We start from the raw sequence: 72,089 nt of genomic DNA, 5'->3' as shown, positions 1-72,089 counted from the left end.
TAATTTTGAAACTATACCGATAATAATATAATTTTATATAATACAATTAGTCGATCAATGGTAAAGGAGTTCTCCCAAAGATCGATTTTAGTCCCTATTCTCTTCCAACGTCATTTCACAGTCATCAGTCATTTATATATATACTAACAACAACAACAGTGACAAGCAAAAACATTAGCAAACTAAAAAAAAATCAATAAACACAGCTTCTAGTGAGGCTAGCTATTAGTTTGATTCAAAAGATCTGATGCTGTTAAATCTAAAAGTCAGTTTTTTACAATTCTTTATCAAGATGAGACCCAAACCGAATTCTAAAAAGTAATCATATTAGAAATGTTACATATCTGAATTCACCATTAGTGTTAGACACTTATCGTATAATACATTTACAACATAAACTTGGTACTACATGTTTGGCTTAGGAGGTCCAAACAAGAACCTTGTACCGTTTTGCCTTTTGACTCCTATAGTCAAGACAGGAACAACATAAGGTTTCTACTACACTTTTTGTTCTCGCACCTAAGGTTACGTCTTTTGGAATTCTATTGATTCAGATAGACTCGTCATAAACTCTAATTTGTATTAAGGTTTTTCTTAACCATTATCTGAGCCAGATTTATATATTATTCTGTTGAGGAATATGTAAAAGATTAACTAACAATATTTGTTCACTATCTTTTCAATTACGTAATTATTTTATGACATTGATTTTGACCTGGCCAATAAAGTACAGTATTTTTCTAACACTATTTATGAATTGTGTCACTTTTAAGGTATCCATCTCGTTAACACTAATCATAAGTTAACATTAACGAAAAATGGAACTCATTGTAACTATTTAAAAATCATTTCATAGAAACATAGATATATTTGTATAAAGTATTTAATTGCCATTGTACATATTATAGTAAGTAAATCTGTTTTAACTGCGGACATTTAAGTCTACTTTTATTTTTATTAAATTTTACAAAATCTTTTATGGTTTCTAGACGGTGACCGTTTCAAAAAGGAAGCTTCGCGTAGCAAAATATTAGCTAAATTATAGAATTATCGAGTCATCTAGAACAGTTTTTACATTACTCTTGAGGATGTAGGCAATAGGAAGTAAAGAAGAATACAAGATACCAGCAATGGCATGAGAGAAATCGTAATAACTACCTTAGTTTCCAACTGAATACAAGCAAACCTAGACTTACATATTGTTTGATTCAACGTGTCATTTAGCTTCATTTAATAGAATGTTATAATATGAAGTTATTAACATTTGTACATACATTTTATCTAGGATATTGAACAATATAGACCAAAGATTTAGAGCCTTTAAAAATTATCGGAAATTTAAAACTAGTTCTACTCCTACACATTTTTGGGTATTCTTAAAGAATAAAAACAATGGCCGTTCAAAATTCGATCAACGATATCAAAACAGACCAAAATTAACTGGAGTTTTAGAATTATCAAATATTATTAACAACTGTTGTTTGTAAATGCTTTACGATATTCAGAAGTCACTGAAACCAAATTTATAAAAATTCAAACACAGTAGCAACTTAAGTAAACAACCATCACTATGATTTATAGATAATTGTAATAATTATACGACTGTAGGACGATGCAATTTATTTTGGTTGAAATATATTTTACTTTAAAGTCGTAGCACTTTCGTTCTGAAGACACAACAGAAGAATGTTTTTAACACTCAATGAGGAAATACAGGTATGTAAAGTAGAAAATTTAAGCAACTTTGTAACCAGACCAAAATAAAAACGGCTGGAATATTAAAATGTCAATGTTTGCGCAGTTTTAAATGAGGCATAGCTCCAGGAAGTAACATACATTATGATTATGACTTAAGGAAATACGCGTTTTAAATTAAATTAAATTAATTATAATAACGTGTTTTTTTTAATAAAAAGATTCCTTATGAAATTAAATGGTTATAAATAATATTTAAAAAATGTCATTCAGTCTAGTCATGTTTGAAATTTTTATAAAATGTTGATGTTATTAACTGACTAAATATTTTATAAACTTATTTTCTTTGGATCTGATCATAAGATGCCCCTTACATAATACTGTATGTCTACAACACCTCGTAAAAGGCTTTATATTTTCTTTTTGTTTTTGTTAGAAAAGCGATAATTAAGCGATATTTTCAGAATTTCGTGAACAAATCTAATTCCCCCCGAAAACAGATTGCACCACCCTTTAGATACATTTTAAACGTTATCAAGCCATTCCAATCCAAATTAAAAAGTTTAAGTAAAGCGACCATTTATATTAATTCATGACATTATATTAAAATTTATTAAATCGTATTTGTGAGGTTTTCTTGTACTAGAGAAAAGAGCAAACCGTTTCACTGTTATTTCACACAATGTTCTGCAGGGTATTCAACTAAAAGAATTAAATTGTGAACTACATAGTTACAACTACAAAATATTAGTGCTACATTTTTATTCTATTTTTTATATGAAAAAAGTGAATAAGTGTATATGCAAGCATTTAGAAAATCTGCATATTTAGGAAACATCTTATTTTATTATAAATATCTATATGTCTTGTAAAATGTTAATGTAGTGGACTTCCAAAGATGCTTTGTAAGAAATATTTTTGGTCTCCATCTTCATGCTGCTGATATTTGCTACAGTAATTTTTATATCTGGATATTTAATGATTCGTAAGAGGATACGGATATGGGTTATATTGCAATATTATATATTATTATTATTATATTATATTTTATTGAAATATATCTGAAACTGAAAGTAAAAGATAGTAGATTAATGCAGTTTTTTTTATTTAATAATCTATCTTTTACTTTCAGATTCTCTTATAATAAAACAACTTTTAACGAAATGTTTAAATTATCCATATTTAATTCTTTAGCAAGTTCTAAATGTGATTTCTTGTCTACCTCTATGGGGACAGGTCAAATATTATAGTTTGTTTGCCTCATAAACTTTAAATACACGGTAGCAAGTAAGCAAATATTCACACGTGAGTAATGATCTAAAATATTGAAATAATCTAAATGGTGAAATTGGTAAAGCAGTATAGAAACTCTTTATATTACAAGAATTTCAGCACGGTATTAAATTATGCACATAAGTACGCCATTTTGAGTTACGAGGTTGAAATAAAAGAATTGAAAATAAATATCCTACGGTGAAACATATTTTAAAAACAAGAAGAAAAGGAACACTGACGAAGATACTAGACTGAAGATAGCAAAGAGTTCCCTTCCAATAATTTTATTCAAGTATTAAACCATGACACGAATACAACACTACCCATAAAAAATGTATATATAAAAGTGACCAAAAATACTTAATTGTTAAAGTAAACACATTTTAAGAAATGGTTTTACCTTGTACTTGTTTATATAAATGGTATTTTTATAAACATGTATTTTTGTAATTGGTTTATCCGATATAATTTGTATTAATTGAAAGGTAGAAGTACCTCTTTTATGGAATTTTACATATAATAAAGCCAATAAAATAAAAACTTGGTGCTCATGAGGGAGATCAATGGCATTCCCGCCCGTAGAAAAGAGTAATACAATATCCTCGACCTGGTCAAAGCTAAACCACACTGTCTCATCACATTTCACATCAAAACAAGATCTCCGTTGTATTTAGAGCACATTGTTTTGTACTACGACTGTAAAAAAATCAGTAACTAAAAATCAGTAACTAATTTGGTTTGTTTTTTGTCTTTAATTCTTTTCAAATGCTAACTAATAAAATGGTAGCTCAAATTCTTCTTCTCGACATATTCAAATTTGGCGCTATTCAAATAATCGGTATTAGAATATTTTAAAAAACATTTATACCACACTTTTTGTTTAAGGCGGTGATCATCAGCGTATTCAGCATGGGGCCTCCAAACCTTGATTCGCCACTGAACAGTACTAACACTCATATAAAGTTCATACCCCACATGGTTTAGAACACTCAAAATGTATTCTCTTTACTATGTAATAAAAGAAATTGTTTTGACTGTAGCGAAAATTTGAACAAAAAACGTAGTCTACATTAATTTACAAAATTACAACAAATTAAAAATTTTTAACCGTGAATATTTTTGAAAAAATTCCAAATTTGTCTATTTTTTGGATTTGACAAATCCAAATGATGTGATAAATATTTATAAGAAAAGCTGAATTAGTTAGAAGACAGCTTTTCACATAAACAGGAGAAAAGTTGCGTAAAATAAAGTTATCAGCATTCCCAGCAAATTGAAAAACAGAGAGAGAGAGAAAGAAAGAGATTGCAGACCAACTTGTTAAAGATGAAGCGTCAAATAATGTTAGGTATGAAGCTCTAAATAAAAAGAAAACCTGAAAGACAGTGAAAGAGAAATTGTTCTTTAAATGAAAGTCAGAACGGTAAGCAATAAGATAAGTAGCAGCTAAATAATAATAAATAAATAAATTTTCAAAATGATTTACAAAAGTGTGTACACATCGTTTGAATTATATATATATATATATATATATAATATATATATATATATATATATGATCTTACTATAACTTTTTTACTTTAAATCACAATATGCGAAGACTATTATATTTGTATAAGAATCTTTTTAGGTATGCAAGGAAAGTACATTAAGGATGTGTATAATGACGGATGAGTAAACTCACCTGTATCGACGCCATGCCCAGGAGAGGTGAAGCGGCGACCGAGCGACACCCGGGTCTTATATCTGCCGGAACCCCGGGGGCCTGCTCCACAATGGTGTTGTGTGAAGCGAGGCCCGTTAGCCGGGGTACCGCACGCGTCGCAGCTACCTGTGTCAGGATCCGCACATTTGGGTGGCCTGCTCATTCAAAAACTGTAAAAATATAAACACACGAAAAGCTTTGTCAATGTTCCTCATTAAAAAACATATCCTCAGCAGAGAAATGACAATTTACTGCCATGAAACATGTCTTCCTTCAGTGACAACGAGACTGAATACTTTTCTGATACTACCCTTCAAAATCTTCTATGTGTGTTATAGGAAGAACACATTTGTTATGCGTCCCATACAAGTGGTTATTTATTTGCTCATCATGATTAAAACATAAGATTAAATGGTTACTACTTCTTGGCCCTTTTTGGCCACTGTTTTACTCAAAGAATTTACTATCGAATCGAAAAATTTGGCACGAACTCGGCTAATTAGAAATGCCATACCGTAAACTCTAATTTACATTATTGAAATAATTCGATCATCGTATGCAAAGTTAAGAGTGTGCAACATTAAAATGCATTCCATTCGAAACCTATCCTTATGGTCCTATACTTCATGGCTTTTGAGTAGTTTTAAATCTCATTCCAATTTCAGTGAAAAATAATTATTTTGCAAAGTTACACAATCCTGTGCTATCAAATTTGAAATTCTTTAATTTTACTACATATTTTTTGGCAAAACAAGCCAATTTTGGTTCTTGATAGAAACAGCGCTTGGCTACGGCAAACGGCTTGGTTACGACGGTTACACAGTTATTTATAGACGTTTACGTTATCCAATATGCATTGAACAGAACTGGCTGGAATTGCATCTTTAACTAAAAACATGACAGTTATGGCCACCAAACTTGTCACAAATTACCGATGTTGAGAGAATTTAAATCGATTTGCTACTCTCGAAGGGCGATGCTCCCAAAATAGATATCCTGCCTACAGACAGTATCACCTGTGGAGCTCATACGTCACGACTGTAGATCATTCACTGACGGTCATGTGACCGGTTTCAAGAGCTTTGACAGATGATCCAGAACCCTCCAGTAGGGACTGGAGAGCAAGCCTAGTTTGTTTATTTGCCAGTGGTATTATCATCCTAGCGTCCCCGAGTGGGCCTAGCAAAATAACGCCGAGTTTGCTACAATACATTATTCTCCATCAATGACTCTTCCTGTCTAGTCATTGAAAATTCGGTGGCGAGAATTCGACTAGACATTCACTGAACCCGACGAGATAGTCCAAATAAATATGAATAGGTTTTTCATCCAGCTCTCTACAAAATTAATATTTTAAAAATATTGACATCAGTTCTACATTCAAATATGGAGTGAGTCCAATTCAATGTGGAAAAATAGCGTTGGATGTAAATAGTTTCTTGGCCACACCATTCCTGTGCCCTATTAAAAAGAAACGTATTATTCATGCAATATTTAAGTTGAAATTTGATTTTATGCAAACGTCTTTGCAGGTAATTATTTCCAATGGGAAAATAACACAGCCGTGTTGTTTTTAATAAATCTTTAAAGCTACGGATACTGAATTTTGTAGGGTTAATCAGGGCATATGTAGTTGCAATCTAAACTACAATGAACATAACAAGCTAAAAAAAGTAACAAATCAAAGTTATTAAGAGATAAGGAATTTAACAGGGATAGTGATTTGTGTTAATGTTCTGTTAGTCACCAGAATCAACGAATGTCGATAGGTACAGTAATTTATACAAGTAAAATCAAAACAAATTTCAATTGTTAATAGGAAGTTGGTATATTTTTTAAGTCGATTGATTATGTGCAAGAACATATTTTTGACTGTTACAAAATACATAGGAATGTTATAACATTAAAATATGACAATCTTTAAGCATTGTACTCAGGGCAGAATTAAGACATGGGCCACATGGGGTTCCAGAGCGTCAATTTGTAGGGACGGCAAATTTTGAAGGCTAGTTAAAATTTCGCCAAAAACCAAGACCGTTTTATTCAGAATTTTGGTTTTTACTGAGATTTACACACTAATAAAACTATAAAAAGTTCGAAAAGAAGTTTTTTTTAATACATTGGTTATTTTTTTATCAGATTTCACTATTATTCTGCGTAGTTTGTCACTGCGTAGAAGGGCAGTCGTCGATGTACTACACGGGGTGAGTTGGGCGCGACTCTAGCTTATTTTGTAGGGATGGGCGCTGGGATCGGATCATGAGTAGGAGGCGGCGGGGAGGGCGGCATCGACGAGCGTATGCGCTCCCATCGCATTCATTTGGAAAGTGGAAAGTTTCAATTTCTTATAATTTCTTTAAAAAAATGGGTGATCGAAAGAGGTTAAGCGGTACTCAACACAGAAAGATAGCAGTTGAAATAAAACGAAAAATACCTGATGTGATAAACAAACCCATGAAAATTGATGCTTTATTCAAGCCCAGTGTTCAGGTCGAACAACCTGATACTTCCTTAAATATTGCTGCCGACGACAATGCCTCAGAACTCGAGACGAGAGAGTGTATGGTGTAGTGAAGACAAAAACAAGATGACAATCCTCACGTAAATAATGAACAAAAAGAAGTTTCGGAATCTGAAACTTCCAATTCTGGTGAAACTAATAATTCCAAACCTAGTAATGATACAGTGCGTTGGAAAGTAACCGATTGGTTTAGAGAATACTTTGTAAAACATACATTCATGCAACATAAAGATTGAGATTTTGAAAATTTTAAAAGGATGTACCAGAAAAAAACAGGTTTTGGCATAAACATTATTTGAGAGACAACTCGCTAAAGGAGATATAGTTAACAAGGACTATTAAGTGTATTTGACTAGTCAGGAGTCCGCGTTTTGTGGTCCGTGCAAACTATCTTGCAAATCTACTAGTCAGTTCGTAGACGGAGGGTTCAGTGACTGTAAAAAATTGTTCACAACGTATAAAAGAACATAAAAATTCAAATGTTCATCTCGACAGCTAATTAACGTTCAAACAGAGAACTCCTTAAATCGGGACGATTAATGATCAACTTATTTCTCAAGTTGAGGAAGAGATCGGCTATTGAACATAAGTTATTATTCATTTTAAGGTATGTAAATGAAAATGAACTTCCAGAGGAACAGTTTGCCAGCTTCGTGAAAAACCAAGGCCATACAGTTGACTTTTTAAATATGTGCGGTCCAGATATCCGTAACCGCCGTGGCCAGTCATTTGACAATGCCTCAAATACGTCGGGAATTTATTCAGGCCTGCAAGCCAGACTGAAATAAGTCAACCCTTTGGTGCTTTGTGTGCCTTGTTCAGCCATTCTTTGAACATGGTTGGATCTTGTGCAACACAGTGCTGTCTCATCTAGGCAGTTATTTTATTTATTACAATCGCTTTCCAAAATGTTTCTTCCTCTACCTCGCAGGTGGAATGTGCTTGAGTCATATTTTAAACCAGGAGGATAAGAACCTATCTCTTAAGCCACTGAGCATTACTAGATGGTCGGCGAGAGAAGAAGACTGCAAAAGCCTAAACCTAGATTTTGAAACGATTACAAAGACGTTGAAAAGCATCCTTGGCAGCGAAGAAGAGTGTGAGTGCGACTACCAAAATTAAAACCAAAGGACTTTAGAACCAACTCTTGATAAAATAAACTACATTTATGGGTACCTTTTGGAGAGATGCTTTACCAAATCCATAGTTTTTTCTTACATTTTAAATATACATTTTTAAAGACTAAACATTTAAAGCCATGCATATTTCCCTCATTTAAATGGTGTAAAAAGTAAGGGTTGTTTTCAAATACAGGTAGGTATAGAACCTATACCTATCTTGGGTTACTATCTGATATTAGCTTCAAAAGTTAGTGTTTTCGCCGCTAGGTTTTTGATTAGCCAATAATACTGTAAATGCCTATGATTCATATGGAATCGTGATTCCATTATAAAGAAAGAACTAGAATTAAAACCGTGCCTCCCGGACAGTGGCATTTCAAATTTAATGCTTTAATAAGTGACTCAAATTTAAAATGTACTCGAAAATCATGATATTCTGATAAAATAATATTTTATTGTGTAACCTATTTATTGTAAATACGAATACATAATTTGAATAAATGGTACAATTTGTTTGATTGCCCGTTATAATATATACTATGATTTACTTAGAAAGTACATTTTTAACCTCATTAGTTTTTAGTTTACAGTAAAATTTAACTATCTAATTACTAGTAGTATTTGTCTAACATAGGTTATGCAAAACTTCTTTTCAAACACAAAACGTTAAATTTGAATGTGAGGTACATTCGGCTTTGATGAAACTCCGATAGATAACAAGGCTCTATCACAAAAACTAGTGTCTAGGTTAGAAATTGTAACATGATATGAAAATGGTTTGTATACAGGGTGATTCATGAAGTTCTCCCCCCACTTCTACAGCACATTGTACTAGAAAAAAATAATGAAAAAATGTTATATAAACGTAGGTCCGAAAACGCTTCGTTTCGTTAGCGAGTTTACAGCTAGCGAAAGATTTCGGCCTGAATTCCTGGGTAAAGAGTAAAATAAAGCCATACTGAACTTTTGGAAAGGTTAATTAAGTAAGAAATATCGTGGATTCTTATGTATTTTTACCTGATAAAGCTAATAAAATAGGTTTCAGAACTGTAACCTGTAGTAGTTTTTAAGGGATTCAGGTGTTAAAATGCAAAAAATTGGGGCACGAAACAATGTTTTTTTAAGTTTGATGTACAATAACTTTGTTAAATTGGTAATAAATACATAAAATCAACAAACATTAATTGTAGAGAATTTAATTCTGAGAAAATTGATATAATCAAAGTCTAAAATAAAACAGAAATAAGTACCAAAAAATCGATTTTATTCAGTATAATACATTACTAGTTTTAAGCAAAATTAATCAGGTTGGGCCAACCGTACGCACCTTTTTATAATAGATGTTCGAAAATGAGGCCATCATTATCAATACATTTTGCAGCACGTTTGTGTATTGCTTTTGTTGCGTTTCTTAATTTTTCAGGACTTCCCTGTATCTGCACAGCCAAATCCATAATACGGGCAATTAATTCATCACGAGAATTCACTTTTGTCTTGTATACAATGTCTTTCATCCATCCCCAGATGCAATAATCCAATGGAGATAGATCTGGTGATCTTGGTGGCCAAGGGTGAGGCCCTCCACGACCAATCCAGTGTTCCAGGAAATTGATGATTTAAGTAAGCAGAAACGGCACGTGAAAAGTGGGGGAGGTGCTCCGTAATGCTGGAAGTACAAATTTTGTCTGAGATGTAAAGGAACATTCTCTAACAGCTGCGGCAACTCTTCTTGAAGGAAATGCAAATAGAACTCAGCATTTAGGGCGTCCAGGTAATATGAAAGGTCCAATCAGCCGATTGTGCAAAAGGCCACACCAGACATTGACGCTAAATCGGTGTTGAAAGTTCTGTTCCACTACCTCATGTGGATTTTCCCTTCTGCCCATGAGTGTTCAATTGTGCAAGTTATTGACACCATCCCGAGTGAATTTGTGCCTCATCCGTAAACAAAATACGCTTGTAGAGTTTGATTATTAATATTCAAAAAGTTGCAAAACTCCAAGCGAAGCGGACCATCCCCTAGCTGTAGATGTTGAACCTTTTGTTTATGAAACGGATAAAATTTGTTTCGATTAAGTGACCTCCACACCGTTGACTGCGAAACTCCTATCCACCTAGAAATACGTCGTGTACTTACACCTGGACTGCGATGAACAGCATTAATAACAATATCATCATCAAGTTGGACAGCTCGTTCATAATTGGTTCTAGTGCTTGGTAGTGATCCTGTTTCCCGAAGAGTACGAAAAGTTCCTGAAATTGTTTTGGTATCTGGAATCCTCCTATTAGGGTAACGTAGTTCATATTCTTCTACAGCAGCTCTAGCAATTACCATTATAGTAACCCAAAATAAAAACCATATCAGCGTATTCCTCTGATGTAAATAAGTAAGGCATTTTTTCGCTGAATAAACAATCGAATTATAACTCACAGAAAAATTGCATTTAATAACACGATTCACAGAACCCGATCTCCTGCTGTAGCTTGCAAAACACCAACTTAATACACAGTTCTAACGTAACAGTACAGAATACCATTGTTGATCAGCTGTTATTCGTGCGTTACCAACTTAGAAATTAATAAAACAAAAAACTGCATTTCGATGATTAGTAAACAATAATGGGAAAATGTTTGCTTCATTTATTTTCGAACATTTGATGTAAATTTTTATTAAAAAAAAAATTTCAACGTAATAAAACATGATATTTTTATTTACAAACAAATTTATTTAACAGTTAAATCTTGTTTTCTCAATTTATCTCATCATTAAGGAACAAACATTTTGTTTTTGTTTTATTTTAACTAAATACCGTACAGTATTTCTTTACAGCTAGTAATGTATTATACTGAATAAAATCGATTTTTTGGTACTTATTTCTGTTTTATTTTAGACTTTGATTATATAAATTTTTCTCAGAATTAAATTCTCTACAATTAATGTTTGTTGATTTTATGTATTTATTACCAATTTAACAAAGTTATTGTTACATCAAACTTAAAAAAACATTGTTTCGTGCCCCAATTTTTTGCATTTAACCCTGAATCCCTCAAAAACTACTACAGGTACAGTTCTGAAACCTATTTTATTAGCTTTATCAGTAAAAATACATAAGAATCCACGATATTTTTTACTTAATTAACCTTTCCAAAAGTTCAGTATGGCTTTATTTTACTCTTTACCCAGGAATTCAGGCGAAATCTTTCGCTAGCTGTAACTCGCTAATGAAGCGTTTTCGGACCTATGTTTATATAACATTTTTTCATTATTTTTACTAGTACAATGTGCTGTAGAAGTGGGGGAGAACTTCATGAATCACCCTGTAGATGCAATCGTGGAAATGTGTCTTCTGTTTTCAAATACAATTTAGTGTGTTCTTAGAAATAACCGCTGTACTGAAGTTGACAAAGATCGCGATTAAACTAAAAAATGAATGTTAACGTTAAAAGAACAAAACAAAGTAATGATATTAAATTTTGTAAACAAATCACAAAAGATGCCATTTTTTAAAATTAGCAGTTGATTAAATAAGGTAAAGAATTAATTTCAATGTCTAACAGCTATTCCCGCTCCACAAACAACAGTCCAGAAAACCTTGAGAAGTTCGTACGGCTTATAAAGTTAAAATAGTGTTTGAGAACGATTCTAATCGTGTTAGCGTTTCTCAGCTTAGGATGAGTTTATTGCTAATTCAGAGAGCTGCCGCTGTAACAAATAACTGCTCTACGATGAAATTGGAAATAGGTCATGATAATAAGAATGGATATCAAGATGGCGTCCCCTATTGATCCCGTCACCAAAGCAACAGCGCTCTCGGCATGGATAAGTTGGGGGTGGGGGGGGGGGGGGGTGGGGGGGGGGGGGGGTGGGGGGGGGGGGGGGTGGGGGGGGGGGGGGGTGGGGGGGGGGGGGGGTGGGGGGGGGGGGGGTCACACGAACTTGGTTCCAAATTTCAGGAATCAAGTTTGTAATAGCATCAGATGCTGAGTTAAGAAGGAAGGTTAACTGGAGCTAAACTCAACATTCATATTATTGATATGTTCCAAGATTCACCAATAAAGTACAAATTGCATTCACACGCAAGAAGTCGCAACCACAGCAGTTTGCCATACTTTCAGAATTTGGTAATATTTTTGTGATAACAATGCCTAGAAGCTTAGTAGCATTAGAGCTTGTTTTATCTCCATTCATATATTTCTTCTCATTACCTTGGCATCTGTTTTGTAAATACAAATGTTTTAATCTAAGTGAACACAGTTTAGCAAAGTACGGACCTTGCGGTTGTACAGTGCAAGAGCCTCGTGGTAGATCTCCCAAGTACCCCAAGTTTTTGCTCTCCTGAATAGAGTTCTTACTATCTTTCGTTTAAAGAGGCAGGTTCAGAGTTCCACCAGGCTACTTTGGATTTTTTCCTGTTAATAACAGGACAGCTTAGATCAAATGAAACCCACAATTGCAGATTATCAGCAGATTTGTCCAGCTGCACTGTATTGTGAATCCGTTTCCAGTTACTACTACTGTCAGATTCTAGTTTTACCCTTAGGTTCTCCTTGTATGGACGCCCAGTCTGTGTTTCTCGGATTCCCATACTGAACGTTTTTCAAGTTCCAGGACCAATTTTAAAAGCAGATGTGAGCATGATCAGAGAGAGGGAGGGCTCATCAGACACATGCCAGCCATGTATCCGATTAACCATACCCCCCATACCCTGATAGATGTGATTAAGGTTACATCTATCACCTCCCTACGCGTTCGTGTGCGAAACGTAGGAACATTAGCCACATTTGCAATCACTAAACTGCTGGACATTATATACTCCAGCGACTTGCCTCTGATGTTTGTGTTGGAGCTTCTCCAAGCCCCATTGCGTGAATTAGCGTCACAGCCAATCACCAACTCCAAACCGCTCCTCCCAACATGATCTACTAAGGTCATGATCTCTCTGGGAGGCATGGAATCCATATCATCATGCAGGAGATATGATGATGTGATCAACAGGGTTCGTCCTGCACCAGCCCCAATCAACCTGACTGTGGAGAGATCCCTGCAAAAGGAATAAAATTCCAGAACAGGAATGCTGTTCTCCTTGTTGTTTACAACAATACAAGCTCTGGCATTATTAACATGGGCGCTAAAAATTTTGAGCCCTGCCATGGAAAGCTCTCATATTTTACCCTTACTAATACAGGGTTCATTGTATTAGAGCTACGTGAAATTCTTCTGCTAAAAAGCGTCTGCAGAACACAGCTGAAGCAGCTTTACTGTGCTGCAGATTGACCTGAAGGACCTTGATTCCCATGATCAATTGCAACATCTCATGTTCTCAGCTGGTCCGTTTGACCTCTACGTCAACACCACCATCTGCTGAATCTTTGTCGATGGTAGTTGAGCATGATCAACAGGTAGAGACACCTAAAGCCAAAATGCTAGATGCAATTGACTGTTGTAACCTTTCCAGATCAAGATCTGTTGGGTTCTTGATTTCAGGATCCATAAAAGATCCCAGGAGTACTGAGGAAATAAAAGGTCCGCCCAGTCAGAGCCCTGCGTGAGCAAGTAAGGCTATTTACGCATGGGAGGATGCCTAACCCCCAAGGACTCTGTTTATGACGCACTACCCATACACCATGCATTCCTTAGGCACAGGTCACCTCACACTGTGGGATTGGAGGGCCCTCAGTCATGCAAAAGCAGTGTGTGGTATGATTCCTGGTCATGACCGACTACTGTGCGGCACCAAGGGCAACCGCCACACAGAGTGCACGATATGAACACTAGTCTAGATCCTGGGGTTCAGTCTAAAGCAGAGCCACCTCTTACCGGACGTCTAACTAACTAGCGTTTATCCTAACCAATGGTTGGGTTCGGATTCCCCATTGGTCTTGAGTGTCATCTCCGGGGAGTTACTTTTCCAGTTAATTTGGGATTACCCGAATTAAGGTCAGCCCATCCCCTAGACCCAAAGTGTATACTTTACTTCAATAATTAACATTCTACATAGGTTTGAATGAAGATGTGTACAAATAGCAATATAGTGCCTGGCATTATAGAAATTTCAACTGCCAGATCCAGGGTTAAACATTTATGTCAGTCATAACTTTACTTATATTGCAAAATCACAGAACTTTGCACTTTGCAATATGTTAGTATGATTAATAAATTCTAAACCTGTTGTAGTTCTTCATGATATATCAATAATAGTTAAATAAATTACCTTAATTTAATTTAATGGAAATACTAACCTACTCTCAGATCAAAAAGTTGGTATTGAGTCACAAGTTTCCAAGTTATGAATTGTCAAAGTTGCAATTTGTTTGAATAGCGCTAAAAATCAGTACCATTTTTGTTATTGGCATAAAAAAATTGGAGATTCTTAAATTTTCAGATTTGTAGTCAAAACTACCATTACTTCGAAGAAATTTTTAATTTGGTAATGATACAGGCCTATTTTAGTAGTAAAGGGATAATAATTTTTAATAGATTATTAATTGAGCTTGTTCTTTTCTACTTTCAGATAGCAGCAGAGAGGATGTACAGGAGAAGCAGAGTTCAGCTGAGCAGTGAGGACATGAAGAGACGTCGGAAAGTAGAAGAAAAACTTTATGAGTTCTTGGGTGACGCATTGGTTCCGAGGTTTAATCTCAAGACGAGTGTTGCCTCTGTGTATCCAGGTACTCAGTGTGTAGTGGCAGGAGAGATGGACAAGGAGCAACTGTTCAGCGATGTGGACATGAGGCTGAGAGAATCTCTGTTTAAGATTTGTCCTCTTCTCAGTCATTGTTTACGTTCAAGCCTGAAGTTCGCGGGACTATGCCAAAGTTACACATGTACTCTGTGTTCTCACTTTCACCTTACGCGTTCAAGCAGCCGAAGGAAATCGTGTTCAATTTCATCGGCTCGAACCAAGTGAACACTTCACAACTGAAGAGGAGGAAGATTGGAGAGTCACTGCAACGGGAGTTTAAAACGAACCAGTACAGGTTCTCTCAGATGTGGCGGCTACAGAAGGCACTGAAGAAAACACGCAGTATAAAATATTGTTACCCGATGCATAAAAAGTCCAGTGTAGGTGATCTGTTTGCTTTTATGTAAGAGAGCATAATTTACAAATAAGCTGTGATAATAGTAAATTTTAAGTTGTGTTTAACTGTATTTATTATGTATATTTTTCTACAAAAACTTCTTTTAGTTATTTGAACTATTCTGTATTATGAGTTTAGTTAATTTTATGAGATATAATAAGTATTAAAAATTTACTTTACTGTGATGTGTTAATTTTCTAGTTAATTCCTTAGATCCCAATTTTCCCTCTTATACATTAAGAATGTTATCTTGTTCGGACCATTGTCATTAACTCTTTAAAGGCAAAACAAAATTTGGGTCTATTTGTGGAAAATGTTACGCCTAAACAAACAATCAGCTAGTTACAAAAAACATATACAATTAGCCATTGTTACTAAATCAGTTATTGAAACTTGTAGTCGTTTTTATTCGATTTTGGCAAATGCACAAGGATATATTCACTATGTCTGATGTCAATGAGTAAGGAAATCAGTAACTGACATTAATAGTTTTGTTATGAGATTAACACTCTAGTGCTGTTTTGGCTTTAAAGTGATAGGGCTTGTGACATGTTATATTTAAAAAGTACTAAACTACAATACAAATTTAATACTCAAGTAAAAACTTCAAAAACCTAAATAATCAAAGTATACAAAAATTATGGAGACAGAGTCATTTTTTTAACCATTACAATCAAGGTAAAACTTGTTTCATGTGGCCAAGAGATAACAATAATTTTTATGTGGGAAAATAATTGTAAATCAAATGAATTTAGAAACCATGTAATAAAGTAGGCCACATACAGTAGCAAACAAAACTTAAATAAATAGCAGAAGCCAGTAAGTTTCACCCGCCGAGCTGACAGACCGGATATGATCATAATCTTAAAACCAGAGAAAGGAAGATATCTATCATGGCCATACAGCTGAGAGTACCCTATAATCATACGTGTGAAAGATAATCTTCAAGGTTTAGAGGTTAAAGATTATTGATGATAAATGATTTAAAGACTTCTGCACCTATACTATCATTATATTATGTTAACAAAATTAATATTTGTTCTATATTTATAATAAATTATGTTCGCAAATGTGTGAAAACCTGTTTGTTTGTACTTAACACTTAAAAACGGTATAATTTACAGTAATATTAAAAGATTACAAGGTGTAACCACGTAAAATCTGTGGTTGATGGTAATTAGTAAATGGAAATGAAGTAGCTGACAAAGCACATTCACCATGTAATCATTTCAAAGAAAAATTTTTCAACTATGAACTTAAATATTTGTCTTTATTGATTCTCTCATAAATGTAAATTACAGCAATATCACAATAGAGAAATAGACACAGCCATCACGTTCTGCTAGAGACAAATTATAAATTATATCCAGATCACTCTGCATGGGAGTGTGGAAGTGTTGTCAACTGTGAAAGTAAAGTAGTTGTTTTTAAGCATACTGATTCAATGCTGCTGTTTTATTTTCAGAGCTTGTGTATACAGAATATTTGCCTGTGTAATCAGCATCAATGTGGTTTTTGTGTTGCAATCTATGTATATATTAAAAGTCAGTTTTTCAGTGTATTGTTGTTTGACATATCTGGATATAATTTATTTGCCTGTAGTTTCAGTGTCAAATTCCAATTATCCAGTTCTGATGTTAAGGATTCCATCAGTTCACTCATTGTCCCGATGTACCGTCACTTGGCAAGGTATTTCTGCTGCTAGGTTGGTTTCAGAAGCATCCAGACAGTTTTTGGTAGATCTGTAGATCGCCCAAGTCTACTGAGAAACTGCGACTCATTAGTTTCTGGAAAAACAAAGTATTATTTTATTTCTAGTTCTTCATTCTTTCGTTCTTGTTAGTCCTTACAAAACATATGTCATATCACATAATGATTTTTAAATGACATCTGTTACCGTTTTTCCGATTGGTGCTTAGATTGTATGGCAAAACGAGCCGATCGAAGAGACTTTTGGTGCTTTGAGGATGCCAATGGCTTTAACCCTTTGCATGCCAAGTAATTACGTATATGTTTTGCCCTAGCGCCCAAATTACTGAATATTTAAATTTTTTGAAAACTGTAAAGCCATTTTTTTATTTGTTTAAGTAATTGATTTAAAGAATAAAAAAAAAACCATGAAATGCTTTTATGGGTCATTTTTTTAAATGAAATATAGATATTTTTTCTATTTCAAGGACCAGTAGGTATGAAATGAATGAAAACGTTATTTTGATAAAACTGTATAATTTTTACAAACGTATACAGTTACATGAAGTAGATATGATGTGTGATAAGTAAATAAATACACATTTTGGAAAAACAGTTTAAAAAAATATCTTACAAACTGTTTTCTGTTTTTTTTTTTTTTTACGTATTAATCGTCCAAAGTATGTAACCCCAAGAACGAAATCGTCAAAGTCCGGATCGTCTGCGTTAGCCATAATTATGGCAATATATTCACAAAGTTACATCAAAATAATAAATAATAGTTATTACTATAGTAATAAATTTTAATAGTTTCACAAGCACTAAACGTAATATAAACTAATAAAACTGTAAAAACATAAACTGTCAGTGAGCAGGAACACTAGACATAGAACTTCACGAAATGGCGGCGCTTCACGAAATGGCGGCGAGTATAATCGCTTTGGGCGTTTCGAGAAGTACGGGAAACAAACATGAATAGAAAGAAACAGCTGTTACTATCGATACTCCTCAAACGTTCAGTTTGGGCACGTTAGCTAATGCACTAGGCAGCAAAAGTGACTTTTTCTGTCATCTAGCGACAACTATTAAACTATCTAATGTTGTAAAATGTAGTTCGCAATATAACTCGCTATATGGGCGCTGTACGGACTTTTATGCATGCGAAATAACTCGCTTATGGCGTGCAAAGGGTTAAGATGTTGAATTTTAGATTTGACCTAGAGATAGTACAAATTCAAATCCTGTCTGTGACAATAGTACTTTTTATTAGTAGCAATCTTGTACTGTCTTAACCCTCCCTCTTAAACCAGTTTCATAAGATCCTCGCACAGGTTATGGAGGACGGCCAGAATAACACTTGGCCTCTCTTTTTAAAAAAAGAACAAATCTTAAGAACTAGTAATTGATATATCTTAAGATTATTGATTCTGTTTCATAACCTAATTCTAGATGTGTCAAAATTTACTTTGAAAATTAAACATGTCTTTCGCTACTTCTCTTCTTTTGGATTTTGATTTTTGGAAATTTTTATGCACAATTTTGGAAAATAATTTACATGGTGACAAATGTAGCAACAGCAATGACTAATGTATGAATGATATTAATGTTCAATAAAAATAACTCTTGTTGAACTTATATGTTTCCAAATGATAAAATTATAAATTAATTTTTCCAAATGTATTTATATAAAATTAATACGATGAAAATGAAATTAAAAATTCCTTTGTTACAGAGGTGGAATTAGGACTATCAAGACCTCTCTACCACTCAATTCCATATTGTATACAGTAAATTTACATTGCGGTAAATTATTAACTATAAGCTTTATAACTAATTATAAGCTTTAAATAGAAAAATGGAATAGCTTAACCTGTAACAAAATTAAATGAACTCAAAATAAAAATCTATATACTGAAATAAATTCAAAAACTTAAAATACAGAAGAAAAAATTATATATATTGTGATAAAATTCAAATAAAAAAATTCAAAAGGAAGAACAAGAAGTGAAGACATATTCAATCACTCTAACACACTGGTTGACCACAACAAGCAACACCCACACAGGCCCTCCTCCAGCAAACAAGCCCCTAACACCTACCCGAACCGTGCTCAGTTCTCAATACATAAAATATCATCGGAGAGAGTGTTCCAAAGGTAACAATACTTTGACTTGACAATCCTGAACAGTAAAGGACATGTTAAAGATTGTTGAACGATGAACTGTAATTGATAATAATGTGGTCTCTAATATCAGAGATAAAGTTGAAATGATTGGACAGATAAAGAGGATATTTTGGTTTTGATAGTTAAATGTAGGATATAAATAATGTGGAATTTATGTAGTTAATGAAGTTTTCACGAGAGAAAATTGAACATATTTTAGAATTATAAATGTTAGGTATAATAACAAAGGCTTTGTATATCTAGATACATTTTGCTCCCCAAATTTCTCAGAAAAATAATGGAATAAAGCTGAGAAACAACGTTACTTTAACTTCTATACAACACAAACTTGGATACAATACAGCAGGGTCCTTATAGATCTATTGTGACTTGGCCCTGAAATGTAGACAACCCAGGTAATCTTTAGGCTCTTGATAAATCTCCAAGACCCATAAGAGCTAAAAGTCCAATGTCAGGAGGTTTTATAAATGACCTGTGCAGTTGTCTCCGCCTAATTAAAGCAATAACTTTGCAGTCACAAACTATATGTATAACACAGTTCTTCCTGGTCTCTTTAGAATTGACATATTATCTCTGACTCCGAGATACCCATCTCAAAAGGTAGAGGCAGTCATCAGAGTAGAGAACAATCTGATGTTTGGTCTACTGTATCCAAAAATCGGTTTGTGTCATAGGATTGAGGAACTATGAAAGCTTTCACTTGTCTCACACCTGGGAGGCTTTTCCCGTAGACACAAGGTTGGAACACATTCTAAAAAATATGTTTTTATAATCTCTAAACCAACCTGATATTCAGTTTCCTCTGAGAACGGTTTTGTGCAGTAGACAGATGTTCTCACTCTAGATCTTGATGAGTTTTTGGGATATCGGCATTTTGAATATTTAGTCAAAATCTGAAAAAATCACTTTTGTCATCTAAAATACTTAATACATGCATTAAACCCAGTGACCACGTTAATCTATAACATGTAAGTTTGTACCACTAGTGAGTTAGGTTAGTTTATGGTTAGACAACCAATCATGTATACAGTTTTAAATTATGATGTATTTTATATTTGTGTATGTGTCTTATTTTATCTCTATTTTAACATCATTGATGACCATGCAGAGGTAAATTATATATTTCTAAAACCTCACTAATGGTGATGTTTCAACATCAAAACTGGTTTTGGGCATAAAAAACAGATAACCAAGGATTTCTACGGTAAGTTACCTTTTTATCAGATTAACTTTTCTCATCTATTGATGGAAAATTCCTCTCCGCAGTAAGGCCTAAATATTCCAAGATTTTTTTGTTTTTGACATTATGAATATTGGTAACATTATATAACAGTCACACACTCACACACAATAACCCTGATAATATTTTCAAAGAACTGTAGTAGTGTAGAAAAATTAATGCCATTCGATTTTTTCAATTTTTTTATATTTTTCTCATTACAGCCAATTTTTACTTCTTTAGTATACATTTTCCTTTACTAATAATAGCAATTATAATATGGGAGTCATTGAATTAAATTCTAGAATAGTGGATTATACTAATATTGCTCAGTTTTGGATTTATATTTCTAAATTTATTAAAACATGTAATGAATACTCATTACTTTATATTCAAAATATTTACATTGCTTCGGAAAAATAACAAATAAGACTGTACAGATAAATTTGTAATGAAAAGATTTTATATTTATATAACAAATCTTAAATTTAATAATATGTACATACATACACACACAAATATATAAATATATTAATCCACAGAAAATGATACTATGTCCAAAATAACTGAATCAACACCCTCATCTTGGCAGGTTAAAGCTGTGTTTTGTCTTCTAGGATGAAAAGCAATTCAACCAATTAGGTTTTAGCAATTTGGAAAGGACACTTCAGGTATTATGGTCCGGAAAACCATTTATAGATGAATTTTAATACATTTCAAAAACAATTTTGTAGAGGTTTTGGGAAAGTGCTAAGAACTCACTCGCACAGAATCTGGTAACATCCTCCTAGGGAACTTGCTGGCAGGCTCCAAATTATTGTCCGAGTCTTCTCTGTTCATTTTCCGTTCTCTTGCTTCATTCTGTCGCATCAGCTGTCTGTTCAGAAACACAAAGTCAGTAATAAAAGATGTGTTGTGTGTATCAGATTTTACAAACTAATCTTCAGTAAGAACATCATTCCAAATCGAATTGAAAAGATTTTCAGGTGTAAAAATATTATTCCACTCCCATTACTAAAAATAATTCCCCTATTTTGGAGGTGGAAAGCTATGAAAAAGGATTTGAAATGGTGAATAGTAAATTATTCACCACCATTCTCTTATGGTGGTTGGTTATGACAAACCATCATTATGGTGGTGAAACCCATTTTCTCTTATTTTGTTTGTACATAAAGGATAGATACAAATTTTATTCAGATTGGTGAAAACTAACAAGAGCAACTTAATCGATGAATTCAAAATTAACAAGTATTGTATTGTACTTGTCTTGTATTTTTATTTATTTTTTTATGTTCTCTTCAGCAAAATAATCTTATGTTTCCATTTTATCAAGTTATTCAATATGTATAAATAAAAAATATGATGAACAATTACACTTAAAACAACTAATTTAATTTTTTTAATCTTTACCTGATTTGTTTTAAAGTTTTGAACAATAAGTAATTTTATTTATCATACCCTCTTTATATGAAATATATTCAGATTATTGAACACAAATTTACTTTCTTTTCCTCTATGGTGCTTTATAAAAAAATTAATTTCACTTTTAATCTAGACAGAATTCATTTGAAATTTTTACCATATCAATAAGACTAATTTGATTTGTATTTGCACTATTTTCTTGAAAGTATTAAAAACCTTAAAAAGTAGTAATAAAGATACTTACTTTGCTTTGTTCTTCAGTATTTCTTGTGCATTTGGGTTAGAATTCCAAAGCTTCATTCAGGTCATCCTTACTCAAAACAAAGAGATTGGAAAAGCCATTTGACCTAGAATAATATTTTTAGATTTTAAAATTTTACATTAATGTCAATTTTTGTAGTGTTTATGATATTTATTAATATTTAGTAACTGTATAGTAATTATTTGCTCGTAAAGTCTCTAAAGAGGGCTAAAAGTTTATGTGAATTCCAACGTAAAGAAACAGCATATCTTAATATAAGTTTAATAGTTGATCACAAGAGAAGTTTATACAAAAGTGCAGCATACAATTTTGTAATGTTTGTAATTAGGCATTTAAAAGGTTGATTTTATTAAATCTAATTTCTACTGCCTTTAAAATGTTTAGTCTTTAAAAATAGGAAGATTCTGAAACTTCAATAACTGTAAGAGATTTTCTTTTGAGTTCTATAAACAAAAATCAACTAACCCTTATTGCAATCAAATATGAAAAATTGCCTTTGAAAATTATCCTAGATACACACAATAAAATATGTCATTTGCTCATACATGCTTTTTTGGATATACCAGGAGCCACCTTATTCTGGTCGATTTTTTGAGAACAGAACCTACCTCTGTATTGGTCACTTCTATTTCACGGTGAATATTCAAAGCCGCCAGTCCACTCAGTCTGTTAGCACCCATGGTATTCCTTAGATAGGTCTTGAGTCTACGTAATGTTGAGAACGACCTTTCTGCTGTACTCGTAGTTACAGGGATAGTGCACAATATTTTCAACAATATGTGGATGTTAGGAAACATGTCCTTATCACACAAGTTCAACAAATCAATTACATTTCTTGGTGTGGTTGGTGTGGGTCTTAAAGCTGTTGTGCCACAACTCAAACTCGGCTTTGAGCAGGCTTTCGTTGTTCCCACCACTTTCAATTATGTCATTTTTATAAAAACAACACAGCTGCAGATAATTAAGTTTTGAGGTTTCTTCCTTTCCACGTGATCCATCGGCTGTAGGCATCAGACACTCAAACCCCTTCAATATGTCTTTATGTTTCATGAATCGGGATTCCAAAGAACTTATCAAAGATTCAATCCAAGGGATGAAAATAGATCGCCGGTAGTACACTTCAGGCGTATCCTGCTGGTGTGTTGTTTCTATTTTGTTGTCTGCCAACTGTTTCGGGGCATGGAGATTTTACATCCAAAGTTGTTGGCCATATGGGTAGCCTCTTCAAACAAGGAGTGAAACTCTTCATCCGCATTTGTTCTTATGGATTTTAGGCTTTCAAGTACAGTTTCAGCATGTGTGATTGCAGAAGATAGTTCCAAATCACTTCCTTGCAGCTTTTTGCTTAGGTTTACAGTGTAACCAAGGAGCTTGTCTGATGCCAAGAGAGAAATGATGAATTCGCCTTGACGTAAAGAGCTGAGTAAAATAAGAGTTCCAGAAGAAGAGTCTCTATCACTCCAGTTTTTTATTTCCTCCAACGCTACTTCAACTGGTTGAAGAAGCTCCTTCATGACAAAGACGGCATCATGCCTTTGCACCCATCTTGTTGGACAAAGTTGTAGCAGTTTTTTCCTGTTGGTTTCAACATTTATCTCCGATGCAATACACTGTTGTAAAACGGCTTGTCTTTTAGGAGTGTTGAAAAAATTATACACCCTCTCTACTATTCCGAAACAGTTTCTGATAGGTGCAAACTTCAGAAAGCGTTTTGATAATGCCAGATTAAGGCTATGAGAAGCGCAATGCACAAATATTGCTGTGGGGTGAGCTTCTTGGATACAGGCTTGGGTCCCATTAAACTTCCCACTCATGGCAGCCGCTCCATCGTACCCCTGGCCACGTAGGTTATTGACGTCAATGTTTACTATCTTCAAGTCCTTTTATTACAGTTTTTGCCAACTCTCCCTACCGGTTGTGGAGGTTAGTGGCATGAACTTGAGAAAATTGCTCACATATTTGGTAATTATTTGATGCATCAGAATCTACGTATCGTAGACACAACGAAAACTGTTCAATTGTTGAAACATCGGACGTTTCATCTGCGAGGAATACTAAAAAACTTAGCCTCTTTAACTTTAGTTGCTATTTTTTCAGTTATGATCTGGTTACAAGCATCAATTATTTTGGTTTTGGAAGTTCCAACTTATGTACGTAGCATTTTTTCCACATGATTCAAAGTGTTTTTTTTAAATCTTGATCCCCCGCTTCAATTCTGGCTCTAAGCAGTGCTCTAAAGTTACCCTCATTCTCGGCAGTGTCTACGATTTTATATCAAACTCGCCATAATCTCTATGGCCCCTAAGAGCAATATTTTTTGCCTTCCACACAAAATAATAGTGTCTATTATCGGAAGGATTCTTTTCACGTTGTTTTGGGCTTGAAGGTCTTTCCTTTATCAAGGGATTTGTCGATTGATTTGATTTCACTATCCATTACTCTTTTAAAGTTAGGCTGCGCTTACACAAGAGTCCTTGTGGTACTGTGAGGCTGCATGCTTTTCAAATTTTTCTAATGCTTTTTTCCAGTTAGAAAAACCTTCCTCAACAAGTTGGCCAGTATGTTGAGCGTTACTCTTGCCTACTTCTTTTTTGGAAAAAAGCATACAATGAACACAGTATGCAGAGTCTTCAATTCCAGAATAAGACAGCCAAGTATATTTATTTAGCCATGAAAACAAAAATTTTCGTTGTTGAGTCCCGTACGTTCTGTAAGGAAAGTTAAAACTTACTTTTGAGGGACCCATCTGTCATTCAACACTTTTAACTTTTCACTGTCTGTCAATTTTTTTGTTTTAAACAAAGCAATGTCTAAGTTATTTTGACTTACATCGGACTGCAGAGTTCTTACGTTAGCTCCCGAGACATCCTCCAACACAAACTCAGGCTGTTCAGCACATGTAGGCAGCTCCTTACTTGCCGAAATATTTTTGTGGCATTTCAACGGTTTAAAATAGTTTTGTATACTAGCTTTTCTTTTATCACCCATAACTTACTAGACTACTGTCCAACCAATTTGTCAGACCCTAGACCACAAACACAGCTTGAACTTGACAGCCAGACAACCCATAACACACACTATACTGCAATTCGATAAAACTACGACTGTCAACTGGACAAAAGACAAATTCACTGCCGGGGCGGGCACGGGCGCGTCTGGTGAGAGTTGTGGAAACTAGAGCTGGTCGCCCATGGCAACGGCACGTAGTCATCGCCATAGAGCAGGATGGAATGGAGGGAAGCTAACACAGCAGCGCAGGCAGTTATACTGTGAATACATACGTCTAAAATATTTGTTTCACAACTCTTGATTTCTATGATTTAATCTGTGTTACTTTAATAAATAGGTTTAACGTTTACCATTCATTATAGTTTATAAAAGTACGATAAAACATATATGATGATAACATAACGAATGATTAGTCACATACAGTATTTATTAGTCGGATATATCAGGTCCTTGGGGGGGGCTTAAGCCCCCAAAGCCCCCCCCTGGGGTGCGCCACTGCCAGGAGCATTATCGCACCAGTACTTCATCTATCATTGATGCGACCAAGGACTTGGATTGGATGACTTCTTTTACAGTTGGATTGAGGCCCTACTTCAAACTAGGTACATCAATGCCTTGTTTCATCTGCTCCAATGCCTCAATGTGGAGTGTTCATACAAGGCTATGCAGATGATGTTATGATTCTGGTTATGGGTAAGCACAACAAGACTGTTACAGATGAAAAGTACCCTCGAACTTGTTAGCATAGCTGTACCTTCAGTAGGTGGAGGAAAATGGAATGCATTGGATCTTCGATCATGTAAGGAATCAATATTCCTCCGCAACAACAGGAAGGACCTAGCTGTTATTTTCGACTAGAGATTATCTCGGGTTAGAGACAACATCTCATCAAGATGATTGAGGCCTAAGCTGTCCATTTTTATTTCCATTATACTTTTTTTTCTGAAAATCCTTTGTAGATGAAGTAACATTAAAATCCACTGCTTTATTCTATAGCTGACTTACTATAACTGAGTGCACTGCTCCACATGCAGTTGCTATACTGACCTGACTGGTTGAAGATGAACTATATGAGTCTATAGAAAGAGCTCCCTCATTTTCATGCCACTAGCCATTTAATTTCCATAAATTTAGCAGTGTGAGCGATCTGAACAAATTTGTAAATTGCTTCACCTCTGTCAAGGTTGGTGTCTCATGCTCCAACTCTTAACCCCTCCTTATGAAGTCTTTGTTCAGGCATCTATCATTATCATGATGCATATTCAGTATGAGAGTGTATGACTGCATGTAGTGATTTTCTTAATGCAGTAACTTTTCAAGTACAATATATTAATACAACACATCAAATGTTCAGTAAAAAGAGTATTTGAGTACGTTTCTTTTATTAAAACCCATTAATATCATGGAGTTAAAATTGACATTTCATCATAAAAAAATCTTTTAGCCGCCACTTTTTTGGTAGCTCCATTACACCTGTACTAAAGCAGGAATTTGGAAATATTGTGATCATTAACTATTTCAGTGTTGTCATGATAATTTTTCAAAAGTTATCCCATCAAGATTAAATAAAATTCACAAGCATCAAAATACCTAAATAATGGTAAAGTAGATCTTAATCATCAACCGCATTTGCCAAATCTTAAGGATGTAAGTTGAAGCTAAAACAGTTTTCTGTCCCAATTTTATGGCGATTATTGAGATATTTTCAGTACATTTATCATAAAAGTAACATTTATAAATCAACTGTCTTATTTAATGATTAAGAGAGGATCTTAGGAGATATCTGAGAGAACAATACTGTGATATTAATATGTTTTTAACAGTAAACTAACCGTACATCTGCAAGTCCTACGGTTCCCACCATCCAGAGACAGTAGACTTATCTCTCCAAACACAGTGCCCTCTGTTAGAGTAGCCAGAACCTCTTCCCCATTTTGTCCAGCCACTACCTGCACCTGCCCATTCTTCACTATATACATCTCCTTTCCCACTTCTCCCTGGAACAAGCAGGATTTATTTTCATTCATTTTTATCTGAGAGAGAGGCTTCTATTTCTTAGGATTCTATGGTTGTGTTATTTTTTTTAAATACTGTTTTACACAATTGATTTTTTGTTTAAATATTTTTTTTATGTCCTTTACCTCCTTCTATATTTATGAAGAATATAAGAATTGTAATTAGTTTAGTTAAAATTTCTTTCAGATCCTCGCAAGGATCTTTCTTATATGTGTGAGCTGACTATACTATCACTACCTTAGACCTTTTTTAATAAACCCGTTAAACCATTTTACTAAATTAGATTTATTCTGGTCATAGGATCATGTGAAACATTTCATTTTTAAGATGTGTTCATAAGAACCCTACTATCTTTACTGATTTGTACAGTATTCATTTTTTTCAATAATTAAGCATTCCAATATGGAAAACTATTTAACTATTGTTGAAAACCAAGTAACTATCGAGCAAATTAAAGAAACATTTTTATGCTCTTGAACTATACATGTTTGATAGTATAGGAAGAGCAGACTTACCCTTACCAGATTGGGAGGATATTCCTCTTTTTATTCATAGAGGTATAAAAATAACACACAAAATGGTATATTTCGAGTCCACTGAGCACTTAGTCAACCACAGAGAGATTCTCTTTTAAGTATCCCAAAGTTACCAAATTGGAAAAACAAAGAAGTTCACTGAGGGCAAGTACAAAATTTCAATTCTGTCTCGAGGTGCCTTATGATCATCCTGGCTTGTATAACACATCTGCAGATGGAACTTCCTGCTTAGTTTTCCACTTAAATGCCGTAGCATATGTATCATGTGTTTTAGGAGAGCTGTATTGTGTATTAACATTGTGTTTGTGCTTCTTTTTGACTGACAGAGAACGATGGACCACATTATGTATTTCACTTGTTTCGTAGAGCTTCAGGCAGTTTGGTAAGTAAAACATTAGTCCCCCCCTCTTTTACACAAGTACAATTTAAATTAGAAAAAGGTAAAACTAACTTAACCAACCCACCTTTCTGAACACAATATAGTCACCAGGGTAAATAGACCACAGGTCTTACAACTTGAGCCACTAAGTCTCTCGCAGCAAGGCCATCGTCGCAGTGCTTGAACAGAGCTGTACCTTATTGAGGTGTTGTTGATATGAACATTGATCGCAACACATCTGTCTTCATCATTGGTAAGGCAAGTTGTTCCCAGGGGATTGTCCAGTTCGTCTTGTTAAACAGGATTGAGATCAATCATTACTTGAAAAGAAAACGAAGACCAAGGAAAGAAGAAAATCGTTAAGAGTATGTATGACAATAAAGTATGCACCTTTTACTGTAGCAAGCCTTACCTGCAAGCCTCTCTCCAAATTTGAACTGACAGGATGATATTGAAGGACAAAGCAATCTGCCACTGATGCAAAAGAAAACGGTACGATCTCTTAAAATTAAAAATCCCGTGCTGGCAAACAAGTCCACTGTAGAATACATAGAAAAATCTGTTAACAAACCAAAAGACTATGTGGGATACGGATAAATAAGGGAAACGAAAGAAACAAGGACAAAGGGTAGGCCTCAGATACAGCTGAAAGTGGATGGAAAAGTTTACTGGGACGAGCCACTTGAAGTGGCAGAACAACTAAACAACTATTTCATAAAAGCTGCTGATGATGCACTAAAAAAGAGTGACCCGTTTGACAAGACACTGCCAGAGTTAACCCTATTCACCATTCACATGTGTACAAATATCTGTTCCAGAGCTGTACATTCACCAATCCTGGAAGAAGGTATCAATAAATAATTCAAACATTTATAAGCGAACGTGAGTCTGCAGGGGAACTGGATGAGGGATTCCCTCACAACTTGTAAAACCAACTGCTTCAAAGAACTAATAACTCCATTAACCAGCCATAATTTAATATGATCATTTCAAGAAGGACAATTCCCCAAGTGCCTCTTAAATGTGCAAAAGTCTATCCTACAATACAAAAAAGGTTCTGCACACAGATCTAACTAACTATCGACCCATATCTCATAGTTTCCACTTTCTCTAAAGTAATTTGAGCTGAAAAATGGTGCTGAGGCACGATTAATTGGATCATCTCCATAGATGAAGCTAAACAGAGCCTGTTATTAAACTGAGGAAGCAGCATGGGTTTGTAAAGGGGAAAATCGACCACAACAGCAATAATCAGCCTCATGGAGACTGTAATTGATCAGCTCGAAGACAAGAAACCGGTTACAGGAAATATTTTCTTGACTTCCGTAAGGCTTTCGATTACCTAGGGCATGATCTTATCCTCTTAAAAACTGAAGCTCTAAGCCTACATGGGCCAGCAACATCTTGGTTTCCAACATACTTGAGCGGACGCTCTCAAGTAGTTGAAATAAAGTCCACATCCAACAACATGATACAATTTGTAAAATCCAGTCCCAAAGAAATAACAAGAGGAGTACCTCAGGGCTCTGTTTTGGGACCAGTCCTTTTTATTTTATTCATCAATGACATGCCACAATATCTTGGTAACCTGAGCACCTGTTTAATGTATGCTGATGATATTACTCTTGTAGTTAGCGGTGAATCAGCTGCTAGTTTAAAGGAACACTCTTCCCAAAGTTTGAATAAGGCCTATCAATATTGCAGGGAAAACGACTTGGTTACAAACACTACAAAAACCAAGCAGATAATTTTTGGAAGGAGAAGTGTCACACTAGGTATAGACAATGTAGTACAAGAAGAGAAAGTAAAATTGCTAGGAATGACGATTGATGCAAAACTCACTTGGACCCCCCACATCGACAACTTGTGCAAAATAGTTTCCTCTGGCCTATACGCTGTGCAAAGACTTAAACAAATAGCTGATATTAAAAATGCCAAAACAGCATATTTTGGACTAATTGAGTCACACAATAGATATGGTCTAATTATTTGGGGTGGAACCTCAATCTGCACCATGGAACGAGTGTTGATCCTGCAGAAACGAGCTGTGAAGATACTTGCAGATCTGCAGCCACTACAGTCTTGCCGTACATCTTTTAAAGAGCTGGGAATCATGACAGTGGTTAAACTCTACATACGAGAAGTAATCATGTATGCCGACAATCAAGATCCACCTCGTAACAGCAACGTCCACAGCTACCCCACCAGGCATGCTTCATATTTTGCAACACCATAACATCGGCTCACTCTATCCGAGAGACAACCATCTTCCAGATCAACTGAGAAGAATAAGAGGACAGAACCTGAAGAGTGAGCTCAGCAAATGGTTGGCGGAACGGCCTTTTCTACAGCATAGCCGAGTTCTTCAATGACAATTGAACAATTGTATTTTATGAAATATTTTTTTTTACTTAAGTATATTTTAACCTCTGACAAGCAATTGTTAACAAACGTCTTATTATTCTGTACTTTTGGAAAACAGTACTGACGCCTTTGTATTTCTCTACGATATCACAAATAAAGAGATTGATTGATTGATTGATTGACATGTTTACAACTGCATCAAATCCCTCATCTCAAGCATTAGTTACTCTCTTCTTGTAACCATATAAATAACTTTATGAACTAAACTTTGGGTTTGATTAAATTTCTAAAGAAACATTTTATTTTTTGTTCTACCAAAATGTAAAATGACCTGTTAAATTAATGATCAAATCAAATCAATCTCTTTATTGCATTTTGACAATGGACATTGTATTGCAAAAGTCAGAAGTAAGTAAGATAAACCACAGGCTTAGACGTTCAAAACACATTCATACTTACAATTCATGCATTCACTCAAACACATTCAAACTGACTTCAGATCCAAGTTAAATTTAGATTTAGACATCCCAGCGTTGGGGGGGGGGGGGGGTGGGGGGGGGGGGGGGTGGGGGGGGGGGGGGGTGGGGGGGGGGGGGGGTGGGGGGGGGGGGGGGTGGGGGGGGGGGGGGGTGGATCCAAAGTAGCCTGGTGGAACTCTGAACCTGCCTCTTTAACGAAGATAGTAAGAACTCTATTCAGGAGAGCAAAAACTTGGGGTACTTGGGAGATCTACCATGAGGCTCTTGCACTGTACAACCGCAAGGTCCGTACTTTGCTAAACTGTGTTCACTAGATTAAACATTTGTATTTACAAAACAGATGCCAAGGTAATGAGAAGAAATATATGAATGGAGATAAAACAAGCTCTAATGCTAATAAGCTTCTAGCATTGTTATCACAAAAATATTACCAAATTCTGAAAAGTATGGCAAACTGCTGTGGTTGCGACTTCTTGCGTGTGAATGCAATTGTACTTTATTGGTGAATCTTGGGAACATATCAATAATATGAATGTTGAGTTTAGCTCCAGTTAACCTTCCTCTTAAACTCAGCATCTGATGCTATTACAAACTTGATTCCTGAAATTTGGAACCAAGTTCAGAAATCAGAAATCAATAATCTTTATTCTTGGACTTAGAGTACAGAATTTGCGTCATACAGTTATACATGATGTGAATCAAGGACTTTATTTTCTTTGTTCATGTGGTTAGGTGTTCCTCCAGGTGGACAAAAACTCTTCTAAGGTGTAGAAGGAGTGTTCTAGCAACCATTTGGTGAGATGTTTCTTGAAGTTTTTCTCTTGGTGGATCCTTTTTAACTGCTCAGGCAAGAGGTTGAACAGCCTTGCTCCTGCATAGCACGGCTTCTTCTCATAGAGAGGTCAGGTGGTGAATTGGCATGGCAAAGTTTGTGGTGTTCCTGGTGTTGTATTGGTGATTATCTCCTAGTTTCTGATGAAATTTCTCTGTGGCATGTTTGACCACTTCTAGGATGTAGAGTGATACTACAGTAAGGATTTTTAGTTCTTCAAAGGCGCCCCGACAAGTGTCATATGGGTTAAGACCTAATAATGTTCTTACTGCTTTCTTTTGTAGTACCAATATTCTTTACACGTTTCTGGCAGAGGAGTTTCCCCACACTATCAGCCCATACCTAATAAGCGACTCAAATAGCGAGTAATATGCTATTTTAGCTGTTTCTAGATCACTAGAGCTCTTTATTCTTTTGAGTGCATATAGGCTGGTTTTTAACTTTCCGCAAAGCTGGTCTACGTGTGATGTCCAGGTGAGTCTATTGTCTATTGTAACGCCAAGATATTTTTGCTTCGCTTTTTAAGTTCGAGATCTGGAAGCCCAGGTAGCTCTGCAGTTCTATTTCCAAAGTTTAGTTGTTTGAGTTTTTGTTCTCATTCAGGATCAGGTAATTTTTATGACAGTACTGCTTGGCCATGTTGAATGTTACGAAGGATGAGATTTCCAGTCTGTTTTGTCTGTTTTTCAGTAACCAGGAGTGCCGTGTCATCTGCGTACATTATTGTTTGGCCATATTCATGCAGATATTTTGGCAGGTCGTTTGTAAACAGGATAAAAAGAATTGGTCCCCATTACCGAGCCCTGAGGAACACCTCTTGTGATTGGGAGTGAAGAAGATCTTGCTATGCTGGTGGTGTTTTTTCATAGTGTACATTAGTTTCAACTATCTGTGTTCTGTCGGTCAGATAGCTTGAGAACCACTTTGCAGCATTACCTTTTTATTCCCATTGTCTTCATTTTATTCAGTAAGAGGGAGTGGTCTAATGTGTCAAAAGCTTTGCTATAATCCAAGAGGAAACCAGTGACCGATGCCCCTTCCTCTAATTGGTCGATGATATGCTCAACTAGGTTTGTAAGGGCTGTGTTAGTTGATCTCCCTTTTAGAAAAACCGTTGTTGTTGAGGTGCAGAGGATGTTGTTATTGATCAAATGACTCATGAGTCGGACAAGCATTGCCTTTTCAATTACCTTGGATATAGTTGATAGAATAGATATTTGGTCTATAGTTTCCTACTAATGTAGTGTCCCCCTTTTTTGAATTTTGGAATTACCTTAGATTTTTTCAGGGCATTTGGAAAAAAACGCCTTCCTTGATAAGATAGGCTTAACTATGTATGTTAGAGGGATGATAATCTCCCTCCTCTTTGCAATGTTTTAGTAACTTTGAGGAGATCTCATCTAATCCTGATGATGGCTTCGCCTTAAGGTCAGAGATAATTTTTTATATTTCTGACACTGTGGTTTGGATTTAGTATCAGTGCTGGTGTATTTGCGAGTACAGGTGGTTCTTTTTCCAGGTTAGGCAATTGGTGGTTACTAATGGCTTTTTCTGCAGCTGTGCTAAAGTTGATTGTTAAGATGCTCGGCCACCAGGAGTGGATCTTTAATCAACCTGTTATCAACTGTCAATTCAATCGGTTTTGTAGACTCACTGTTCTTGCATCTCTCATAATTGATTATACTCCAGACGGCTTTTTGTTTGTTTTCTGCATTCTGAATGAAGTTAGATGTGGCTTCCTTTCTTGAGTGCTTCAGTCTAAGGTCATATTCTTTCTTTGCTTGTGCTGTAATTTCCTTGTCTGCCAGTACACAACCACTTCTCACTTCATTTTCCAGAGCCTGGAGGTAGATATATTTAAGTCTGCTTGCTTCTTGATCAGGTGTCTTGTGGTAAGATCGTCTTCTGGGTCTAAATTTCATCAAGGGACATGCGACATTGAGTTGCCCAGTTAAGTGTAACATTAAAATTGTTGTATGATTCGTCAACATCTAAGACATTCAATACATTCTGCCATAATTCATCCCTTTAAGACTAGTTTTAGACTAGTTGAGATTTGTTTGAGAGAAAAGTCTTTTTGTTGAATTGGGGAGAACTTTATTTTGTGTTTGCATATTTATATGGCAGGCCTGGGCAGTGTGATCCGATAGGCCAGTGGTTATGACTTCTGATTGGATGTCTTTATTGTTCATGTTTGTACATATGAAGTCAATGGAAGTTGAAGTGTTATAGGTTACTCTGGTTGGAGGCAGACTTAGCCTTCGGATGTTGTGACTAGCTAGCATGTTTCTTAATTCTATTTTTCCTATATTTTCAGACAAGTCATCTATGTTTTATATCTCCCATGACCACAACAGGACATTTCCATGTAGGTATCTTGTCGAGTGTCTCAGACAGGGTGTCAAGGGCTATGTCAAGATTACTGTTTGGCGGTCTGTACACTCCCAAAAGGAAGAAATGAGTTTTTCCGAGGTTGATGCGCACCATGCAGATTTCACAAAACCTTTTCAATTGTTTTGTCAGAAATGTCTAGATTTTCAACTGTATTTCCCAGATTGTCATTAACATAAATTGCCACATCACCCCCCTTTCTACTAACTTCTCTTGAGAAACCCGCTTTTCAGTGTGTAGTCATTAATCCTGGTGCTGGTCAGCTCTTCACTTCTAAGACCATGTTCTGTTTAAGACAACTAGACTGGGCTTTTTGGTTTCAAGAAGGTCATTCAGTCTGTTAGTTTTTCCTTTGGAGATGGTTTTATGTTTTTGGTGCAGGATTTTTTTTTTTAACTTTCTGTGAAAATTTGGATTCTTTTTGGTTGTGCAAGTAGAGAATTTATGAATATCTTTGTTTTGTAGTATTTTTAGTTTGCTTGTGCTCCTGGGTGGTTGATCTAAAAAAGTCTGAGGCGATTTTGTTTCTATTAGAGTCCTCAAAAAGCTTGTCATCGGTATCTTTGTGATTATTGCCTCCTTTTCTCGTATGAATTTTAATCTGTTCAAAATTTTTCTCAAAGAATTTTTCATACGTTTCTCCCTCTTCAAGTTTCTGTGCTGTGACTGGTGGCTTAGTTGGTCCTACCGCTATGCCTTTCTTGTGTAAGACGAGACGATTTCTTCAGCAGTTCTGGTGGTGAGTAGCTGTCAGGTTGGTATATCTGAGCCTCGACCAGGATTTGGTCATTGTCGTTTATTAGATACAGAGTTTACTTGTGGTGTTTGGTATATATGATTTGCTGTATCCGCTCCAGGTAGATTCCCTATCTGTTCAGTTGTCGTAATGAGAGCTTGTTTGGATTTAGCAACTTGTAGTGAGACGCTGAACTGGTTTTTTATTCTATCCTGTATTTTTCTGATTTTGGAGGTATTCAGCTTATGAGTTTGAAGTCTTTCTGTACTACTAGATGTTTTTATTGTCTAATTTTGGACTTGTGGATCTTCTTGTACAGTTGTGCTGTTTTATTTGGTCATTAAGTAGCGCTACTGAATGTTCCATATAATCCAGCCTCTTTTCTAACTTTACCAGCTCTTGTATCACTGGTGTTGGACTTGATGGTGTTGTTTGTGTAGGCTGTGGCTTGTTTTGTATGGTTTGCGTTTCTACGTTTTTGAATACCTTTGAGTCTTGTTTTGTTTTTGTCCACAAGTCTCTTTGTCCAGATTTTCCTCTTTTGAGATTAAGGATTTTTTGTTCTAGTTCTGATATATTTACATGCTTGTTCATCAAAAATGAGAGTCTGTCTTGTGTCATGATCCTCATAAAAAGTTTTGTAGTTCTTGTCTATTTTGCCTTTCCTTTGTGATCTGGGCTATAGCTTCTTGTAGTCTTCTTCCCAATTCTTCAATTTTGTGTAGGTATTTTTTTCTCGGCTTCAGTTCGATCTTCCAGTGTTGCTGTTCCATTTCAGCAAGTTTAGCCTCCAAAGCTGAGTTTCGGTTGTTTAAGTCCTCAGCATCCTTTTTCAGCTCCAAGTTTTCAGCCAAAAGGAGACTGCCCACCTCCGCTGCCAATGCCAGGGATGTCTCAAGGATCATCTTCCTCTTGTCCCTCTTGATCTTTTACCTTTGTTTTTACGGCACTCAAGCTCAGCTCCAGATCAGACATAACTGTGTTTCTATTTTCCTTGACCTTGTGGTATCTTGATGGGCTGGGTGTCTTAAATGTGGGAAGTTGTTCTGCTTCTCCTATTGCCACAAAGGTTAATTCTGACATAGAGCCGTTTTGGGCAGTCATTGAGGTCTTACAATTTTCACATGTCTATGTTTTTATTTCATCTTGGGTCAATTTTTTTAGGCGCTTGTCAGATATATTCACACAGCCACCATGGTACCTACTGGCTACAGGACCCAGTACATAATACACCAGAGTATCTTACCCCAATACTGCAAAACACCACAGGGGTATTTGGAAGTTTCCGAATTCGTTTTTGGCATGTTAAAAAGTTCTTTGTGACATGGGAGGTTCAGATGTTAAATAAGTTTTTAAGAGTTTAAAAAGTATAAAAAATGATCAGCTTTGATTTAATTCTGTTTGGCTTGTTCAGAATCTGTCAGTTTATAAAAATAGTTCATTGAAGAAGAAATTATCAGTATTAATAAAATATGTTTATTGCAATAAATCATTAAATATGCTACACCAGTTGATTTCAAGTTTGCAAAAAATATTTGCTACTAGTGGGGATTTTGAAACCGCCAATCTCAGGGCCAGCATGCCACTTAACCAGTTCAGTAGCAGACAGTGGCTAATAGAAGATATAATTCATTGTAATTGCCAGCTGAAGTACAAACAGAACAGCTGATAAGCAATCCCACTGTCACAGTTTGCAGACTTTCAAGTTTTCCAATTGGGCAGATCATGTAGTGGTTCAGACAGGAAATAACTACTTGAGTCAATCACTTTTTTACTTCCTATTATTTCTAAGGAAAAAATTAAAACTATTTTCAAAGTGCAATTTCTTTATACCAATTGTGTTATAGTGTTTTTTAGAAAGACTTTCACCAATCAATTGGCATCTACACATAATTTATGTTACAAAATTTTAACACTAAATGCAGTCCTCAGTTAACATGTGGCCTGGCAAAACAAATAGTAAGTGTTTTATTATAACTTAAAATATTAAATTAGTGACATGTTTGCAATGAAAAATTTATATATCTGATATCTAAAATGCACTTATCTGTGAAACTTAAAAACACTTTACAAGTCCAAACAAGTTAGTTATTTCAATTTATTTCAAAAAAACATATCACTTACCACCATATAGTACTGAACACCATAATAGCACCATGACACCACCTCGTGTTCGAGAAGAGATTGTTCGTGTGAAGAGATTGAAAAAAGTTGATTACGAAGAAGCTCATAACGAACAATTTACATTGTTTCGACATCATTGACACCTAGATTACAAATATAAAATATAGTGCAATCGAGGTGAATTGGCATTCTCAATATCTCCTCAACTGTGCACCAGATTCCAGGAGTCAAGTCTGTGACAGCGTCAGATTCCAGGCATTGCATTAAGAGGAAGGTGAACTGGAACTAAACTCAATATTCATACTAAATCAACCCTTCCCACCATGGATATGTTGAGTGTACATCAATGATGTTAAACCAAAGCCAAATATATATCTACAAGGGTCTTGAAGAACAAGTGAGAGCAGCAAGCTTATTGAAGCTTAACAACAAAAATGGAACTTTTGTAGTCTGCAATAGGCTTGGAGTTATATATGGCCAGGAGTGAGCCACAATACAATACAAGTGAGCTAGAGTGGCTGTAATTAATTTTGTTTCATAAAGGGGGTAATTATTATCTATATTATTCTTAATTTCTAGACCTAAACTTTTCAAATGAAAACAATGTTTATGTCTAAATAGATTGGCTGTATATCCAGCACAGAAAGCAGACTACGGATGAGTGTTATCTTTCACCTGAAATATTTTAATGGTTCGAGATTCTTTTGGATGAAATAATTTTTGTTTTTACTACAGACCCTCAAGTTTGCCGTAGCTACATTACTAACAATAGTTTTATACTCCACACCCTTAAAATCTCATAGTTGCCTGTATGTCCGTGGGTGGCACAATTAAAATGTTACTGACCATGATGGCACCCTTAACAGATTCCACGTCCTGCGCGTCAGCCGGAGAGGTCTTGTGGTCCCGTAGTACATTGATGTAACGCTCCAGGATTGGCCAGAAGTACGAGTCGAGTGTACGTTGACCCAGAGCAGTCAGGCATACCACTGCGCCATAGTGTGATTTGAGTGAGATGCTGCCATCCAGTAACAGTTTGTAACAACTGTCGAACGATGTCCATCTGCTGTTTCAGCTCTATACTCCAGCAGATCAACACCTATACAAGGCAGATTATGGCCACCAATTTTATTATGTAACATAAAACTTAGTAATAATTTCATATTTCCTTGCATGTAATTACAGTAAATACATCAAAGTCAAAATATCTTTATTACATCATCGTCAAGATGAGAATGGTGTCACAGAGAATTTAAAATACACAAGAACAATACAGGTCCAACCAGGTCAATACAATACAATAAGGGTTAATGATTGAAAAATTCATTTAAAGAGTAAAATGGGCGTTCTTGAAACCACGTCTTGAGATATTGACCAAACAGCTGCTTATTAATGTATAAAATGGTGAGAAAATAGTTATATCCATAAAATACCTTTCTCATACACACTTCAATAAAGTTAAATCACATAAATACAAAAGTTGTAAAGAAACTTTACCTGAAACGCCATAAAAATAAATGAACCTGCCTTTAGGCTAGCTACACAAAATACGGGAGTACATTTTAAATAATTAAAAATATCAATTTTCAATATCTCAGGATGATCAAATAAATTTTAATTTTTTATAAAAGTGCTTTATTTATTAGTACCTCCTTGCAAGGAAATGGGGTTGTTTGTTTAGTTTTTCTTCCTTTACCACTGATGAAGGATGATCTTGCTTTAAACTCATGGTGCTTGCTGCGGACATTTCCAACAAGTTCAGTGATTAGGATCTCTCTAAATTTTCTGTGTTGGATTGCTCTGTACCTATAGTTTTGTTTGTTCATGTTGAGCAAAAGCAAACTGTTATCCACTGCCACTTCCAACAGCCCAAAGAATAGTTTTCTCCATCATTTTAGAGATTTGCAAGAGAACTTATATGAAGCAGTATAATGGCAATATATAGGTCCACGCTACCCATATATTTGTTGTACTAACAAATTACTGATAGAATAGAATATAATATATTTATTGTGTTTACAATATATCTACATTGTATTGCAATAATTAATAATAATAACTTTTTACAGTATTTATCTTAAAAACTAAATCCATTCACTCGACTTTTTATACAGCTGCACGCAGGCACACATTCATACACATACAAAGAAACAAAATTTGTGGGATCAATACCGCCGTGAATATCAATCCCAAATGTGCTCCATGAACTCGCCAACTAATGTTTTTAAATTTAGTGTTTCCGAGAGACCGTTAATGAATTTGATCCCGCTTGAAAAGGGAGGCGTTCAAATGCTGCTGTCGGGCTCGAAAGTGCTCCCAAGCTCTTCTCTCATATCTATATATAACACTGCCCTGTGTCAATATACACTGAAATTGAGAGTAAAATGAAGTCTCTAAAATATATGTTATATATATATAAGTCTCTCTATATATATATATACAGGGTGATTCAAAACTAAACGGCAATCTCTCGAGAGCTTATTCTATAGCTAAAAACAAGTAAAAAAGTTCATATAACCATATGCCCGGAAACGCTTCGTTAGCGAGTTACGCCTAGCGAAAGATTTCGCCCGGATTTCAGAACCCTTGGTGAAGTCAGGCCGTATAAAAATGGTAAAGGTAGTTACAAAGATACAAATACGATTGTTTTTTATGTTTTTATATCTGACAAATTTATTAAAATTCGTCCCAGAGCTGTAAATGCAATACTTTCAGAGATATCTTACGTAAAACACAAGAATTGGTGCAAAGAAATAACACATTTTTGTGTTTAACGTAAGATTACTTCCATAAATGTTAAATAAAGGTCATTTTTTTCTTAAACAGATTTGTAGAAAATTTAATTCTGAAAAGATTAATGTGAATTACTTAGGAAAAAAATTAATAATAGGTATTGAAATTTAGCTTTATTTAAAAATAAAACAGACGCACAAAAATGCATATTCTTATCTGCATAAAATATTAACTAATGTTTAGATTGTGAGTAACAGCTGATCATTTATTCAACACTTTTTATCGTCATATTTTCTTTGCAAAGGTTGGCAATATCAGCTGATCAACAATTAAGTTCATGAAGTAATATTTGAATAACCTTTATGGAGGTTTTTGTATTGTGGCGTGTGAAGATTGTATTTTTGTGAGATCCTGTGATTATTTGGAAATATTTTATACAAGTGTATAAAATATTTTATTAAATATTTTTATAAAAGTGTATGTAATTATCTTAGTAAATAATGGCAGATAATGTAAATGGTATGTATTCGTTTGAAGAGTATACGGACATGATACTGATTTACGGCAAAGTTAACAAGAATGGTTTAGCTGCAGTTCAGGAATATCGTGATACTTTTCCACATCGAAGAACACCTGATCGCAAAACATTTGAAGCTGTGGAGAGACGACTTAGAGAAACTGGTAGCTTTAAACCGAAGCGAATAGATACTGGTCGTCAACGTAGCGCAAGGAACTATAATAATGAACAAGCAATAATAAATGCTGTAGAATTATCACCAACCACAAGCACCAGACGATTATCACGTCAGTTAAATATTTGCCAGTCAAGCGTATGGCGGACACTTCATGAAGCACAGTTGTACCCATTCCATATAACACGTGTTCAAGACTTATTACCGCAAGATCTTAATAAACGGAAGATGTTCTGCCGCTGGTTAAGAAGAAATTGTTTACGACATCAGTATTTTCTTCGGCGTATTCTCGTTACTGATGAATCCTGTTTTACTAGAAATGGAATTGTAAATTTTCGTAATACCCATACTTGGGCGTACGACAACCCACATGAAACTGCGACGAGGCATTTTCAACATACATTTTCAGTCAATGTAAGGCTTGGTGTTCTGGGTGATAATTTGATTGGTCCATTTTTCCTCCCTAATCGACTTAATGGAGTAGCGTACTTAAATTTTTTAAGAACAAACCTGCCAGCCTCTTGGAAGATATTCCTGTTCAAAACAAGAATAAATGCATGGTTTATGCACGACGGAACACCTCCACATTTTTCTAATGATGTGAAAAAACTATTTAAATGATACATACGGTAGACAATGGATTGGTCGAAATGGACCAGTAAAATGGCCACCACGTTCTCCTGACCTCACGCCAGCAGACTTTTTCTTATGGGGTTGGATGAAGTCAATTGTTTATTCAAAACGGATTAACACCATAGAGGAGTTACGTAATCGCATTACAGAGGCGGCAGAAACTATCAAGAATGCTCCAAACGTTATGAAACGCGCTAGAAAAGAGTGGATTCGTCGTGGGAAAACGTGCATTGCTAACAACGGAGGACACTTTGAGCAACTATTATAGGTGATTATTACAGTTTTATAAAGGTAAATACATTTTATGTTAATGTTCAGTCTAGAATAAATGATCAGCTGTTACTCACAACCTAAACATTAGTTAATATTTTATGCAGATAAAAATATGCATTTTTTGTGCGTCGTCTGTTTTATTTTTAAATAAAGCTAAATTTCAATACCTATTATTAATTTTTTTCCTAAGTAATTCACATGAATCTTTTCAGAATTAAATGTTCTACAAATCTGTTTAAGAAAAAAATGACCTTTATTTAACATTTATGGAAGTAATCTTACGTTAAACACAAAAATGTGTTATTTCTTTGCACCAATTCTTGTGTTTTACGTAAGATATCTCTGAAAGTATTGCATTTACAGCTCTGGGACGAATTTTAATAAATTTGTCAGATATAAAAACATAAAAAACAATCGTATTTGTATCTTTGTAACTACCTTTACCATTTTTATACGGCCTGACTTCACCAAGGGTTCTGAAATCCGGGCGAAATCTTTCGCTAGGCGTAACTCGCTAACGAAGCGTTTCCGGGCATATGGTTATATGAACTTTTTTTACTTGTTTTTAGCTATAGAATAAGCTCCCGAGAGATTGCCGTTTAGTTTTGAATCACCCTGTATATAAGTTGGGTAGAGTTAGCAAGATGGCTACACTGATGGCTTTGTATGTAATTTACTTGATTGTCTTTATGTAATTTACTTGAATCTTTATCTATCCTTGAAATAACTTTAGTATCACTGTTGTAGAAATTACTCAACATTAAAACATAACAATTATCTCTCCAAGCAAAAACTAAATTTTTGTTTTTGTGGCGATAAGCCTCATGCTCATGCTTTTTCAGTTTTAGTTTATTTTTTTTTCTTGACTTAAGCGAGCCTTTTGTGTTAGTCATCACTGTTCCAGTTAAATGAATATTCATCTTTTTAACATTTATCTGCAAGTGCAGGATAGTACAATAATAGTCTGTGAATATGTGGAATCCAGAGCCTACAATTAATCCTGATACCAACTGATCATCCAAATGCAACACAATTCTTGAAGTGAATGTCAGATCTGGATGCACTAAGAATTCAGTTGTAAATGAACCGTAGTAAGGTTCAAAACCAAGTATATGATCTGATCTTGAATTACTTAGGGCAAACACTTTCAGACAATTTCGTAGGTTTTTGTGGATTGTAATTTGATCTCCACTCTACCATTGAAGGAAACAGTGCTATCATGTACACTGCATTCACAAAGTGGAACAAAATATTTCTCAAAGTGAGCTTGTAAATATAATACAATGTTTTTTTACTTTGTCACCCCTGGATGTGGTTACCATACTAGGGTTTGGAGGTAATACATGATAGATAATACAACCTTTCAAGCCCTAGACAAATTAGTTAGAGATGTCTCACAAGCCTTTGAAGAAAAGGCAATTGCTCAGGCCACTTTATGTGACCTGAGCAGGGCTTTTGATTGTGTTGATATCAATGATCTTACCATGAAATTATCATACTATGAGTTGGGCAGTGTACCGCTCTCATTTTTAAAATCCTATTTAAGCAATAGAAAGCAAAAGGTTTATAACAATGGTAACTGGTCTCAGGAAGTAAATGTCACATATGGTGTCCCCCAGGGATCCATACTAGGTCCTTTTTATTCTTGGTCTGTATTAATGACTTGCCGTTGTCAGTCTCTGCCACAACAATCTTGTATGCAGATGACTCAACATTTTTAAATACAGGCAATAGCATTGAGGAACTAAACACTCTAACACAAAATACTCTATTGGAAGTTTCAAGCTGGTTTAAAAACAATGGTTTCCATCTAAATGTATCTAAAACCCAAAATATCCTGTTCAGTTTAAGAAAATCTGTAAACTCTCAAAGCAATCTATCGAATCATGCTAAATTCTTAGGAATCATTATTGACAGAAATTTAAATTGGGATGCCCATGTTAATTATATTTCAACTAAGTTATCTAGAGTGATTTATCTTCTCAGACGGCTTACACTCTATGTTAACACAAATTATGTGAGAACGGTTTATTTTGCCTTTTTTCAATCCATTATAAGGTATGGACTAATAGTGTGGGGCAATGCAAGTAAAATTAATAACATTCTTATCCTTCAAAAAAAAATCTATAAGAATTGTTACTAACTCACAGCCACTTCAACATTGTAGACCTCTTTTCACTATTTGTAAAATTCAGACCATAATAAACCTGTATCTTTTTGATCTTATGAAATATATCTTTCAAAATCCTCAATTAGTAAAGCCTAACAGTATAAAACACTCCCACAATACCAGGAATAAAAATGCTGCATCTATTAATTTTAATAGATTGAGCAAAACTTGTGAAAGCCATTCTGTTATTGCACTGAGGGTGTACAACCATTTGTTACCCTTAGTCCAAAAGTACAATAAAAAAATATTTTTGAATAAATATTACTTATGGCTGTTAGATAACCCATTTTATGCACTGGACGAGTTCTTCCAATTACAAAAACATTTTATTTAAAATTCCCCAATGCCACTGGCTGTATTTGAGTATTGTGGTTTATGTTTGCGTAACTTAAGATATAATTGTTATAACTGACATTGCTATATTCATATAAAGCTGTAATAAGACTTTGTCAATGATCTTTATTTTATGGCAATAAAAAATGTTGATTGATTGTTGATATACTAATTGTTAAATTTTATATATTAATTTTTAATTTTAATATATTGATTATTAAGTTTTATATTTGTTGTTGATTTTTATATTTGTTGTAGAATTTTATACCTATTGTTGATTTCTATATTTGTTGGGGACTTTTGTTAAATTATGCACATTTGGTTACAATCTTGTTGCTTTTAACAATTTGTTAATGCTTGTTTAACTATTTTTAATGCAGCCTGCTTAAAGAAACAAAAAGTACTAGAAATACTGTCTCAAACCACTAAGCTTATACAATGTTGCTGTAAATGCTACTGTTGGACCTCTGTATGATTTTTATTTTATTTAGTGTTTAGTTAATAGTACATTGTTACATGTACATTTGACTTGGCCATCTGGTGGCAAATAGACATTGTTAATGCTTGCATAAGTCTACGGCAATAAACATAATTTGAATTTGAGCACCCAAATATTTGGAAAAATCTGTCTCTCAAAAATACATTTACAAAAAATGGTTGGTGAAATACCCATTCAGACGAAAAATAATCTGGTATAGATAGCTTTGGATTCAGTGTCATGTTTAGGGTAACACCTCAGAAAGCCTTTATTTCCTCTAAGGAAACAATTTTCCCAAATGGTCTCTGCTTGTTTATTTTATCTTCAGCATAATTATTAGTTTCTGCAACAGTGTCATTTAGCATTTCATAGAAAAAAAAATAAAAAGTCAGAAACATTCACAGGTTTATTTTGATTAGGTTCCTTATACCCACCTACTAAAGTATAAGGGAAATGTAGAAAATCAGGTCCATCATAAACAGTCCAACAATAAAATTGTCAAACCCATCCCCACCCCTACCATTATTTGAGGTTGGACCTTGACTTTCATAACTTTCACTACCTGACAAATGTTTCAATGTTGGCAGGACGATTTTACCATCACTATGTTCACTTTCTTCACTATCCCCATTCGTCATCGTTCTCTAACTCAGAAATAACCTCAGAATCCAAGAAAGAGCCAAGAAAGAAAAGAAGTGCCCGGTAACAACATATTTAATAGATGAAAACACCACACCAGGTTAACACATCGATTAATAAAAACAAAAAGAACAGCATGTTTTGGTTCAGCAGTATTAGCTCCTAAGATTGCCATGTGATCACAGTACCAATAGAAGAAATCACCAAATGGCTGCAAATGGAAAAAAAACTGATGCCATAGTGATGTTGGATTATGGCCAACATACGATGGAACAGTGAAATTACAATGTCCGAATTCGTCTGACATACAAGTTGTAAGGGTTGAGTGTTCTGTGAAAACAGACATATCCTGCGCAACTACATCCCATCTTAACATCAAATATTCATATTCCTGTTACAGTAAAATCTTTTGTTATTAAAAATTAAGGTATGCAGTAAGTCAAGTGTACCCTTGTCACTCATATGGAAGATATGATAAGGTCTATTAAAATCCTGGGTCACATATACTACTGTCGTTTCGATTCTCCTGAATTAAAGAAGAAGGGGGAAGTACAACATTTTTATTTAGTTTTTATAGAGTGTTCTTTAAAACCCACACCATGGTTAATTGAAACAAGCACTTAAATTTTATTTGTGTATTACCACCATACCCCAGTCATTTACCTTTGCTAGAAGATACGCTGCTCGTTTGCGAAGGAGAAGATCGTCAGAGTTCTTAGCTGCTTTGGGTTCTATGGCGACAACAAGTAAGGCATTCACTGCTCTATTCACCTGAAACCCATATAAAGAAATATGTTTCTGTATTCTGAACATTTAAACATGAGTATCACAAAAATGGAATAGTTATTATTGAAATTAAAACATTCCACTTATTATTTGTAGTTGGTATTTCAGTTCCCTTTGAAATTATGGTTAAATGTTGAATTTGCTTTGTTTCTCTGTTTGAAGGCCGAAGCTAATAATCAATAAATTGTCATGAATAACTTGTTATAAATACACTTACACTTATAAATACATTGTGTTCTACTTGTTAATACACTTTCAATCACAGTGTAGATATATTTTCCTACACCCACAGAATAATACGCCGATACACAACAAAGCTAAACCTTGCTTTTGGGTTCCCAATATGATTGTTTTTTGTAGATTATAAAGCTTTAACACTTAGTGACTGTTTTTACTTACTTCAAACGTATAAAAAAAACTAAAATACATTTCTCACTTAAAACATTAGTTAAATATTTAGTTTAAAAGTTACTTTTACTTAAAAAGAAACTCTACATAACAAAATAAAAATAGTAAATTTTATTAGAATTTAAATCACCAAAAACATAAATTAATGCTTCATATAAAATGTATGGATGAAACGTATGTAGAGTTCAGGAAAAAACTGCTGATATATTTACTTAATTGAACTTCACAAAAATACTCACAACTTCTATTAACAACTAATTTTATAATTTCACATAAAGATATAGTCATTTGTTCTTTATTGACAATTAGATCTTTAACCCATTCGTGACTGAATAAATTACTATAATTTTTGGACTACAGAACTGGATATTTTCCATGCTTTCGTGTAAGAACAGGTGCACTTTGCATAACACATACTGTATAACATGCTATGAATATTATAAATTTACTCTAGTTTATTCCTTGTTATTGTATGAACACAAAATGTTAGTTTTTTTAAATATAAGTATATTTACACCATTTACAAATTTTTATTATAGGTATTTCTTTAGAAGTTGGTTTGAGTGTGAAACACCTCAAAACATGTTTCCAGATGAAGTGGAACATGACAATTTTTACATTGGTACACTGTTTCACTTCTTTTCCCCTGTGAGGCACAAATTTTTACATTTTCTTGAGGGCCTGGCTTTTTTGGTTGGAGGTATCTTTTCAATAAAATGCCCCCAAAACTTTCCTTGAAGGCGCAGTGGTGATTCTCCACAAGCGGGAAGACTACCAAAGGGTTACCTGAGTCCAACAGGTTTCATCACAGAAGTGATTGAACACATCTGTTTCAGTTCAGTTTTCTTTTAACTGCCTCGAAATGATAGGATTAATGCCTCACCTTATTCCATGATTGCTGGTAAAACGCATTGTACTAACAGTATTTGGTCCAACACTTCACGCAAAATCACAAGGCCTAGCCGGTGGGTTATCGTCACTTTCATTATCACTGCTGTCAACGTTTGTACCATCAGACATTTCATTATTTTCATGTATCATGTCATCTGGTTCACTGTCACTTTCCTCATCACCACTTCATCTAAAACATTAGCAAGGTAAGCCGCTAAATCATCCGAATTTACGAACACATCATTCCAGTCGCGAGACGCCATCTTGACTGTTTACAAACGAAAGAAAGCTGTTTTGCCAAGATGATTTGAGGCAATATCAGATGATTTTCAGCAACGAAGAAGAAGAAAAACATAGACTAGAATATTAAGAACAAAATATGCAGCAAATGTGAATGCCTCTGCGATCTATCGGCAATATATTCAACTATGTCGATGTCGTGTCTAGCGGACGGGCGCGCGGCCCGTTTTTTAGTTGTTGGGCCACGCGAAGTGAAGGACGGAAACTGCCCGACCAATGTCTTGAATGGGTTAATGGTTTCTGGTTGTCGCTGTTGGCTCATGGCTTTGCATTGTACCTCACCATTAGGACCAGAAGAACTTTCAATTGAGATGCGTGGGACACTTATGCACATTATCCACAGCATATTGTAATGTAGCACAGGGAAGCATGCACACCACGCCTTTGCAAAAAGGTTCTGGCTGAATTCCAGTAATTCTGTCCAGAAGTTAACAGTAGTTTTAAGATAAGAAATCAACAACGTAAAAATTATTATTTTTATTATTTACATTTTAAAGGTAAATTCTACTTTTCTACAATAATCACCAATTAAATTAAGACATTTATCATGACGTGGTATAAGCTTTTCAATATCCTCTCTGAATAAATCTCCAGCCTGCAAGTTCAACCACTGGTTTATACTGGCATGCAGTTCAGCGTCAGTGTCAATTCATTGTGTAATGAGCCGCTTTGGAAAAAATCTGGCTGTACAGTGGATGATTGAAAAATTTCCACCAAAACCATCTAAGAGCTCTTGGGTATGATTGGCCGTGCGTGGAGAAACAAAACTTTCTTACTGAGTTTTCCCAGACGCTTCTCAAGTTTGATTGTGCGTCTCAAGTTTCTGAGTATTTGACAATACCTCTCTGAGTTGGAAGTTTGGTCACGTTCAAAAATATCAATCACTTCCTGAGCATCCCATAACATGGTAGCTATGATTTTTCTTGCTGACAGCGTTTGCAGGCACTTACTAGGTTTCTTGAGTGAATGCGTGTGTCCCCATGGTATTGAATATCAATTTGTTTTACTGAATCAGAATCAGAAATCAGTTGACATGCTTTACCCAAGTCTCGTCACCGGTCACAAAATGATCAATGACTTGGTTTCCATTTTTGTTGTAATCTTCCAAAAGTGTCTGTGCTGCAGCAAGTCTGTTTTTGTGGTCTTCCATTAGAAATTTTGGAACCCACCTGGCACAACATTTGTTGTAACCAAGTTTATCAAGCACAATTTCATGAACTAAACATAAATTCATCACTCACACGACAGGCCTATCACTGCGATGCTCATCGTGAACACTGGTTCGTCCATTTTTTAAATCAATGCACCACTGCCTCACTCGGCTTGCACTCATTATTCCTTGATAACTTGCCAACAAAACGTATTGCACGGGCACCCTTCGAGTTGATTGGAAGTTCAACCCACGAACTGTCGTAGCAGCAAAATTGAAAAAAGGTGAAACCACCTGCCAATATGGAAATGGCATTCTTGTAGGGAAATGGAGGGATGAACGAGATGTTCTGTACATCTCAACCCAATTTGAAAATGAAATGGTGACTATGGAAAATAGAAGAGGCATCGAAAAACAGAAGCCTAAACCTGTAGTCCACTACAATGCTCATATGAAGGGGGTGGACAGAGCAAACCAGCTGATGTCGTACTACCCAATAGAACGGAAGACCATTAGATGGTATAAAAAATATTTGTTCACTTCCTTCAAATGGCTATGGTAAATTGCATGTTCTTTGTGAACATGAATTCCGGTGCAAAAAAGATGCCATTTTTGGAATTCAGAGAAAAACTAGTAGATTCTCTTTTGCCCACAAAGCCAGCACAACCTCCCCGAACTCTTCCGAGGAACCCTCTGCACTACCTCGTTCAAAACCTGAACGAGAAAGACCTGAAGGGAGAAAGAAAACGAAAAAGGTGCAGAGTATGTGCAAAAGAGGGATTGAATAAGTGCACCTCCTATCTCTGCAGTGGGTGCCCAGGGCTGCCTGCATTTTGCCCAATTCGTTGCTTTGACGAATTTCACAAGAACTAAGAAACCATCAGTTTTTGGGAGGGTTGTAAATATATTATAATTAGTGCTGCTATAACATTAGAATAAAATATCATTTAGAGGTTATGTAAACTGTAAACTAACCTTAGAATGAGCAAGAGTGTAACTACTGTGACAGTGGTGTGAACTAGTGTTGTGCTCCTGGTGCGCGGCACGGAACCGTGCCGCCAACTGTGACGTCACTATACGGGCTATTTCTGACCGGAAACCAGTTTTGACATCATTGATGATCCAAAGGAGTCATAAGGGTAAGTTATCGCTCACTTTATTTAATTTTTAGCCATTTCTATTGTCAGTTATATTTTTTCAGCAGTGAATGCATTAATAGTAGAATTCACCAGGAACATACATAAAATATATCTATTGGAGATAAATTTGAACAAGATTATACCCGATGGTAAATTTTGAAACAGTCTAACTAGATTCTAGCCAATGGTCAATGTTGATACACTCTATTTAACTAGATTCTAGTCAATAGTTAAAAACTACAGGCGATAAAATTATCCTCTTACTGATTTATTTACAATATGATAAAAATATAACCAAACTGTAGCTAGATCAGAAATAATTCCTAACAATATATACTTAACCCATAAAACTTGTAATAAATATGTGAAATACCTTATTTCTTTAATCACTTTATTTTTATAAAAATCTGAATAAAGAATAGGGCCAAATTTGAACTAAAACAGTCAAATTATGATCCAAACATATTATTTGATCTGAAAACTAAATAAATATATAAAATACAGAAAACATAGTTGATCTTTATTTTAGCCATGTTAGCTATAACAATCTCAAACAATTTTTATCACTTTCTTAAAACAGTATTTTTTCAATACCAGAAAGAGGTTTTAGGCGGTTGAGATCCATAATTGCACAATAACTGATATATTGTGAAATTTAGGTTGTATCTTAAAGTGTCCAACAATCTGGAGAACCAAGGGGAATCCTCCTTATTAGATATTCTGTAAGGTGGTGGAGGGGATAACCAACACCAACACCAACAAACAAAGTACAAGAAATTTAAGAGATCCGAGCATTTTTGCAACAGGTTTTAACTCTATGATGCAGTTTGATTGTTGCTTTTCCTCCGTGCTCTTGGTTTTGTTTAAGTATAGGCACTGTATTTGTACATCTGGTTATTACATTATATTTCTTGATTCGTGATTGGTCAGATTTGCTGCATAATAGATGTTGATCTTTGTGTTTTGTCATTGCTATTAGCCATTTTCTATTCAAGTTTCCTTGAATTTGGTTACAACAATATAGTTATTTTCTAAAAGTGTATTAGTAATACCTATGGACAAAATGTGTGTTGAGTACTCTGATTGTGTTAGAATGAAAAGATATTGAGTCATTTTTAATTAGACATGGAATTTTATATTTCTTTTCTTTGTGTACTGGTAACAAAAGTGGCGCCCATTGTCATCTATATCATCTTCATTAGATATTCTGTAAGTTGACCATTATTTTAATTTCTTTATTCTTTTTTTATGTTCTTTCTTTCTTTTCTTCGGTTATATTTATTACTTTTAGTTTTATTTTATTTTAAATGTTATTGTTTGTAGGCCAGTTGGCCTCCAGTTATGCCACTTTTCCAAAGTCAGATCACATTGGACTAACTGAGCGCTCACGTGATCTGAGCTCGAATTTAGGTACTATCTTGAGGATGTTTATTTTTTGTTTTTTTGCCAGAAGTGCGGATTGGCACCACAGGGTACTGATGGCCAGGGGTGTTTCCGTTTCAATTTCTGTTATTATTTAGGCTTTCCTCTCTTTTATATGTATTGTGATAATATCCTATACATTTATTTTCTTAATTTAAGTTGACATTTTTGAAGTTGAAGTGATGTGGCTAAAGTAAATAATTACCAAAAGTATTATATTTGTGAAAGGAAACTAATTTATGTCATCCCAGTGTGTACTCACAGCGAGTTGAGAGCTGGGGTCAACGTGCGGGTTATCCACAAGTGCTTCGACAGTCCGTAGGAGCGCATCAGTGAGTCGACCATTGCGCTGTAATTTGTTCACAGATAGAGCTACTAAGTTGAGGAAATACGGTACTAATGGTCGGATCTTGGAGTTGGTTCGTAGATCAGTCAAGGCTACCTGTAACATCATAAATTCAGGATTACTGTATTTTGGAGTTGATTTGGTTCAATCCTAGAATTCCAAGATTGTCCAATATCTTGTAAGGAAGTCCAATGTTTTGTAAGTAATTTAATACAAATTGACTATCTATAAAAAATCTGAAGTTAGCTTATGGCCAAGAAGCGATTTACTGCCATTTGGGGCGCACCTGAACTTAACAATATGGCAATCCACTGCCGTTGATGCAACTGCTAAAATAGAAGAGATGTCAGTTAACACCTACTTTGATTTTCAGATATTTACTATCAAAACAATTAAAAATTTAGCCAGAACATTTTACATATATTTCTAATAATAAAGAATTTAATCAAAAGAAATAATCACTTGACATATTGGTGGTTGTTTTTCTTGAAAGCTTGTTAATATTCCAAATATGTACAAAGCAGTCGTGGTGTAGAACCTCAGAACTAACTGAGGACAACAGCACACCTTGTCCATTTATGAATACTTTAATCCTGTGTTAACTAATATAATCAAAAGGTATTATACACATTCCAAAAGTATTTTACAAAATAATAATATATGTTTTAAGTGCCCAAAAAATCATGGACTCTAAATGGTTTACAGATGTGCATTTGTTCAGTACTATGAAATAATAATAAGGGCATTAAACAAATTATGAATATTTAATCCGGTTCTCAAGGTCCAAGCTAAATGCTCCATTTGCAATAACAACAAAATCGCAAGATCAAATGTCCCTTTCTCTAAAACAGAAAATTGTAATAGGTAACAGTGAAATAAAACGTGTAACCTATGGAATACCACAATGTAGCCACTATGGTCCTCTAATGTTTCTGTTTTATTTAAATGAAATGTTTGATATAATAAATGAATGCAAGTTTTGGGAATATGCCGATGATATAGTCCTGGCATCAGGCAACAAGAACCAGAATTTGGAACAGAAAGCCCTCCAATCAAGTTTGAATAAACTAACAAAGTGGGCACATGACAAGGGTTTCGTCATTAATTGGGTAAATAGTGATGTACTTTTACATAATAAACTAAAAGTAATAGAAATGCCACAAATTAAATATCACGGATGTGACTGTTTACATATGAATAGGCATTTAGAAGGAATAGATTGTACGTGTGAGGCTATAAATTAACAGACAAATGTAAATACTTAGGTGGTAGACAAGTTAACATGGAGAATTTAAAAAGAGGTTAACACCTAATTTAGTATTAATGTACAGAATAGGCAACATAATAGACAGAAATTTAAGATAATAATATATAAGGCACTAGTTGAGTCAGTTAGTAGGTATGGAGAAAATGATGGGGAACACAGCTGCTATGACAAATATAAATCAAATGAAAAACCTACAAGATATGTGTTTAAAGATTTTACTAAGAAAAAATGAAAATGATATTGTACAGTCGATAAACCTAAGAAAAGGACCAAAAACATTCTCTCCAATTTGTTTTGATGTACAGGGTTATCATAAAAGAATGGTGCAGTTTCAAACATGGTTTAAAGAAATCCCAAAATACTTACAGTTAATGTTGTATAATCATATAATTTGTCATCTCAAACAGTTTTTTCAACATAATCAATCAATTTCAATATGTGCGCCCTTAGTCGCTCGACAAATGTCCAAATGGTAGCCAACTTCTCTCCAAACATTCGTTAACATTTCTTTGTTTATAGTTGTCATTGCTTCATTAATCCTGTGTTAATTGGTTTGTGTCCCGAATGTATTGTGAATAAACAATGCTTTTTATGTCTCCCATAAGAAAAAATCACAAGGTGTCAGGTCTGAACTCCTTGGAGGCCACAGCATAGGTCCTTGCCGGCCTATCCATCGATCTTCAAATCTTTTGTTCAAAGCATCCGTGACCAATGCATTGAAGTGTGGGAGCATCATCTTGTTTGGAATGAAGTTGATTAATGCTTTCATCTAACTGAGGAAAGCAATACTTGGTTAACATGTCAAGATACACAACTCCATTAATTTTTGTTTTTCAGCAAAGAAGAAAGGCCCTATTACGCGATGTTTGTTTACGCCACACCAAACATTAACTTTAGGTGAATTACGTCGTTTTCCAACAATTACGTGTGAGTTCACAGTATTCGTGAATTGTGTCTGTTAACACATCTATCCACATGGAAAGTAGCTTCGTCTGTAAAAATTATGTCATCTAAAATTGATTAGTTTTCACTTATTCTGTCCAACGTTTTAATAGCGAAATTGTAACGGTTTACATAATCATTGGGTTTTAATTCCTGCAGTATCTGGATTTTATAAGCGTGTAATTTGAGATTTGTACATACAAATTTGTGAACTGTTGTTTTTGGAATACCTCATTCAACGCTTCGACTGGTGGACTTCCCAGGACTTCTAATTGCAGATTGTTTAATTACTTCAACCCTTTCGACTGGTACAACTGGTCTGCCGGTTGATTTCTGTTCTTAACAGATCCAGTTTCTTGAAATTGTTTAAACCAATGTGTTATGTTATTGTTGTGTGGTGGATCTCTTCCAAATACATGTCGGAATCCACGTTGAACTAAAATTACGGATTTTAATTCAGCTAACAGTAATACACACTTTGTTTTATTTTTATCAGAGAATATAGTAACTCACTAAACCCACCACAACAACAATACACAAACTGATTTTGAGGTAGAACAGCTTGTAAACAAATTTTTGGGTTGGAGGCTTTCATAGATACTATTATAATATCTAGAAACTAACCTACTATCTTCCTATGAATTACTGAAACTGCACCATTCTTTTAAAACATTCTGCAGAAAAAAAATAAATACAAGGAGTAACAAATCGTTCAAAGTACCCAAATCGAATACATTTTATGGAGAGCGTGTATCAAATTACATCATACATTTAAAACCAACTATCAGACATATTATATATATATATATATATATATATATAAAATAGTTGGTTAGCTGATGCTGATTTAACCCTTTTAATGCCAGACATTTTTTCAGTGACCATGCGAAAAATGCCAGCCTGTTTTCAAAAAGTACATGCGAAGAATGCCAGGCCCTTTTTCCATAATTTGACAACTATTTAAAAAAAATGTATAACTTTTTTATTTATTGAAGGAAATTATCCATTGAGGTGTTGTTTTTTATGTAATAATGTGGATTGTTTTAAAAAAATGAGTATTACAATTTTTACAAATTTATATAATTTATATTTGTAAAAAACAAAAAATAAAAAAAACAAAAACTTAAAAAAGAATGAGTTTGAACATATAAAGGTACCTTTATTATTAGCCTTAACTAAAAAGTAGTTACTGGCAATTGTACCATATTTAATTGTTAACACACACACACACACACCAAATTTGAAGAACTTATCTTGAGAAATAGAGAAGTTACAGCATTTTTATCGAAAACCTTGTAAAGTCCACATTTTACAGTAAAATTCAATAAGACATATTTTGGTCAGTTTTATTCAAAATCACTTTATTTACACGTGTTGTATAGCCCAATGTATAAAATTGTTTGTTGAAATAATAAAGAAAGTAGGTTACATAAAATTAAAATTAATTATTTACAATATAGGGTACATAATTTAAAATTTTTTAACACTTATGTTTGCCGAAGCACAAAGTATGAATCCCCCTCTTTTACTCATGGTCAAATCTATTTACAATAATCACAAAACTAATAATAATATAAGCAAACTGAAATAAACAAAAGAAAAGCACGAATAATTCCCATTAAAACATAACCTAGCAACAACGTATTACCACAGCAACCAAAGACGCTCACTGAATAATTGGACGTAAATTAGGTTGAAAACAGCTGATATACGTCATCACATGTTGAAGTTTGTATCAATAGTAGTAGTGTCTAGATACAGTATGCAAAGTTTAGTGGCATTTGGTCAATAATTAAAACTACAATATAACAAAAACCGGACGAGCGCCCCCAGCGCACGTCAGCATTTCTCGAATAAACAGTGAAGAGCGCTCGCGGCGCACGTCGGCATTAAAAGGGTTAATATTTATTTATGAGTCTGACAGTTGGTTTTAAGTGTGTCAAACTGAGGAAAATATTATCTGAGAAAACAATATCACTTTAACACTATAATTCCACTAAAATATAGAAATATTTTAATAGGTGATCAATAACAAAAAATTAATAGGAGTTTTAGAAATATTGGCTCCTATATCTCTCTTATAAGAAGCCAATCTCATTACAGCTGGGTGGGTATATACAGTGGGAATACTCACCCGCAGGTGTGGCTCAGAGCCACCTATTACCACTCTTGCGAGTTGCAGGTAGTAGTTGATGAAGTGCGAGGGAGGTTTGAGTAGTGCAGGTTGCGGAGTGGGAGGTCTGGCAGCTCCAGAGCTAGCAGCTGTGGAGGTGGCTGTAGAGCTTCCAGCACTGGGAGTCTCTGGTCCTGACGTAGATGGCTCCTCCTTGACGTCCTTTGTCACAGAACTCTCCACAGGATCAGGTGACAACCAGCAGCCTGAAAAAAAACCAATTTCATTACTGTAATATTGACTAAGTACCTTCTTTTGTCGTTGTAGTTGTCTTCCTTAACTTTCAGAGCTGTATATTTTTACTGGGAAAATTTTTCCATACACTCTTACGATTACAAACTACATAAACACAAAAAAATAAAGTTCTGTACACCTTTGTATCCTTGAACGCATTTTTCAATACTCGTACTATTGCTTTTTTTAACATTTTTGTCCTATTATCTGGACGTCTAAAAACTATGCATAAAGTACCAACGTCCAATTTACCGGCCGGTTTAAAAACTATACCTTAAAAATACACACAAAAATCTATACAAAATTTTAAATGAACATTTTATTTATTTAGAAATATTTTCTTATTTATTCACACAGAATAACCTCTCACAAGACTAGAATTTACTGTAGATGATATTTTAAAACAATGGCTTTTAGAACAAGTCTAGACCAAATGTGGCTGACATAAAGATTTTACACGAGGTATCCTGCCAGAGGTCCTGGAAGAGATAGAAATCCTGACATTTATTTTGAAAAAAATCTCAATGATAGGAAGAAGAACTAATGTATTTGTAGTACAGCTAGCTCAAAGGCTGGTGGAAAGAAAAGAAAATCAACATTTATGTGCAGAAAATTCAAAAAGAGTTCGTACCCAAAGTGTTTACCTTTCCATCACTACTAAATTTTTGGGTTTTTGTAGTAAATGTTATCCTAGTTTAAAAAAAAACTAGATAACTTTTAAAATGCATAATTGACAGTTTAGTTTTACTTGTATGTGTTAATTTTATCTCTATTATTCCTTAATTTTATATTTTGTGTAAAATCATGAACTGTTTTTAAGATTTCAAATATTGTGCCATTAGTTTAATGGTTTTAAGCTTATTCAACAAGCAAGAGCACAGTCCAGCAGCAAAGCTATATGATGTTAATTGATGAGATCTAAAATACAAAATATCTATAAATATTGGATAGCTAATAGTTTATATAAAACATTCCAATTTGTAACAGACGATAAAACTAAATATTAAACCCTTTTAGCACTGGAGCATAATAAAAAAGATTTTTCTCAAGGTAATGCTAAAAATACCTATTTTAGTAAAATAGATTATACTAAAATATCTATAAAATTAAAACAGTTTTAGATAGCCTCCTCATAATTTTTACATTTTAAAACTTTTTAATTAAAAACAAAAAAACATGCATAGACATAAAAATTGATTATACAAAAAAACACAAATGGTCCTTACCAAAACATTTTTGTAAATTTTTTCCAGTTTCATATGCAAAATAGTACTTGAAAAAAATGTTATCAAAACAACTACTATGTACTATGTACAATAACTAAAATTGTACACATACACAAAAAATTATTGAATTATATACAAAACTGTAAATATAACATGGCTACTATTTTTTTGTAAACCTACATTTTCACTTTCTCTCGTAGGCATAATCTAAACTAATGAGATTCCTAGAGACAGTTTATAAAATACACACGCTATCACTGAGTTCTCAGTAAGTGAAATTAAATTAAATGAAATGAACACTTAAATTGGAAAAAATTAATTACAAATAAAATTGTTCAGTACACATTAACAAATCTCATATTTAAATGTAATTTAAATTTAAAAAATTAAGAAATAAAAATATTTACTTACAGTATATATTTTTTCAGTTTAACATGTGAAACAGCACTTTCAAAAAAATTATTCCACTACAAAACATAATATCAATTGAAAGAGAAAATTAAACTAATTATAAACGTAAAAATTTTTATTAATATATTGAAAACTGTAACGGTTATGTTGTTTTTTAGAAAGCTACATTTTTACTTTTGTGTTTTGTTATACACTGAATCTTAAATTAACATCTAATTAATCTTACAAAATTGCTATAATATTTTTTTTTTGTAATTTGGTTCATTCTGTCTGATTGTTTATATATCTACGAATTTATAATACATGAATAAAATTAGAATGTTTTACCGCACAAAATCTATATATTCAGATGTCTGCATTCTTTGGTAGTTTTCCAATGTCCATTGGACGTTGCTATTTATTCTCAGTGGCTTTTCCGTATATTGCCATATAGTGCCTACATTCTCTAGGATGTTGGCACTAAAAGAGTTAATACTTTTACAAAACAATGAGACACCTGAAAATTTTATCACTAATTTCAAAAGGCTTTAACAGGAAACTCAGTGTAAATTAAAAAAAAAATTGTTCGATTCTTTTACAGCTAGCATAACTGGTTCTCTGATGTGTAAAAACTGCCAAGATGTTTGGTGAAAAAACACGTGGTTTTTATACATATAAACATTATTCTCTTAATTTTCATGATTTCAAGTTTATGTTAGTTTCTTTGAAAAATAAGTTTTTAAGGAAAATTGAAGTGGACATGTTTGTTGACCAAATATGATAAAAAAAAGAAATGGTTTCAATTCCAACATTTTTTTATTTACGTAATTGACAATTCATTTTTTACTAGAAGAATAATTTTAATTTTCATATAGTGTAGTAATTTTTTAATGTAGAAATTCAAATGCTGTAGGCATATTTTCATTTTAAAGGGAGGTGTGGCCTAATGGTATTCCCAAGTTGTTAAAGAGATCTTAAACTTGTAACAATATAGTGTTCATGACTCTAATTACTTCACTACCATCAGTGCCGCATTTCCCTATAGGCCCACTAGGCCCAGGCCTAGGGCGCAAAATTTTAGGGGGCGCATAAATATTAAAGTACACAAAAGAAAAAAGTTGCGGCGGCGGGTGGTGTTGGCGCTCGGCGGGGCGGGTGGCCAAGGTCAACTAGGTCCGGGGTGCGACGTTGACTCATTCATTGGTTCATTGCTTTTATTTATTCAAAACACTCCTATATATATATATATATATATATATATATATATATATATATATATACTATTGTAATTATCGTTCATCAAAATTACGTAATTACGAAATTTACTGGATTTCTACGTCAGTGTAATCAGAGTCCTCTGAGGGGGGGGGGCGCTCTTTGGTCTGTAGGCCTAGGGGCGCCGAATTTGTAAATGCGGCCCTGACTACCATTTAATAAAACTATACATGAAATTTATATCTTAAAGTTGACAAAACTCAGTCATAGTTAGAAAATAAAAGCCTCTTAAATAGAGGCCAGAAATAAAGCCAAACAAATATCATCAATAAAATTACCAGTAGTAGGCTTGTATTGTAATTTCCCTGTCGGCTTGTTATTTAAATTTATAGCTCTTAATATAATTCAAAATTAAAATCTAGCATTTTCATATGACACAATAAAAACAATCTGTATAAAAAAAATCATGTAACTAATGTAGAATAATTATGTATAATAATTTCTTACCTTTGACATATTCCTCTCCAGATTTTGTAAATGCTGTGATCACTGATGACATTGCCACAATGTCGATCTCCGAGTCATTCTCTACAAACACTTCAGCTTTGGGGATATAAGTGAAGTCGACTTCATGAGCTACTGAGTGTCCATATACAGTAGGAGCATTTGAGACCTGTAGCACTCTATTGACATCCTCCGTTAGAAGTTTTCTTCTTTTGTTATTATGCACAAGAACGGAACAATTCTGCATAACATACGATGAACAAAAATTAATGTATATTTACTGGACTAATAACCGAAGACTCTGACCATGACCCTCAGTTGTTGAACTTAATGAACTCAAACCTCTACATTGTACTTCTCCAGATCAAAAACATGTGACTAGCTCAAGTAGAAAATTTAACTCTGATAATATTAATGTGTTTTGTAAACTTTTAGAATCAGAAACATGGATTGGTGTATTTAAATTCAAATGACACTGATTTTCTCAACAATAAAATAATGTCTTCAACAATAAAAATAATTTGATAATTTGATTTGATTTGATCTCAAAGAAAATGTTAATAAAGTATTGATTGATTGATTAAAGAAAATAAGTTTGGCATGTTTTATAATATTTTGAAGTATTATTTTGATATGTGATTTCCTAAAACTAAAAAAAGAATACCTAATAAGAAAAAGTATTGGATTACGAATTTAATAGATAAGAAAAATAATATTTTGAGTCTCAGCTTAACAAATAGAATAACCAAAATTGAACATGTAACAGAAATTCTGAAAAATAATAAGTGGGTTTAAAAATGAACTATGTAAGACAAAGAAAAATACTTTAGTGAATTCATTAAAAATGCACACAATACTTGTAAAACTACCTGGCAAATATTGAATAATGAAGTTAGCTGTAAATATCACAGCAATGAAAACAATATTGTAAACTTAATTAATGGTATTGAGGGTGAGGATAAAAAAAGTGTATGTCAGGCTTTCAATGCCTATTACTTCTCAATGGTTGATAAATCTATAATACCAAACATTAGGTAAACTCCAAATAACTTAGGTTTTCATTTGCCTGATGGTTTGAACACTACCTTTCCTCTAAAAACAATAAATGCACAGACTCTTGAAAAGATTTTTGCTTCCTTTACAAGTACAACAAGTACTCAACAGGATATAATGAAATACCTGTAACATTAATAAAGGCTACCAAAAATCATCTATTGGCATTAACACTGCTTCATATAATTAATTAATATTTTATTACTGAAATCTTTCCAGAAAAACTTAAAACTTCAAAAATAAAACCACTTTTTAAAAAGGTAATTCTAAAAAGATAGAAAATTACAGACACGAATCCATTCTTTCTTAATTAAAAAAAAAAACATTATGAAAGAGTTATGTGTATGCAATTCACTGAAAATATTGAACAGAATCAACTACTTGACAGTCAACAATTTGGATTCAGAAGGGAAAATCCATTATTAAGTGCTGGTATAGACTTTATAGACTCTTATTACAGAGTCCATTGAAAAAGGAGAGAAGGTCGTTGGAGTCTTCACGAAGGCATTTGACATGAACATTCAATGTTCAAGGCATTCGATGTTTGTGTATAACATGAGCTGTTGTTAAAGATGTTAAAAAACAATGGAATTAAGGGCCAAGCTTTTGACTGGTTCAATTCTTATCTTTAAGAAAGGAAACAGTATGTTGAAATCATTCATGTAAACAATTTTAATCAATTGATAACTTTCAATTCAACAACATCATTCATTGTGATTACGCCAAGTACAGTAATTATAAAGTAATTACCCCTTATAAAGTAATTATAAAACATGGAGTGCCCCAGGGGTCTAATTTGTGCCCTCTTTCACTTTTCATTTACCTTACAGGCTTACCATCAAGTATTGAAAAGCTGAATACAATCTGTGTATATGCTGATGACATTAATCTGAAAATTACTGACGTAATTTATATGTAACAAAAAATTGAGAAATTTCATCTTATATCACTGTTAATAATCTTGTGCAATATTTGCACTATTATTTTGTTGTTTTAGACAAGTTAAAATTATGGTTAAGTGAGTGTGTAATATTTAGTGAACATTAGTGATCAGATGTTTTAAATTTTATATTTCACTGATCGGTACCACATCAAGGCATGTTTTTCATTCGTTGCCATCAATGCAAAATAGTACTGACGGCAATTAATAAAAAAATTACTGATATAGATAGGAATATAAGTCCTTGAAAATTACATGTCATTATGAGCATTGGTTCTTGTTTTCTGCCTCCTAAAAAGAAGCAATCGAGGAGGGAAGCTACTCTGTTCCCATCAGCTATTTATTTTTAGTCTGTACAAGTAGGTAAATATATATGTAAGTATTATAAATATAAAAAGTTAACAAGCGATCATGTGATCTGAGCTGGAGTGTAAGCAATATCTCAAGGAATATTTTTCTTTTTTCACCACAAGTGCGGGGTAGCGCTAAAGGCGGTTACTGATGGTCTGAGGCATTTCCGATCGGTACTTTCCTGACATATCACGTTGGATAATCTAGGATGAAATTTGGACTTCTGGCAAAAAAAGAAAAATATCTTTCGATATAGTACCTAAATACCACTCTTCTGGTGATAAACATTCCTTGAGATAGCAAATTTAAGCTCAGATCATTTGAGTGCTCGTAAGGGTTAACTTTAACTTTAGTACTACTAGAAGATAGAGACAGAGTGGCCTCCATACAATACCAAAGTACCGGCAATTTGGTTTGACATTTTGGTTTCGGTGATCTAGATAATTATAAATATCGATGATTTGATTGTAGTGGTGGCCGCTTATTATCGATATTCATGATTATCGAATCCTAGATATAAGTTACTGTAACAAATAATGTCAAACCAAATTATGTTATTGATATTTAAAATTACACTATAGTTCGGCTGTTTTTATATCTTAATTAGTAATAATTTAATGATAAATACAAAATCTAACTAGCTGTGTATAAATAAACATATATACTACATTTTTATAAATCTCTGACACCTTGTGGCACAAATAACACTTGTAATTTTACTTTATTTGAAATAATTTAGAACAATAATGTCGAACCAAATTACATTATAGGCTATTTTTATATGTATTATATATATATAGGTATTTAAGCTTCCAACTGGCTTCTACTGTTTGGGTGTTAGCAGAAGTTGGTGGATGGATGAAGTTTTTACTGTGGTTTACTGTAAAATGGTCTTTCATATTGTATTTTAAGCAAAATATATTTCCACAAATCTGTGACTATTGTTATTCCTTGTTTGACAATTAATGGGATAAGTGAGTGAGCGTTGGGTTTATTTTCTGGGCAAATCTCCAAACGGAACGTCTATAGCCTATTTGTGTTTATTTCCATAATGCCTATCACCCATGTACCCTCTTAGTAGGGTGCTTCCACAGTTATGGTTTCTCTTTCCAATTTTTGCTTCATCAACTTCTACTACAAGTCCTTTACCACCTAACAATTCTTCATTTTCAATCTTCTCATCTAACCATACAAAACAAACCTCTCTTAAAAAATGATAGTCAATCTGCAATTGTATTTCTGCACTTAAGTTACTGTGCCGTCAAAACTTCATTTATTTATTAAAGTCTTAGTTGGTTTGGTTCTGCAGAGTGAAGGTCGTTTATAAATACTTCCTTGGCAACCGCGATAAGCACGGATTGTGTGCACCAGGCATTTCAAAGGCCTTTTGTGAACTAAAAACTCTCCAAGAGACATAATCTATAATATCGGATATAACTGTATTTGGGGTTTTGATCAAAGTCTATCATTCTAACATATCCGTCTAAGGCGTGTGAAGGGTTAAGTTGAAATTTTGACAAATAGTGTCAAGTGGCTAAAGTAAACAATTACTCCATAAAATTAACGATAACACTACCAAATAACAAAATCGGTAATTCTGAGCAATTACTTGGTCAACCCCAAACTTTTTCATATTTTACTACGATAATCTAGAGATGTATGTGAAATTAAAAAAAACGGTACTTTGGGATTATACTGACCACACCCAGACATGAATCGTTATTTGACATTTTGCTTCTGCTGATTACTAGATTAGCGTAGAACAATATTTCGTCAATATAAAACAGGAATTGTCTTATCGCAAACCCCTCCCCATCCTCAGACAGAGGTCAAAGTCGAGCGGTCTAGTAGATAACGTGATTGCAGAGTCTCGCTGCCCGTTCAGCTGGTGCGTCGCTTTGTTGTACTTCCGTGTTTTACCTCTACATTTCTCCAAACACAAAAATTCAACAAAAACAAACATTAACAAACTAAAACTAAACTCTTTATTGAATCAAAATTCAAACAGACAAATCAAAATTAGTAGTGATCGGAATATATAGGTCTCCCAGTGGAAACGAAGATATTTTTTTCTCAAAATTCGAACAATTACTGACAGACCTGGACTGATCAACGTCAGGAATATGTCGTGATGGGGGATTTTAACATTGACGCGTTTGGACAACACACACCATTCCACAGTTTCGATTAGTTGATTTTACTTAGGTCATTCGAACTGGAGTTGTTAGTCTAAACTCCGACGAGAGTGACGGCTACAACCCAATCGGCTATCGACAACATCATCACCAAACCATCCAAGTGTCTCGCGGTGGTCTGTGGTAAACACACAGCTATATCTGACCACTACGGGCAAGAAGCTGTCGTTAGTGGAATGAAACTTGAAAGGGAGCCCAAAATTAACCTAACAGTAAGAGACCACAAGGCCAGAAAACATCGCTCACCTCAACACTTCCCTGTCAACAGAAAAGTGGAGTTTTTCCTTCACTCTTCTCAATCTGTAGAGCAGCAGTTCAAAACATTTAACGACGTCCTAAAATTTCCATATTAACACATGCTGCCCTACAAAAACGATTAATATTTGCGAAAAAACGTCAAAAAAACAGATGGATCACAAAAGGTATTCTGATCTCGAGAGAGAAAGTGAAATTTTTCTCTGAAATTAACAAACGTACTTGTAATGAAAATTTCCAAAACATTCTTCAAAAAATACAAAAAAATTTACCGGAAAGTGATCCAAGCTGCGAAAGCATACGATGTCTCCAAATCTATTCTATCTTCTAAAAATATTTCAAAAACAACTTGGGACATCATTAACAATAAAAACAAAAGTTAAAAAACAAATCAAAATTAAAAATGGGAATATACTTGTGGAGGATGGAACTGAGGTTGCCAATCAGTTTTAACGAATTTTTCGCATCCGTTGCTGTTGGGCAAAGTCCTCGGCCGTCTGAACCGCAAGTACGTCCCTCGCGAAGACAGAGTCCAGCAGCCTCAATGTTGCTGATGCCTGTCACTGAGGATGAGCTTCACCGAATTATTCAGCAGCTCCCAGCCAAAAAGTCAAATGATCTTAATCTAATGTCCACATGGCTCATCAAACAATGCTGCAAGCATTTGGTGAGACCTTTAAATAAATTGGTAAATTCTTCATTCCAAACAGGAGTTTTCCCCTCCCTCCTGAAAATTGCAAAAGTTGTTCCAATTTTTAAAAAAGACGATCAATTTTCAATCAATAACTATCGGCCTGTCTCAATTTTGCCAGTATTGAGCAAAGTTTTTGAAAAGCTTTTTCTCATAAGAATGCTTCAATTTTTGGACAAATACAGTCAGCTCTCAAATGAACAATTTGGATTCAGAAAGGGCAAATCGACGACAGACGCAGTAGTGGAGTCTTGTCGATATGGATTGTAGAGGGAATAGAATGTCGGAACCACACAATGAGTGTGTTCTTAGACCTTGTCCAAAGCATTCGACTGTGTTTGACCATAGCATACTGCTCGACAGACTTGGGTCCCATGGCATCAGAGGCGTGCCCCTTAAATGGCTTTAGCTCATTTCTAAGTCATAGATCACAAGTTGTCCAAATATCAAATCAATCGTCAAAAACCAATAGAACTGAGGTACGGTGTTCCCAGGGATCCATTCTCAGTCCTGTGCTTTTCTTTTCTGCTTTATGTCAACGACATAGGATCATCACTTCTGCATGGAGGACTAGTGCAGTATGCTGATGATACGACTCTCTGTTTTAGTGCAAGATCAAGTGAAGTGTTGGAACAACAGGCCTTTGTTGACATCAATAACTGTGTACAATACTTCCAAAGCCTCAATCTCACAACAAAACTCCTCAAAATCCAAACGTTTTAAATTTTGCTTTGCGCGATGTAGGCAACCATTGTGGATCCAACCGTCTTGTTAGCTGATTCCACACTGGAAGAAGTCCTCTCTTCAAAATTCCTAGGGAATACATACACCTTGATCAAGGGTTGACTTGGAATGAACACATCAATCATGTTTGCGCAAAAATTTCCTCAGGCATTTATGTCTTGAGATCCTTAGCAAAATACTGCCCAAGTCAGGTACTGATAACGGCGTATTATGGCTTAATTTACCCCCATTTGTCCTTACGGAGTGGTCCTGTGGGGAGCGTGCGCAAGCTCTCAGTTTCAGAGAGCATTCAAACTCCAAAAAAAAGCTATTCGAATAATTGCAAAAATAACATTCAGAGAGTCGTGCAGGCAAGCTTTTAAGGAATTACAGCTTGTTAACTCTCCCGTGTCTGTACATTTTAGAAACCACTTTGTTTTGTATGTATAAGTGTGCCTTAACCAGAGGCCGGGACATACATACGCATGAGACACGAGGTAGAGAATTAACTACGAACTGCTAGCCACAGAACAGTGGTTTTTGAACACCTGCCCTCACAGGCAGGTGTTAATTTTTATTAACAGACTGCCAAATTCAATAAAAAATTCCCTAACGCCCAAGGCATTCAAAAGTCGCCTTAAACACCTCTTGGTGTCACAAGCATTTTATAATGCAGGGGAGTTTTTTTTAGCATTTAACTGGGAGACCGCCCAATTACACGACTGATTCTGCTGTTTAAAGTGGGATATATTGGCGAAGGATGAAAGGTGCATAAGTGTAAATTTGTATGTGTAAATGAGAATTTTGTGGCATGAATGTAAGAAATTTTAGATTAAAATTTGTGACGTTTGCTATACATTGTAATATTGTCGCTGCAATAAAGCTGATTTGATTTGATTTTAAAAAACACTCAACACTTGTTTTTATTCTTGATCACACTCTGCCACCCAAAACGCGAGTGCCTCAGGCCATCACCGTGGGCTTCGGCAGCACCTTTGGTGCTGCCCCGCGCTGATGTCGACGAAAGAAAAACATCCCTCGAGATAGTACCTATCAGTAAAATATCAAATTCTAGAGGGGCTGATCAGAAATATAAATTGAATTGTAATGGAAAGGCAATTATGTACCGTGCAAATCATGTGATGCCGCGCGGCCTGCCGTAACCGGGATTCTCGAGAAAGATGAGATAACAGCGACGACAATACCGATCACAATACCTGGAAATGCTTGTAATTTTGTAATTAAACAGTTGTGTTTTCGTTCTATCATGTTTGTTTCTATAAATTTATATTTTTTTGTTCTTCATACTGGTGTGGTCGGTATAATCCCAAAGTACCAAAAAAACATAATTTAGGCCCCGGAAAGTTAACGTAAATGAAAAATAATACTGAAATGAGCAGAATTTTTATCCAAATGAACAATGTTTTTCTTAAATTTCAAGCTACAAATTAATTAGTTGTTATCAAGTTGAGACGAGTGCCTCCGGCCATCAGCGCGGGCTTCGGCTGCTCCGCGCAGATGTCAACGAAAGAAAAACATCCCTCGAGATAGTACCTATCAGTAAAATATCAAATTCTAGAGGGCAAACTTTGGTGCGTTGCAAAACGCTGTGTTCGTACAAAAAACGTTTTAACTTTTCCTGATCTTCACTTGAAACCGTGAGACTAAGTAACGTGTTCTCACACCCATCACATAAAAAAGGATTATCGGAGGAACCACTAGCCATAACGATACTGTCACAGCAGGCCTTCCACGCGTCTCCCGCAAGCCACTGTTATCACGTGGACTTTGAACCTTGTTATCGCTCGGCAACCTGTAGGACGGCCTTGCGGGGCTTGAATTATATGTTTCTTGCTTTCTGAGAACATCCTTATGACCGTAGTAAAATATGAAAAAGTTTGGGGTTGACCAAGTAATTGCTCAGAATTACCACAAAATCAACTGTGGCCTAGACCTACATATGAAAAAAGGTACAATATTTTGTACCATTTCACAAATTGCTTGCACACTTTTTTATATGGAGGAAAGGATTCTCCCCATGGATTCCCAGGAGCTAAACCCACGTGTATATCTAGAAATATCTCACATAATTTCCTCATATTCATCGCCATTTTCAAATTCTTAAAACATTAGTTACTTCATGCTATTTATTGTTTAGCCTACATTAAACATTACTGTATCAAACACTATTTGATTTCCACCTTTAGCCTAATTCTAGTTTCCATCTCCTGACTATGAACAGGAAACTTTGGATTGTTCATTGCTTAAAGAAATTTTTGAGATAATAATTAGGGTAGGGTACAATAAGCGGACCCGGTTTTTTGTATCGAAGAATGTAATAATCGATACCTAATATTCGCATCTCAAATCATAGACTATCAATCGATATAAAAGTATCTATAGTCCTCAATAAGAATCATATGTTTTAAATTAAAATATGAATTTAATATTTACAGTGATCGAACAAATTATTATTACCAAAATTAGGAAAACTGAAGACAACCATATTTGCTCCTCTCACAGTTACAGTTGTTTCTTTCCCACAAATTTCACATAATGGGGTTTTCGGTACGAGTCCAACATGTCGAAGCCACGAAAAACATGTCTTATTAATATAGTTTTCTATAATTGACTACCATTTTTAATAATCAAATGTTACTTATGTAAAACTGAAATATTACCCTACGTGTATTATTTGAAAGTGTTTACTGCTGTTGATATAGATTATTTAAGTTAATTGTTCAAAATAATTAGTTAATCAATTGATTATATCGATGGTTAGATTAAGTAATATATCGTCTGCCAATTTCGATATAATAAACCGGGTCCGCTTATCGTACCCTACCCAATAATTGCATGTCCATCACCATTGTTCTTGCCGATGTCAACTGGCCTAATTAGTACGTAAACGAAATAAAAACAGTTGGCAATGATATAACTTATTATGAATATCTATAGGTGAAATGTTGTAGTATTCGATAAAATCAATAATCATGATTCGATAGTGTTGGTGACCACTTATTATACTGCAGCCTGAAATTATATGTCACGTTAAAAAAATTGTAATATCAAATTATTTATTAGGATTAAAGCAATGGGTAGGGTACGATAAGCGGACCCGGTTTTTTATATTGAAATTGGCAAACGATATTACTTAATCATAACATTCGATATAATCAATAGATACTGATTAATTATTTTGAACAATTAACTTAAATAATCTATATGAACAGCAGTAAACACTTTCAAATAATAAACGTAAGGTAATATTTCAATATTACATACTGTAAGTAACATTTGATTATTTTTTAAATAGCAGTCAACTTTAGAAAACTACACGATATTGCTTTGATGATAAGACATGTTTTACGTGGCTTCAACATGTTGGACTGAAAACCCCATTATGTGAAATTTGTGAGAGAGAAACAATTCTGTAACTGTGAGAGGAGCAAATATGATCATCTTCAGTTTTCCTAATTTTGGTTATAATAATTTGTTTTCATCACTGTAAATATTAAATTCATATTTTAATTTAAAACATATGTTTGTTATAGAGGACTATTATAGATACTTTTATATCGATTAATAGTCTAGAATTTTAGATGCGAATATTAGGTATCGATGATTACATTCTTCGATATAAAAAACCGGGTTCGCTTATCGTACCCTACCCAAAGCAATTAAACCAATCGATAAAAACAATTGAATAAAGAGTGTAGGACGCTTATTCAAATCTATCCCTTACGTGTATTCTTGATATACTCACATGTATAATTTCTCTTAGTTTATATGAAACATCCTCAGCCAGTGCTGAGCATACTTCTTCGGATAAATCAGCAATTCCTATGGTTTCTGCCATTGATGAGATGGAGTCTGGTGATATAACCAAATATTTTTTAGCATTCTGATCTCCATCCTTTTTATCTGTTATCTTTTTGTCGTAAATTAGTTTCTCAGTCTTGATACTTGTAGATTTAGTGGGTGTGTCTTTCTTTATTTTGGTTCTATCCATGTTGATAATAGTTTTGGCTATGTTACCATTAGTCAATTCAGTTTATAGTTCTACTTAATAATGCACTTGTCCTAGGCTACTCCAAACTAACATATAATAAATTAAATATGTAACTTATTTACAAAGCTCAATAGTTTCTAAAAGCTAAAACAGGTTACACTAAACTTATTTTCTTAATAAATATCACTCAAAACAATAATCCGATATTCAAGCAATGTAACGTCAAATTTTGTAAACTTCAACATAACCTGTTTGAATGAAAATACGGAACAAATCAAAACAACAGATTTTTACCGTACAGCGAAAGACAAAATCCAGATTGCGTAGTGTCAGGTTATAGACAGGATCAAAGAAGAAAATAAATTAAATATACAATACTATAGTACGATATAATCGTCAATACACATAAATTTTACCCAACATTCTAGGTTTATTTTATTTTATTTCCAACGGATCAACCATTACAAAAGCGAGCATAATAATTTATAATTATAGTAATAAGTTAGCAACAATGACTAACATAAAACTAAAAAACAAATGAGGCAACAATAATAAATATCAACAAAAGGCAACAAGGAACAGCCGTAAATACTAATAAAAACAACAAACAGAAACAGATAAACTATATGAGCAATATAAAAATGATAAATTGGATATACTAACAACAATATAAATAAGTAAATAACAATAACAAAACAAAAATACCCACTGCCAGGCAATAAGGCACTTATGGGTATGGCCCCCTAAAGGCACCATCAAAAACCAAACACGAGCACAGGTGTACGTGCGCGTCCGCGTGTGTGTTTTGAAATTCATAGTTGAGTGGTCAAGCACTGAGAAGCACATAGAGCTGTCTTGAAGGAAGCCAAGGAAGCGCAGAAAAAGTCCATGTGTTCTGGTAGCAAGCATCCAAGTCTCTGCATCCTAATCACAGGACTGTTGGCTGCATAGGAAGTCGTCACCGAAGTTCTTGCAAAAAGGACTCTAGATCTTGTGCCAGTGGGAATTTGAAAATTTATTTTCTGTAGCAGGTCTGAGAAATCGATGATTCCGTTAACCAGCTTGTACAAGAAGAGAACGTCTTGGATGGAGCGTCTTGTTTCAAGTGAAGGTAAGTTAAGATTAGACGAAATCTCTTGTACTGGGACATCCAGATACCTAAATCCAAGGCGCACTCCCGCAAGTCTCAGGAACCTCCTCTGTACCCTCTCAATGGGGAAACTATTTATAATTTATAACTATAATTTATTTATAACTATATATATACCATCCCTCAAGTACAACTGGTGAGGGGACCACACCACGCAACAATATTCAAGGTGTGGTCTTACCAATCAGCAATACAGCGTCCTCAAGACGGAGAAGGCTTAGAAACTCTGAAGAGAAGACCAAGAACTGTGAGGGCTCTACTGCATGTGGTCATAACGTGCTGCTCCCAACTTAGATTGGTGGTAAATATAACACCAATATCCTTGGTTTCACTAACCCTGACCAATGGTGTATCCATGATTGATAATCAAATATGATTGGGTTCATGGTGCGATGAAAAGTAATAGAGGTGCATTTGCTGATATTGAAAGATATTTTGTTCGTACTACACCAACGGACAACCAAGTTGATGTCCTCCTGCAGCAGAGCCGCATCATGGTCGGTAGAAATCTTCATGAATAATTTTATATCGTCGGCAAAGAGCAGGTGGTTGCATTTGAGGGCATTAACGACATAATTAATGTATAGGTTGAACATGATGGGGCCAAGGTGAGAACCCTGTGAGACGCCAGATGAAGCTGGAAAGCTGTGGGACAAGGTATTCTTGTATTCAACCTGAAGCATACGCCCACGCAGGTAACTGTCAAAGCAGTTGAGAAGAGGTCCTGTGAAGCCATATAGTTTGATTACAAAACTATAGGATTTGAACTCTGATGCTACCAATTGCTAGTGTTTTATTATACTGTTTTATGCCTTAATAAATCTATAGAAATTGCGGTAAATATCGGGTTTTGGAAAAAACCAAAAACACTGAGGAAATATTTCTCAAGCAAACCACAGTCCTTATCCCGCAACACCCAAGGGTGAAAGCGAACCGCTTCCTTATTTATTTATTTATAGTTTGCATGCTTTAATACAGGTTAAGACCCAATTACATTAAAGCAGTTAACAATATTGTACACAATATAGTTCTTTCGTGGGTTTGTAAGGTCCATTTTCAGTACTTAAAATAATCACTGGATATCAAGTAGTATATAACAAATAAGTAGGCCTATAAATGACAGAAACAGCACAATAATCATTAGAGAAACGTAACAAAAATTTGTACTTAAATGCAACGACTGAGTAATTTTATAAACACATACAACGACAAACATAATACCATATAATATAAAGACTTGACCTAACAAATATATAAATATAATTAATAACAAAAACAGCACAATAATCATTTTAAAAATGTAACAAAAATATATATTTAAAAATGCAACAACTA

General features: G+C 34.4%; 2 protein-coding genes across 2 annotated transcripts; both read right to left on the bottom strand.

The window, feature by feature from the left end:
- Positions 1-16,646: 16,646 nt before the first annotated feature.
- On the bottom strand, positions 16,647-27,176 carry LOC124365034. The gene is made up of 5 exons (XM_046820925.1): positions 27,016-27,176; positions 22,157-22,259; positions 21,253-21,367; positions 20,057-20,164; positions 16,647-17,184 (listed from the first exon to the last, which is right to left on the bottom strand). Exons 2-5 carry the CDS (start codon positions 22,210-22,212, stop codon positions 17,110-17,112), a joined length of 354 nt encoding a protein of 117 aa, XP_046676881.1. The 5' UTR covers positions 22,213-22,259; positions 27,016-27,176; the 3' UTR covers positions 16,647-17,109.
- A 10,638-nt stretch (positions 27,177-37,814) lies between these two features.
- Positions 37,815-69,893, bottom strand: LOC124365033 (TAF6-like RNA polymerase II p300/CBP-associated factor-associated factor 65 kDa subunit 6L). The gene is given in 7 exon segments (XM_046820924.1): positions 37,815-38,069; positions 38,071-38,139; positions 45,655-45,762; positions 51,350-51,529; positions 55,777-56,021; positions 59,388-59,625; positions 69,359-69,893. Coding segments are annotated over 7 exon segments (1,326 nt in total). The 5' UTR covers positions 69,605-69,893; the 3' UTR covers positions 37,815-37,829.
- Positions 69,894-72,089: the final 2,196 nt, after the last annotated feature.

Source organism: Homalodisca vitripennis, chromosome 6, assembly GCF_021130785.1.
Source record: "Homalodisca vitripennis isolate AUS2020 chromosome 6, UT_GWSS_2.1, whole genome shotgun sequence".
In the NCBI taxonomy this organism is placed as follows: Eukaryota; Metazoa; Arthropoda; class Insecta; order Hemiptera; family Cicadellidae; genus Homalodisca; species Homalodisca vitripennis.
The sequence above is the reverse complement of the archived record's forward strand: the minus strand, read 5'-3'. Positions and strand labels throughout refer to the sequence as shown.

Excerpts from the sequence above, each read along its gene's own strand:
- LOC124365034 (XM_046820925.1), bottom strand. The coding sequence starts at position 22,212 with ATGAAGCTTTGGAATTCTAACCCAAATGCACAAGAAATACTGAAGAAC. Across the intron at positions 21,368-22,156 it reads ATACTGAAGAACAAAGCAAA|ACAGCTGATGCGACAGAATG; the intron begins GTAAGTATCTTT and ends GTTTCTGAACAG. Across the intron at positions 17,185-20,056 it reads CAGAGGAAACTGAATATCAG|AAACTAATGAGTCGCAGTTT; the intron begins GTTGGTTTAGAG and ends TTGTTTTTCCAG.